A 72089-nucleotide genomic window follows, 5' to 3' on the forward strand; every position below is an offset into this window, starting at 1 on the left:
CTCAAACATCACATGTCACATTTTTTATATTCAAAATATTTAGCTAATGGTCACTGCTAGTATACTAGGTGGAGTCAGAAGATTAATTCTCGTTGGTTTTGCTGGATGTTTTGATGAAGTTCATGTAGTTAAGCAACTAGGCTTGAGAATGGGACTTTGAAATAAAAATTACCCAAGGGTTGTGAAGGCTCTGCTTATTGTTTTCATTTATGATTGAGATTTTTGAAGTGCTGTTTGACAGGTCTCCTAGTTTGGACATGGGGATATTGCTAAGATCTCTGCCTTCCACATCTTTGTGTGAAGAGAGGTTGTTGTTTTACTGTCAAAACCTGTCCACTGTGCTTTTTCAAGTTTCACAGATTGTGAATGTTGCATTGCTGGAAACAGCCACTTCCAAACTCCACTCCTTGGTTCCAGGAGAACACAGTTGAAGTCCAGATGCTGGAATGGTCTATATCAGATCCTACACCATTGTCAAGGTAGCAGAGCATGTTACCTGGGTCTATACTACACTGGAAAGTGTTCATGGGAACACCACCTGAGCAGCATCCTGGTTCTGAACCTCCTACCTAGAGGAGCTTCCTACGACCGCCCACCTGTACCAGCGTGGTAACAGGGCAGCTTGAAGCGCAGATGCCACTCAGGAGAGGCAGCAGGATTTTTTTGTTTTGTTTATGATTTGTTTTCTTTGAAAAAAACAGTTTGCTTTCAGTACCAGAAGAAAGGACATTCCACTTCAAGGTTACGATGCAGTTAAATGGAAGATGGTCTGTTCTGATGCTAATGATTGGTATTGCAAGTATTTTTATTACTCTTGTGTTCATTTGGGAAACGGTACAGCAAAGATAATTTGTGGCTAATCTGAGTAATTATGCCAATAAATCTCCTCAGCTGATTCGAAGAGAGATTCATCACTTTTCTGACTACCATGATCATGCTGATAATGTCTGGTGGCAACTGATGCATCAATTGTGAGGAAGATAAGAAATGACAGTTGCTATGTTTGTTGTTTGATTCCACATGTTATTAATGATCAACCATTTTTGGTACCTGTTCCTATCGAAACTGTTTCTATTCTAACTACTTTCTTTCCAGATAGGCAACATAACCAGCTGGTGGAGGTTTTTTTTTGTTGGGTGAGGAATTATATTGTAAGGCAAAACAGAAATGTTAGTAGATTTTCTAGTGAGCCTACTTTAATATGTGCTGATACAAGAATTCTTTATAGATTTTGGGGTAATAGGAATCAATAAGATACCCAGATATAGGTACAGATATTTGTATCGCACAGGAGGAAAACACACCTTATTTACTTGGAAAGACAGAAGGTTGCAAAACTATTATATCTGTTTCATGTGCTTTAATCAATAGACATAAATTTGAGTCATGTCCTATCAGAACTGCTGCTTCTACCATTTCAGGATATTTGGTCCCAGAGCCTTTTGTGTTAACTCTTAATCTGACAGCCGTACCGAATGGAAGTAAGTTGTATGGCCAGGCAGGTAAATTAACCAGGGTTCTTGTTACTTTTCCTAGTAGAGATGGGTACTCATGTCCTAAGAACATGGTTTGGATGTGTGGAAATAGATCATATCTGTATCTGCCTGCTAATTGGTCTGGAGTATGTTATCTAGCTCACTTACTACCTACAGCCACAACTTATAATTCAATCAGCCCATTATTAGAGAGGAAGACAATGCTCAAACGGCAAAAGAGAGCTAGGATTCCATATTGGAAAGGGACTTTGGGTACACTTGTTCCTAGTTATGGTGCTGCTAATGCCACCCATAGGATTAATGAGTTGTCAGTTGAGTTAGAAAATCTTACTGCTTTCACAGAGGAAGGTTTCACGTTCTGACCAAGGAGCAGCAAACTCTTAGAACGATGAGTTTGCAAAGTAGAATGGCTTTTGATTATCTGTTAGCTGAGAGGGGTGATGGTTTTGAAGAATGTTCCTTTTAGTTGTGATTATCTTGTAATCAGAAGAAAAGAGTGTTGTGGAAAATTATTTTTAATGCTCTGAACTTCCCTTACCTCTCTCCCCTCTGACCTCTGTGTTTTGTTACCCTAGAGGAGTTGGTCTGTAAAACCATTATCAGAAGTTTAATGGTTAAAACACATCCTGGAGGGTTGTGTCTCAGGAAGAGCAGATGGTCTGCTCGTAGATAACTTTGTTACCTCTGACTCGAGGAGGGACTAGGGCCATAAAGCACAGACTCTTTAAAGTTGAGGTAACACCCACATACTCTTTAAATACTGTGTGTAAATGTTGATCGGGGCTCTGCTTCACTGACTAACCTCAGTGACAAGGTCTTCAAACGCTGAATGCCTTTGAATAAAACTTATAAAGACAAAGTCCGGACTTTCATTTGTTGTAAGTTAATTTCTACCCCACTTTGATAAGAAAATTCCACTACAAAACGCTCCAGCTGTCTTCCAGGCTCTTGTAAATGACGTCCTGAGGGATTTCCTTTACGTCTTCGTTTTTGTTTATCTGGATGACATACTCATTTTTTCAAAGGACCCAAGGGATCAGCAAGGACTTTTAGAGAACATTCTGTTCATTAAAGCCGAGAAATGTGAATTTCATGTCCCCACTGTAACCTTTCTTGGATTTATTTTTGGGGGTGGACAGGTGAAGCCAGACCCAAGTAAAATTACTGCAGTTCAAGAATGTGGGGGGCCGACCCCCACAAGTCGTAAACGACTTCAACGTTTCCTAGGCTTCGCCAATTTTTACAGATGTTTTGTCCAGGATTTATGCCGAATTGCTTCTCCTCTTACTGCCCTGACATCCATTAAACAACCCTTTTTATGGTCTCCTCAGGCTGATAAGGCTTTTGCTACCCTCAAGCAGCGTTTTGCAACAGCTCCAGTTCTTACCCATCCCAACCTCAAGGAACAGTTTATTCTGGAGGTTGATGCATCTGACACTGGTATCCCCACCGAGATTCTCTCTGATCGAGGTCCTCAGTTTATCTCACAGGTCTGGAGGGACTTCTGTGCATCTTTTGGGGTTAGATCCCAAACCTCTTCTGGCTATTACCCCCAGACCAACAGGCAGTGCGAGAGGTTCAACCAAGAGCTTGAGAGCACCCTTCATTGCTTATGTAATAATAATCCCACCTCTTGGAGTCAACATCTACCTTGGGTTGAATTTGCACACTACAGTCACATATCTGCTGCATCTGGCTTCTTGCCTTTTGAGGCTTCTATTGGCTTCCAGCCTTCTCTCCTCCCTGCTTCTTTGCCTGACCCCATTCATCCGTAGTCACATGTTGTCCTGTAGAAGAATCTGGGACCAAACCAAGACCTGCCTCCAACGCACTGCTGCTCAAAACAAGAAGTATGCCGATAAGAAAAGACTTGCCCCTGCTTATTACCCGGGACAGGACTGGGAGGTGTACGGTCCTGAAGCTCGTCTTTGGGTCCCTCGCAGTTTCATTTTGGACCCCTCTCTCATCACGGATTTTGAGAGGTTGTCTGTTCCTTCCACCAGTAGGCTGCCAGGAGGCACCCGTTGAGGGGGAGGTATTGTCAGGGCTCTGTGCAGTGTATGTGTGTGTATGTTTCTTTCCACCTTCTGCTCTAGAGCGTTTCCTGGCAGGTGCTGCTGATCAGGGCCTAATCACTGGCCTTCTTAAGGAGCTGAGACCAGGAGGGAGACATCAGCCTGTTGCTACATTTTGTGGTACTGACCGTGATGTGCAGTGCTTGTGCATACATTTTGCTGAACCTAATCGGAATTTTCTCTTGTCTTTTTCCCCAGACCTTGCCTGATGGGTTTTTGAGGCCCCTAGTCCTGTGATCTGTTTTCTGAGCGAGCTTCAAGGTTTCGTTCCTCATCTCCCACCGTGACTCTCCGTGTCTTCTCAGCTTCTGGCCCTGGCTTGGGGGAAGTTTTTTTGGAGAACCTTATTTCTGTTGTCACCTGCCTGTCTACCCTCCTACGTGGGAACACTTAAACTGAGTGATCACTTGAGAGCTAAAGGAAAGAAAGGAAACTGCCGCCTACCACACTCATCCTGCCAACCTCCATCTCAGAGGAAAGACTTACCACCCCAGCTAAACCACAGCCGCTCTGGCTGTAAGTTCCTGAACAAACCCTTCTAAAAGAAAACACCTTGAAATTCTCCTGGGATATCCATAACCTTATCACCTTCCCTTCCAAAGAAGAACCAGTCTCCTGCTGTCATTTCCTGGGTCCCTGTCTCACCTTGTTCCTTTTTCTTCACAAAATAAATCTGTTAAAACGCTGTCCTGAATATGTGGTTGTGTTCTCCTCAGAGTTTAAAGAAACGCTACATTATGACAGTTTTAGTTAAGTCATTTGTTTCCTTTTTGTGTACTGGATTCCTGTTACTCCTGTTTTTAGTATTTTTCTCACATTTAGTATTTTTTTTTATTTCTTGTCATTCTTGTGTTTGTTAATGTTCTTCTTAGTGGTTGTTTGATTTTCTGGTTTCTGTGCATTTGTGTTGTAGTTTTCCCTTCAACTCTATGCTCTACCTCAAGTGTTCTCCAGTAAGTTATATTTCCCCTTTTAAACCTTCTCAACATTTAAGCCTTTCACTTCAGTCACTCAATAGTCAAATCTTCCTGTTAAATCTCAGTACAGAGCTGCTCTGTGAAGGTCTTAGGGGTTTGTTGGACAACATTAATTAACCAAACAGCATGGTGATGACTAAGGAACACAGCAGACAGGTCAGAAGGTGGGGAAACAGTTGTGGAGAGATTGAAACAGGGTGGTTAAAAATCAATACCCAAAGCTTTAAAAATCTCACAAATCACTGTTCAATCTATCAACAGCAAAGGGAACGTGTATAGCACAGCTACAAATCAACCAAGACATGCTCAATCATCAAAACTGAGGAGCTGCAGAGATCCACAGCTTCGGTGAGATAATCTGTTGACAGGACAAGAATAAGTTGGGTACCCCACACGAAGAAAGCCACTTTTGAAAGAAAGTCTTTTAAAGTCCCATTTGCAGTTTGCCACAAGACACAAAGGAGACATAGCCAACAGACAGAAGAAGGTGCTCTGACTGGATGAGAAAAGTTGAACTTTTTCTCCTACATGCAAACAGCTATGTGGCCAAGAATTATCACTGCGTATCATTCTGAACACTCCATCCCCACCTTTAAACCTGGAAGCAGCAGCCTCATGTTGTGCAGATGCAGGAAAGCTGGTCAGAGTTGATGGGAATATGGATAGAAATAAATGTAGTTAGAGGCTGCAAAAGATTTGAGACTGGGAGGTTCAACTTCCAGCAGGATAACACTAAATATACAGCAAAAAAAAAAAAATCAAAACATATCCTTGTGATAGAATGGCCTTGTTAAAGTCCAGTCCTGAATGTAGGGAGATGTGGAAATTGATGTTCACAAATGGACTGAGCTCCTCAGACCCCTTGTGAGACCATATGCTGGTGAGGCTGGCCCTGGGTTCCTCCTATTGCAGGACAATGCTAGACCTCATGTGGCTGGAGTGTGTCAGCAGTTCATGCAAGATGAGGACATTGAAGCTATGGACTGGCCCGCCAGTTCCCCAGACCTGAATCCGATTGAGCACATCTGGGACATCATGTCTCGCTCCATCCACCAACATCACGTTGCACCACAGACAGGAGTTGGCGGATGCTGTAGTCCAGGTCTGGGAGGAGATCCCTCAGGAGACCATCCACCGTCTCATCAGGAGCATGCCCAGGCGTTGTAGGAGGTCATACAGGCACGTGGAGGCCACACACAATACTGAGCCTCATTTTGACTTGTTTTAAAGACATTACATCAAAGTTGGATCAGCCTCTAGTGTGTTTTTCCACTTTAATTTTGTGTGTGACAAATCCTTGCCTCCATTGGTTAATAAATTTGATTTCCATTGATGATCTTTGTGTGATTTTGTTGTCAGCACATTTAACTTTGTACAGAACAAAATATTCAATGACAATATTTCATTCATTCAGATCTAGGATGTGTTATTTGAGTGTTTCCTTTATTTATTTTTCTGAGCAGTGTATTTCACAAATGTTCAAGAGCATTTTTTTCTGAAAAGGCTAAATATTAGCCTTAGAGGTTTAAATTAAAATGTGTAGAAGATACAGATTAAAACATGCTTTGGGTGAAATTGGCAACATGGCTGTACAAGCGTTAAAGAATAGGTTGAAGAGTTCACACTTGACATCCATAATCTCCTGCAGTAAAAAATACACCTGCCCTTTCCCTCCATTTAAATGCTAGGTGGGAATAACTTTTAGAGAGTCTTCAAGATTAAAATACAGAGTAAATGTTGTTGTGAATAACCACCAATTTTCATCTATAATATACAGCACTTTCAATTGTCCAGAAAAAGTACGGTTTAACCAAATACCACCTTATTATGCTGTTCAAATAGCAATTCAGCTGATTTTCAGTGTGATCGGCTTCTGAGCATGGCATTTAGAAATAGTCCTGCAGCTTAAAATACACCCACCAAACTCAGCATTCAATGCCCCTGCATCAAGGTCACCATTTCGATCACAGTTGTAGCTGCAGGGTTATAGCGGAGAGAAAATCCAGTTATTATTTGCTTAGTCTGTTCATGTATATCTGATGAGATTCATTGTTGCCAGCCTTGGACAACAGGACTTTTATTCTGACAGTTTATCCTCTTCCCTCCAGGAAATACTGGGAAAGAAGAGCAAGCTTTAATCAAAACTGTTGGGCAGCTCTTTAAAAGATCTGAATATTTCTCTGAGGAACACAAGCCTGAGATAGTGGAGCGGTGACCTCGGAAAAAACTAACTCCACCTCTGAACACTTAGACACCAAGGTCAGTAAAGATACAGCCACACCTAAACTGGATTATTCAGGAAAAAAAAAAACAGAACTTAACTTCAAGGACAATGCAGATAGTGATTTCAACAGGAACATCGTTGTAGGATTTAAGCGGCATGTGTTAAATTGTAACAGCTCTGTTGTGTACTTTATCATTAGCAGTCATGTACTGAATACTAAAACAGACTGACAGGGCTAGTGGCAAATGTAACAGCTTGAACAGTTACACCAACAGGACATTCTAAACACTGTGTGGTATAAGCATGAAGAGAGTCATGCAGCTGTTTTTCAAGCAGGTAATTAATTTATAATTATATCAGTGGGGCATGGGTGTTGGCTTTTGGCAGACTTTTTTACTTTTTTACAAGTTTCATACCCAAGGCAGATTAATGGGTACAAAGCATTCCTTCTTTAAATATATACTCCTTTCTTTTCAAAAATATTTGATTCATTATTGGTTTTTACATATGCAGGTATTGTGTTTTAAACAACCGGATTATTTATACGAATTTAGATAAGTTTGAAAATGTATCAGTTTGACTTTTGCAGACTAGAGTTTAAAGTCTGGTAAGAAGAAAATGTCTCTTTATCCATTTTTAGTTTATTCTAAAAATCAAATTCATGCTGCTTCGTATTTTCTAAAGGAGCACAAATTTATAAAAAGTTCTGTAGTTTGAATTTGAAGAATTTAGTCTATTAGCATTCATGTCATCCACATAATTTTGAAATAATTGTCTAGAGTTTGCTATGGTCTAAATAAGGGCCATTCCAGAAGTTAACCAGCTTTATCCATTCCAGAAACAATTCCAAGTAGTTTTTGGGATTATTATCCACTTGTAACTCCATTTTGTATCAACGGGCTGACTTCTCTTGAGGATAAGCTGCACAACTTTAGAGATAATCCTTATTTCCATTATTCTTTCCAGTTTATGCAATGTACCAGAACCAGTGGCAGACAAATTTACCTCTGGCATGATGCTACCACCACTTAGGTTTGAAAGCCTCATCCTAACTTCTCCAAATGTCCTACTTATCTTTCTGCCCCAATAGCTTAATTTTTGTGTCATCTCACCATAAACATTTTTTCCAGGAGATATTTTGCTTGTCTATGTGGGTAGCAAGAAATTTCAGTCGAGGGTTAAAGTATTATTAATTTTCTTCTCAGTCAGCACCCTCTAAAGGTGCATTCACACCGAACGCGGATTCTGCGGATTCTGTTATCCCTATGTAGAGGTCGTTCAGGAGTGGAGCGGCGCGGTGCGAAGGAGATGGAGGACGTGGCGCGGAAGGCGCGCCAAGCGAAGCGGGAGCGGAGCGAGAGCGATGGACGGGTTGAAAAATCTGAACTTTTTCCTAAGTTCGCGTCACGTCAACCAGTCAGGGACTGGATGTGGCTGTGACGTAGGGTGAAAGGACCACAGCGGAGAAGAAGCAGTTGTCAATGAAGATGGAGGACCAGATCATAGTGGCGGTGTGCGGCAAACCAGAGTTGTATGACTCAACTAATTACTTTTACAGAGACAAGTACAGAAAGAACCTGGCCTGGTTATGTTTAGGCACAAATATCTTATATTTAGGAGATGTGGACATTCAAAATCGGCTGTTTTTTTTTACTGAGCTGAGATTTATTTACTCACCGAAGACAGATGGACAGGTATTCAGCAGCGGGGATACAGCGCCGGTAGTTGGTGTCCCGGAGACCGATCGTCTCCCAACGCGGGACAGCAGATCTTCGAACTGGGTCCTGGATAGACGGAAGTACCGCTGAAATTGACCGTCATCCAGACGCAGCTCCTGAAGTAGGTGGTGGTAATCTCCGAACTGTTCCTGTCCCTGAAGAATCAGGTTAACCCAGGGACGTCGACGTCGGCGGCATTTTTCAGCTCTCCACAGGTAAAACACCGTAATTATCCGTGAAATCCATGTCTGCCATGTTCCGTTGAAACCAGCAAGCAACAGATGGAAGCTCCTCCTATTTGATAACGCGGCGAAGCGTTGCTGCTTGTTGCCAAATGGTAACACGGAGTTCACGCGGAATGTCAAGCGGGCAAAAGCACACAAATGAGGCAAAATATTCGCAGAATCCGCGTTCGGTGTGAACACATGGACAGTTACATTGGTGTTCCAGGTGTTTTCCAATATATGACAGTCTTGAGTCTTGGTGGCTTTGGAGTTGCTGCTTAACACCCTAACCTATTTGATTTCAATTAAGGATGACAGTTTGGGCAAGATTGCTGCAACTTGGACACAGTTGGGTGTTGCAGCAGGACCTCAACCGTCTGAACATTCACAAGTTATGCTTAATGTTGTATTTGCACTTTATCCAGTAAAATGATCCAAATAAATCATTAAAAGTGCAAAGTGTGCAATGTAAACTTCTTATCTGAACTGTGGACGATTGTGTTGGGGCTCATTAGTGAATTAATCTAATACATCAACTGATTTATTTCCTGTACCCCTTCAAATTCATTCAAAACGTGAGAGACCTGGTGTGACTGTAGTTGCTAAGCTGTATCATTGAAAACATTGTTCAGTGCGAAACCTTTGTTCTGCATTTAGCCAGATGAGCATTCTCTGAATTCAGACATCCTCATTAATTTTCCTTTTGGATTCCTAAAGCCCACGTGCACAGATTATTTTGCATAAAAACCGTGACGGCTGGTTAACGATACTCTACAATTACATGCACAGAGGATATGCAGTACCTCATTTAACTCCTCATTTGGTTTGCAGTGAACATCCGAGCCTCCCTCTCCAAGAATACCAGCTGCTTTTGCTTTGGGGTGGCTACAGCAGATAACAAAATACCTCAGTGCACTGCACACCAGTGGGTTTGCCATCCACAAATAGAGTGGTCTGGCAGTAAACTAGCAAGAAACCAAAAGGGGTCAAACTTAATTACAGGCGAACTCATTTCTCTTGATCTGAAGATCTATTACGAATCAGAAAAAGGCAGACCCAAGATTCAGCTAGACACAGTACTGAAAATTTAAAAGGTTTATTCAGCCACAGGAAAATGTCGCTCAGGCAAAACTCCACACAGCTTCCGAGAATCACTGGGGCAGAAAGAGGGATTAGTGACTTGTAGTTTCTCCAGATATTGCAGGGATCAGAAAAGCCACTAACCTGCTTTTGTCTTGAGTAGAACTTGAAAACCAGAGGGGAAACCTCGGTGGGCAGCAGGCGGTGATCTCCACAGCACAGGTAGCAGAAAGTGACTCCAGGCTGAATAATCCGAGGGCTAGGCTAGCTCAATAATCCAAGGACAGAAACAGGGTCAATGATCGGAACAAGATGCGTCATGCAAGGGGCAGGCAGAGGCATAAACCAGATGCAAGAAACAGGGTCAAAACCAAAATCCAAACAGTCCGACAGGGAGCAGGCAGAGAGGCAAAAATCCAAAAGGCAAGGCAAGGTCAAGAACAATGATCAGACAGGAAGGAACGCTGGATATCTACTCAAACAATGGCTTTCAAAACTCTGGCACCGTCTGCTTGTCAGAATCAGTATATATCAGGGAAGACACAGGTGCTTGGCATTCCACAGATTGCACTGCACTGCAGCAGCCACCAGGTGAATCTCATCTGCTGATTGCAGCCGGGGAGACAGGGTAGAGCAGACGTGCCATCATAACAAGATCAGGTTACTTTCTATGCAGGGGCTGGACTTACTTTCCAGCTGTATGTGTTTATTATTTGATATTTGGTATTCATCCAGTGAAATATAGGCAATACTTTAAAAGCTATTAAAATTAACAAAAATCTAAATTTTTACTATTAACGGTGGATCTCTGTGTCATGGACTGCTGACTGCCCTCCCCTGACTTCCATTAGTTGGCAAGGCGGGTGAAGTGTCATGCCCAGGCAACCCACCAGTTACAAGAAACCCTGCCACCATCGCCATGGTCGCCCCATCGTCATCATAATTTTTTTCTATCCTCCATTTAGTTTTTATATAATCCTGCATTATGTCTGGTTCACACAGCAGGCTTTTTATGCCAATTTTTGACCCAATCTTCTCCTTCCGACATGCCCCAATTATTGTGATGGCTTTTAAAATAATATGAGATATTACTGCTGGGTGTGGTGTGTTAAAAGTGATCTAGTCTGCTCGGAAGGACGTCTGGACCGCTCCAATCTCAAGTCAGGAATATTCAGCATGTTGGATTGCCTTGGCCCAGTATCCTAACATATGGGGTGTTCCCTGAGGACAAACGAGCATGCAGCCTGCTAAATGTGACAAATAGCCAATCAGAAAACGAGGTGACAGAAATACTGTGGGGAATTACTCTGAATTCAGGTTTGATCTTGAGAGGATTTGTGAGACTTCCCATTTCAAATCTGATTGTTTGTGAATGAAATGTGTTCGTATGTGGTGTGTTGTACTTGCTGTGTGGCTGGACATCCCACGCTGTAGGACCAAACCTGCTTTATGTATGATTTTTTATCATCACGTGTAGGGTCTCTCGGGGTTTTGAAAATCAGCCAACAATTTTAAAATCTTGCCATGTGAACCAGGTATTGGTTGATTAGGTTTATTTGTACCTGCAAAAGTATAGATTTGATCCTGCCTCAGCCTTCCTATGATAACTAATAACAGCCTAAATGATGACTGATTACAAAGCTTGCTAACGTTCCTCGGCAATGCAGCATCACAAGTAAGAGTGATGTCTTACTTACTGATGTGTTACAAAATATAGAAAAATCTAATTTATATGAGTGTGCAAGTCTTTCTTGGCAGGTGAGCAGGATCTTATCTTTATGGATTTCAGTAAATTGTAGCAGTCAAGTAAGTCTCCGTGGAAATCCTTTTACTACTGAATGGATTGTTCTCTTGAATTTCCCATGTGGATGAATGGATAAAAGAAATGGTGCTTTATGTCACATCATATTTATATGCCAGTGATAAAAAAGTCATGGATTATTAATATAAACTTCTTAAACAATCTGATCAACTTAAAAAATAAAACATGAACTAAAAATGGCTTTATTATATCATTATTGTTTCTGTTCTCCAGGTGGTGCTTTATTAGTTCTTTCCTTAGTCTTAGTTTCTTACTTATTCTTGCATTTAGTTTATGGTGTATTGGAGTTCTGTTTTATCTGTAAGACAGTTCCTTAGGTTAGATTGTGTCCTTGTATTTCTCTTTAGTTCCAGTCATGTTTTGTTTTCACTCTCTGCCATTCCAATCAGCTTCATTCAGCCCACCTGCTTCATGTAATCAGTCTCACTGCTTTCACCTATGCCATGCTCTACATATACCCTTCTGTTCTGTGTACTTGTTGCTCGAGTATCCTGTTTGCCATGCCACGCCTGTCCAAGACTGCTATACTCATGCCAAGTTGTTCATGTCCATGCCTGCTCCAACTATCTCATGCCAAGCTCTATGTTTTTGTTTTTGTTTTTCTAATTAAATCTGATTGCCTGTCTGCATTTGGTTCCTACTCCAAGAGCCTTTTCTGACATCACTAGACAAAAAGTAATAAATAAAAACAAGGAAATAAATTATGAAACTCCTGAGGACATTTCATTCCTCAGACCTAAATCCTATTAAAAATCAGTGAGGTGAACAGAAGAAAGTGTATGCGAGGGAACCCAGGACTCTGGATGATCTAGAGAGATTGTGTAAAGAGGAATGATCAAAGATCACTCTCTCTGTAGCCCAAAACACTGCGAAATGTTAGAGATGAGTAAATTATTTCCTTTTGGCAACTTGGGGCTGTCCAAAGTGTTACGAGTAAAGATGCCAGTAAGTGTGACACAAGGGATTAAGTAAAAAGATAAATCTAAAAACAGTATTTTTTTGTCCCTCTCAATAAAGGTACTTTAATTAATGAGATCATTCATCTGCAAAAAAAAGAAAGAACCGCACTCAACTTGGCACCATTTAAACATTTACATAATGACCAATGTAGTTTGCACAAAAGTGTAACTGTATTTTATTTGTGGACCTATGGAATTAGGCCGAGTAGTGATGTTCCCTTTTTATCAATATGATGTGCCCACCGTTTGAGAATGGTAACACCATATGAAATGCTGCCAAATAGCTGATGACAACAGGGCTGTCCCCTTAGCTTGACAGCACAGCTTTCTTGGACTCCATGGAATCTGGTGACATTTCAGTGGATTGTTTATCCCAGAAATGCCTTTCCCACTGCAGGGGAAAAAACAAGATAGGTCAACAAAATCCGGTGGGCAGGAGGAGAGATAAAGCTCTGTTTTTCACAGCAAGTGCTGTTGCTGTGAACAAAGAAGAAAAATTGAAAGAATATTTCCAGCTCTGCCTGCGAGCCATTGGGGGTTGTCTTAGAAACTTATTAACATATGAATCGGTAGGATATTACCAAGTCACCACAGAGTGAAATATGTGATGAATCAATGAATCATAGGAGGCTGCTAATGACATAGAAAAAAAAGTTGAGAAACTTGAGAAAAGTAGATTTGAAAAAAGGATACGTCAGTTATATAAAGGGCACATATGGGCAACTACTCCAACAATTGGTATATAGTCGTTTATTCTGTACAAATTACCTCTATAAACTAAATAAAAAGCTGCTGATGAGTCTATGGTAGCCTAGAGGTTTCAGACAGATTAATTACATGCTTTTATAAAATTTAGACAGGCTTCTTTTCTTGTTTTTTGAAAACCTCTTATCCAAAATGCTTCTTCAGTTCCGAGCCTAGTTGGAAATTCAAAGCTCAGAAGTCATTGTTCGGAAAATCCCATATAAGTCAGTGACCCACTGAATTAACCTGCGAGTTGTTGGATTGATGTTAGATGTATCTCAAAGAAGCCAATATGTGAGGTGTCTCGAGCCCCTATCATACAGTTCATCAATGTTTTATATAGTGGATGATGTCAACAAAACTACGATAGAAAGGTGAGGTGGGTGTTTTGGATCCTTGGGGGCAGTCTGTCTGTGATTTTTGCTAGGCTGAAATTCAACTTAATGTTGTGCTTAGAAAATCTCTTGAGTTTCTCAGATACATATTTAATGAAAGCATCCAGTGTTTAAACCTCTATATTGGTGAAATGAAAAAGTAGCTACAGAAATGAATTACACAACCTAGAAGAGCCAGCTCCTCAGGTTTACATTCAGTTGTTTCTTTGCAGCTCAAGGGCAAGAAACACTCATCTGAAAGCAGTGATGTAAATATCTGACACAAAGAAAATAGGTGGTAGCTTGTTTTAATGAAAATTGCACACACAAATCTGTAAATGATCCGGATTGACAAAAACAGTCTGTAATAGAAGAAAAGACTGTATTACTCACAGGCTATTTTGCAAAACCTTCCCCAGTTTATCTGGTGCCAGCTAACTGTACTCACAGCTGTTTGAGGATAATCCTGTCATCAGTGTGATCATCAGTAGGTGAGCAGAATACAGTGTGTGTTTAATAAAGCTGCATACACTGCTCAAAACATTATAGGAATACTGAAATCACTTCAGATCTCAACTGAAAAGAAATCATGCTAAATATCTATGCTGATATAGAATGGTTAATGTGTTAGGAACAAAAGGATGCCTCATCATTTATTGAAATTGAAAATTACCAAAATCAACCCACAGAGTGCTTATTGCAAAGTATCCCAAAAATGTAAACTAAAAAACCGATGTGGCAGGTTAGTCCAATTTGCTGAAATGACATTTCAACTTAAAATGGTACTCAGTAATTTGTATATGCTTGTATGCATGCCTGACAACGTTGGGGTATGGTCCTTGGGAGATGATGGAAGGTGTCCTGGGGTATCAGGTTCTTACTGATCTCCTGGACAGTCTGAGGTGCAACCTGATGGTGTCAGATGAACTTAAACATGATATGCCAGAGATGCCCTATTAGAATTAGGTCAGAGTAAGCCAGTCAGTGGTACCAACTTATCATCTTTCAGGAACTGCCTGCCTTACGTTTGCCACATGAAGCTGGGTATTATCTTGCACCAGCGAAGGTTCTAACAATGGGTCCAAGGATTTCATCCCAATACCTAATGGCAGTCAGGGTTCCATTGTTCATCCTACCAGGTCTGTGCATCCCTCCAGGAATATGCCTACTCAGACCAACATTGACCCACCCCCACACCAATCATGCTGAACAATGTTGGAGGCAGCATGAAGTTCAATGCAGCTTCTGAAGGCCCTTTTACGTCTGCCACATGAGCTCAGAGTGAACCTTCTCTCATCTGTGAAAGAACGGTGCCTGTGCCAAACCTGCCAATTCCAGTATTCTCTGGCAAATGCCAGTCGAGCTCCACGGTGCTGGGCAATTAGCATAGGGCCTACTAGAGGACGTCAGGCCCTCAGACCACCCTCATGAAGTCTGTTTCTAATAAATTCGAATTGAGAGATTCACATTAAAGCCCCACATTATATATTTGAATTATTTTATCCAGAATGGCATCCAGAAATAACTTAAATAGAAGGTGTCTGACCACACGAAGTAGGCTGTATGATCTCAAAAAGTAACACCACATTTTGAAAAACCTGAAGCCAAAATTAGGATTATTTTTAGAAATACTTCCTGTAACATCTTGTCTGCAACCTTTCTACCACTGCTAGACTATTGTTGGTGTTGTGTACATGAACACCCCAGCCAGCTCTCTGCATGTATTGGATGTTGCTTATCATGGAGTCTACCACAATTACTCCCAAGAATGCATAAAAAACTCTTCCAGGAGGTCAAGAAAGAACCAGGAAAAACATCTATAATATTTAGGAAAGAGGAAATGTTACAACTGGACGTGTTGCACAGGAAGAATCCTAACACAGTACCATGCTGGAATTCACTGAGCTCATGAGAGCAATCCATTCTTTCACAAATGTTTGTAGAAACAATCTGCATGCCTGGTGCTTGATTTTATGCACGTGTGGCCATGGAACTGATTGGAACACCTGACATAGACATGGACTGTCTACAGCAATAGCCCACCCTATGCCTCCCACCTCCAGCAGCCAACCCCCCCTGAGGCCCAGCTGAGGCAGCTGAAGCAGAGTGAAGCTGCATTAGTCCAGACCAGACAGCATCAGTCCCAGGTTGCTGAAAACCTGTGCAGACCAGCTCTGTGAGGTCCTCAGCCACATGTACAACATGAGCCTCAGTCTGGAGATGGTCCCTTTCCTGTGGAAGACTTCCTATATGGTTCCAGTTCCTAAAACAATGCATGCCAAGAAATCGGGCCTGTACTGACCAGTCGCCTTGACCTCTCACCTGACGAAGACCATGGAGAGGCTCATCTTCACCCACCTCTGTACTGTGGTGTGCCCCAACTTGGACCCACTTGCCTACAGGCCCCACATCGGAGTAGAGGGGCTGTCATCTACCTGCTGCAGCATCCTTCAGTGGCCGACTGAGAAACCCTCAGTGCAGCAAGGAGCACTACCGAAGGTCTTTCATCCGGATCACTGTCAGACTGTTCAATTCGACTGTATAATAACTTGTGTAATAACCTCTGCACTTGTAAATACCTGCAATCATTTTTGCTTTAGCACAATCACCTCCACTACTTATTATACATAAGTTATTTAATTTAATTTTATTCTATTATTAGTACTAGTTTGTTAACTATTGTTCTCCTTTGATTGCACATTTTTTCATAACTATCTGCATCCTACTTGGGTGTTACTAAGAGCTGCTGTAACAAGCTAATTTCTCCATTGTGAGATCAATAGCGTTATTGTAATCTTAAATGTCATGTTTTGATTAACTGTAGGAGGAAACTCATCACGTTGAACAGAAATAAAGGTTTGAAAGAATTAGTCTGTTTGTAATTTATATCATGTGTTTCAGTTAGTGAACTGAAATACTCAAATAAATAAACTTTCCAGTAATATCCTAATTTATTGAATGTCCCTGTAAACGGGTATTGATTTGTGTTTATCCATATGACCCACACTGTACTCACATGACAGATTGAGCATTTGCAAGTTCTCTCAAGTGCTCCTTTGCCAGCAACAGCCAAACGTGCAAGACACTTGACTTTGAAAGTAGGTGTTAAATGTGTAATAGCTGTGCAAATACCCCAGAGGGCAAAGAACTGACAGTTTCATATGAAGGAAGCACAACAAAGTTTTCAAGAGGTTAGTTCCTTTTTCTTGCATCTTAATTGGGGTTATGTTTAAGAGCATCTTCAGTTGCTGGAGAAAATTAGCATAAGAAAGTTTGCATTCATTACAAAACTATTATAGGCTCTAAAAGCAGTCTGTTAGGATGTAAGGATGCATTCTGGCCTGACACCACAAATATGAACAAGGTAGAAACACATTTAACAAGTACACCTTACATAAGGCCTGTTATATTCAAATCATACTAATATGCTAATGAGCTCAAGACAGCATGAGCGTCTTAAACATATTGACATAACCATACTAATGTTGTTTACAAAGGTATTTAGTTTAAATGATCAATGCCAAACAACGAACATGATTATATTTGGTATACAAGTTATGTTGAGATGAACAGAGGTAATAGTGTGTTTAGATTTTAACCTGTTGGAGGCACTTTGTAAGCTGCTGCTATGGTCTCAAAAAATACAATGTTCCCATGTTTTTTATATCAAACTACGACCTCAGTAAAAACTAAGGCTTCCTGGCATTTACCATTCTAACAATTTTAAAGCAATAATTCATCAGAGCTCCACAACAGAAGATATTCATGCTCTTCTGCGACAGCACAGGCTGTCTTCTGTCAAACTCGTCTGCAACTTTGTCAGTTGTTTGCGAGTGTTAAGTGTTTTGAGCTCCTTTACATTTAATGTTACTTCAGCTTTTAGCTGTTACCGTTTAGCTTTAAGGATCAACTGTTAAAAATTATTGCTAAATGAAGATGCCAACAGAGCTGTCTGCTGCAAGTAAGACGTTGAATGCTGAAAACCTTTCATTAGAAGCTTGCATTAAAAATTGAAAACTACCCTTTCGATATCTGCCATTAAAGCGAAAGTAATAATGAATCCAACTCACAACAAATAGTATTGTTTCAATATATTGTACATCTAATAATAAAAAATAAGATTTAGGATATGTGTTGCATCACTGATGCATAATTTATTACTTTCTGTCTACAATCTGCTCACATAGAGTTAAGTCTAAACACACTGTAAGTGTAAGCAACCTCATAAGAGAACCTAAAAGAGGCAGGTGAATGCCTTACATTTTCAGCCTGACACCCTTTCTCATTGAGCCGACAAGCAGCAAGGTGACCTTGGTCACAAAGGCAAGGTGTCAGGTTAGGAGAAGAATGGATGGGGCTGAGGAGCCGATGCAAGCCCACCACTGTGGCATGTCAGGCCATTGTCAATGCTGCTGAGCTGCATTTGTAGGCTCAATGGGGAGGGCACAGGGATAAGAAAGACAGTGACAGACTAACCGCAGGGAACTAGAATGAAGGCAAAGAGAAGATGAGGAGAGCTGTGGATGGATGGCGATAGAAAAGGTTGCTCATCCAGTGGATTGCAAACATGCAGTGTTGAAAGATACAGTTTGTTCCCCTTGCTGCCTAGATGTCAGCCACAAAGTAATGAAGTTAAATTAGGGCACAGTAATCTTTGAAAAATAGGGCTCATTGGTGGCCAGAAGAAAAGAGACCAACAAAGAAAAGGACCTACAGGTAGGTGATTGACGTAGAGCAGTGCTGGCTCAGTCAATCAATAACCCTTGTCCTCTTGGGTCAAACCCCCCCTCACCAACCCCATCAGCCACTTCCATCTCCACCCTGACAGTGGTCTCTTTCAATGTGTCATCACTGTGAAAGGGAAAGTCACCTTCTTCTGTCGTTTAGTGGGTTTCCTTAATAATGGGTGAATCTGGGAGCACCTAAAGAGATTCACTTTTCATTCTGTAATGGAACCACTCAGACATTGTGGAGATGCAGGTAGACATAGAGATCAGGGCTTTTACTATTCACATTGTTCATTTTTGTCTTTGGGGCGAGATGACAGCACAGAAAGCAAGCTTTTTTGCAAGAGAACATATCTAAAAGGATTGGACTGTTGTTGAGGTTTAATCAGGAAACGTGGCTTACTCAACCATTTTTAAATCCTATGTTTTTAAGATTCGATAGCAATATCAATGTTTTTACTAAAAAATGTATAGGTATCCAGATTCAGTCCTTTTTGAGCAGGTAAATGAAGTCGTGAGGTTGTTATCAATAATAGTAGTTTATTTCTGGTAGAACCATGAGCTTGTTGAAAATGTAAATACATTTTTGGTGTGGTAGAAGCTAACATGTAATCAGATGGACACCATCTGCTTTAGGTGACTTTAACAGTCTAAAACAACATAAACCCAAATTGTTCATTTCGGTTGTGCTCAGATTCTTACCCTTCAATTAGTAAGGTTATATGTATCAAGAATTACATATTTATTATACAGCACATCTGAAAAACAACCACAGTTGACCGAAGTGCTGAACATAATAAAGCAGCTAAAAAACAAAACACATTTAAAATATCACAAGAAACACAAGAAACACATAGGTGAGATAAGGTACCAGGGAAATTCAAGAATGGGAAAAATATCAACACATTCTTCTGATTGTTTGTAAAAATTAGAAATTTTGTGAAGCTACTGTTAAAAATAAACACTTCTCAGATAATTTTTGGTTAATTCTCTAACTTTAAACTGATTTAATACAAGGCAAGTCAAGTTTTACATGATGTTACATGATGAAAACATAAGAAAGAAAAATACATAAAAAGTAAATTCCAGTTACATAATAGGAAGAAGTAAAGGAAAGTTAGATAACAGACTGAAAGTAATGATGTTTCAGTTAATAGATTAGTTAATAGAATTGTAGCCCAGCCTATAATATTCTGTTCAGACTAAAAAGGTTAAAATTTTAATGCTATCATTGGAGTTTGTAATTCTACATATGTTGCAAATATATTAAAGCTGAATAAAAAGGCAGTACTATAGTTAAAAGCACAATAAAATCTAGTTAATTTATTTGTTGGAAGTGTTCATAAATAGGTAAAAACAGCAACAAAAGGTTTTGCTGTTACATTTTAAGTGCGTGCTCTGTACCCAACCTAACATGTTTTGCTGTCAGTCTTGTATTTTATTTTATTTTATTGGTTGATGTAAATCTAATGGCCAATCACATGTGTGAGGGTGGGACTTAATTGAGGCAAGAAAAAAAAAATCATCCAGGAGTACGGCATTTGGCTGCTACATTTTGCCAGAAGGAAGCTGAGAAATGAAGCTAAGTTGAAAATGGTCATGATGTACTCGTGGATGCAGAGTCCACGTTCCTGTTATGGACTTCTTTAACCTTGTACTGAGTGAGTACTCGATGTATATGATTTTTGTGCTTACAGCTATATGTTGAAGTGCATAGAAGTGTGATGCTAATCGCGAGTTAGTAGTTGTAGGACCACTTGTTTGCTGAATATTGGACCATTTGCACGTTGCTGGACTCTACCAGGTCTTCCGGCGTTTTCGACCATTTTGTATCCCAGGACAGTCCGTTACAACAAATCAAAGCGGCCACTGCGGCTGATATGTCAGGGCCGTCCCAAGTCTGACATCACAGGAGGTAATATAAGAAGGTGAACGCTTTAATCCATTGCCTTCAGCTTGGGACCGCGACACGGTTACCACGCAACTGAAGCATCTCTCTGGAGAAGAAGAGGTCCCACGTGGATTCTTCATTTATTCTCCTTTATTGGCCAACGAAAAATTCATGAAAGAGGTTTCTGGAATAAGAAGGCCAGAAATTTCACTTTGCCGATCGAAGACATGAGTTTGACACGTAACCAAAAAACCACGGAGTTTCAAGGAGACGCAACTTTCCCTCCTTGTTTTGTACCAGTCGACTAGTGACGGCCCATCATAATTTTTCTACCTTTCTGCCATGGAGGCCACCAAGGAAGAAAACGGACTTCTTCGCTGAGTATCCCCCCCTCTCTCTCTCTCTCCCTCTGCTCAGAGGAGACAATGACAAGTAAAATTCACCTTTTATTTTTATTTCTTTATTAGGAATAGCTTGGGGTCTAATGTGTTCTGAATTGTATGTACATGCCATTGTTCTTTTGAAATGTGATTACTGTTGTTTTCTGAGGCCGCTGAGTCTCGCAAGATTGTGCTTTTACTGTGCGAACACTTGAGAGCAGGTGCGCTGTGAAACTGGACTGCTATAATAACCTTATGGAGAAAATCAACCATTTCTTTGTCTTCAACTTTCCTGCTTACTGGTTTGCCACCAAAAGTTTTATTATCCTTTGTCCTCGGGGTTTACAACCTTGCTGGGGGGAAGGTTTATGACTGCCTGCATCTCACTGAGCTACACTTCCTGGCGGGCTGCGCTCACAAAGCTTCGTTCAACACCATATTCCCTTGTCATATTATCACTTTTGCCATAACTGCTGGTTGATTCCATACACACCCACTGCTGTTTTGCTTTATTTTGTTTAGTTAGACATTTTACCCTTCTGTGTAGAACTTTGCATGTTCGATTAGGTGAAGATTATTGAATCGGCATAGCGGTGGATCAGGCGGTTGATCCAATAAAGATTCACGTAGATAAAGAGAAGTCGTTTGTGCGTATTTTGTGCAAGAGTGATTTGTCAGTCAAAATAAGGTTAAAGTTCCACACGTTTCGGCAGAAACAGTTGATTAAGCAGTGGCATCTCTGGTAATAGTTATCAACTATTACTGAGTATTTAACGGTTGTAATTATCAAAGGCGTTGAGCCACAATTACAACACCAGAAGACATCTCTGGTTTCAATTCATAAATTATGATTTTTGGTTAAGAAATTTATTTTCTCAAATTATGATTTTTAATTATAATTATTGATAATAATTATTGGGTTTTTGAAGCATAGAATCATTTTGAACCATTGTGTTATAAAGTGGTTCACTACCCGAAGGTTCATTCAATTCCCTGGGGTGACATCTACTGGCAGTAGTGATTGTTGCACCAAATGAAGCCTTGCGAATGTGATGCACCTCTTGTGTAAATAATTGCACTTATGTAGGTATATATGCGTGTTGTACATATGTGTTTTTAGTTAAAAACAATGTGAACTGTAGGGGATTACAGATGAAAAATAGCCATTAGGCTAATTCTGGCCTCTTTAACTTGAATTGTCATTTGTTTTATGAAATTCCACTGTCCCATTTTAAATAAATAACAAACAAAAAAATAAATGAAGTGAAAATTTTTGATTAGATTTTTTCATATCCATCCAGGACTTATACAGGTCTAGGGTCAGGAAAAGAGCTGCAAAAATCTCTGCAGACTCCGCACACCCTGCACATAAACTGTTCAGAGTTTTACCTTCAGGCTGTCACTACAGAGCACTGTTCACTAAAACCAGCCGCCACAGAGACAGTTTCTTCCCCCTGTCTGTTTCTCTGATGAACATTTAATAGAGTACCAAAGTCGCAATTCCAGATATATGCAGAATATATCTTCTAACGCAAAAACACAAAAATAAAAAAAAAATAAAACCAGAGAGCAAAGTGTACCAGAGTCAAATTCCTTGTTTGTTGTATGTACGAGCCTGGCAATAAAGCTGATTCTGATATTTTCTTTGGGAGTGTGCTTGGTGTACTGAGTGTTTTTGGACATTGTGCTTGGTGTAATAAAGAGGGTGCTTGTGTTACTTCAGGTGTTTTTATTCAAGAAAAGTAATTTCTGCACAGTAGAAGGGCTCAAACGGTTTCTTTTTTTTTGAGACAATTTCTCCAGCTTTGGAAAATACTCTTTCCAGGGGACAGAGGAGGCTGGTGTGACTAGAAACTGTTTGGCTGGGTGGTTTAGGTTTGGATACAGAGAGAGGCTGGGAGTCCTTCTCTATGAAGTCCACAAGAGCTTCATCAAGCTCTTGCTTCCTGGATCCTAAACAAAATTAAGAAAATAATAAAGACAAGTAACTTCAATTTAACTTACAAACATTTAACTGTCATTCTTTCTAATTCTGCATGTATATCTATATTATGCTGACCTTGACTGGTGGCATGAGGCTGAGTGTTCTCGTGTTTGGCTCTATAATTCCTCAGCATTGATGACATATTATTATTATACGTCAGCAGCTGCGGGCAAAGCAAACACTGCACCTGTAAAACCAAGATAACAACCCGTTACTGCACCTCTTGCATGATACCATAACTATAATACTACTGCATAGTATAGGCTATAGACTTTCTAATAAACACTTTTAATGTACATTAGCTTATTAGGTGGCAACACATTGAAATATTCCCACACTTGGGAACGCTTCCTAGATGGTTGCTCCATGACAGAATAATCCACCAAAACTCAGAATATCCAAAAACAAGAACTGTTCGTAACGTATAATACGTGTAGAACAGGGATGTGAACCGGGGCTTGAGAGCATCTTAAATACACTGAATCGCGTCAGATGTTTAAAACTCCACCAGTCAACTCAAAGCAGTCAGCTGACTCGGTCTGAATGAAGCAGTGAAGTGGTTCACACGTCATCAGGAACATCACATGAAGCAAGCTCTGGCCCACTGCTTCACCATAACTACCCTGTCGAGTTAGAAGCCTGCTTTGAAGCCTCAGTGTTAGAGGTAACATCACTACGAGTTAGCATGTTAGCATTTGAGCGTGAGCTAATGGTAACTTTATATGTAGAGTATATGAGCCTTAGCCGAATATATGAACTAAATAGATATTTCTAATACACAGTGAACCGAGAGGGATTCTCTGGACTCTTCTGTTGGGGCTAGAATCTTCAGTGTACTTTATATAACCTGTGGTGAGAAGCAAATTCCAGCTCTGCTTTTGAGAAGGAACTACCTGGTGACAGATAAGACCTCATCCATTTCTCGTACTGAACTAAAGGGATCCATGAGTATTTGAGAGCACGTGTATTTTATTTTGTGCATGTTTACAAGTGAAGCGACCATTTTGTTTGTGGTCACTACGAACCCGAGCCACGCTTCAGGCCTGCAAGTTTTGTTTATCAAATTTATGAGACCCTACTGTTGTAAAAGAAAAAATCTGATTCTGAACTGAACTTAAAGAGCAGGGTATTATTACATTTTATATTTGATACTGTCGAGTAGTGGAGGTTGAATAGTATTCTGTGTATAGGAATACATCTCATTTGTATTTTGTTTTATATGTCTAAATAATATTTTTCTTGAACTAAAATCTTCTTTTACATTAGAATTTGAGTTGTGTCATAATTAATTTACTGCAGATCTAAACAGATTTTGAACATGAAGAACATTGTTTTGTGAGGTTAAAACATAGTAGCTCAGATATTTTTGTGTTAATTGGAGGCACCGCCATATTTGGAAAGCATAAATACGTTTAGAGGGTAACACCTGATTATTGTTTCTCCTGTTTACCTTTTTTTTTTTTTTTTGTTTATTAGTAGATGACTTAACGTTCCCAGGGCCCCGCCTATAGTACTATCACAACATTAACAAAAGTTTAATACTTGGCTACTTGGGTTTGGTGCTACAGAATATTCAAAGGCATATCTCAACAAATTAATTTTTAACCTTCATTGGGTTTTAGCATTTCAATAAGTTTGTTGTAGATCAGTGAAGCATAAGAACTGATCTCCATGTTTCATACGAGAAGTTTTGTGTTGCCAAACAGTTACTGACTTGGCTAAAATTTGCACATGTGATAAAACCATTACAGGGCATCTGTTAATATGTTTATGTCACAATTTAGTGTTTTTTAGTTAATGTTCCTTTTTGACTTACTAAATTGCAGCAAAAGCACCAAAAAAGAAAACTGAAAGCAACATTAGTTGTAATTAATGTCAAACATTCCAGCTCCAGGAGCCCTATCAAAACATCAAACTCTCTCTTTTGCTCCCTTAACTACATTTAAACTGAAAACAAGGTGTAATTTGTTTTAACAATGAGGTCAAATGGTTCTCTTTATGCCCTCGAGTGGCAATTTTTCCTCAGAAACTTTAAATAAAATCAAACAGGCACTATTTTGCAAGTATTTGTTCTTTGTTTGTACCCCTTATTGTAGTTAATTTGTCATTCATCCATTGGTGATGGTTAGTGTCACCTCACTTGTTCCATTAATGTTATTGCTAATAATATATTTCACTATTGGCTGTTATTGGAAATCATATTGCATATCTGCTTATGATACCACATGTTCAAAATAGTTAATAGAGTAAATGAATGGTGAAGCCCTGATAAAACACTCATTTGCATACTGTAATTGAATGTCACTCTTGGTAATTCTGCTCCTTCAGCTGATGGATGGGTCGCATCTACACCATAGGCTTCAACAGAAAAGAAGAACTGTCCTCAGCACAGACACTCACACACAGCAGACAGTCACACATGATGATCCCTGTGCATTAATCCATACAGCATAGATACCAGTACTTACAAGTGTAATGTAAGGACTCTGCATGCAAACAGAATGCCGTGATGTGTTGCACACACTCAGAGAACAACATGCTGCCTTGCTATTAATCAATGAAACATTAAAAAATATTTTTATTTCACAAAGCTCAGGACTGCAAACAGAGCAAACCAGAATCAATGAAAATACAACAGAACATTTGTGCTGACAGTCAATGTGAATCAGTATATGCAAAGCCAAGCACACTGAAGAACTAAGACTGTCAGGTGTTGAGAATTGTTTTTATATTTAATTATGTAGAAACAATGCTAAAATGTTGCTGTTACTGATATGAACCAATCTTAGATTAATTCTTTGTTATTCTGATTTCAATGTTTTTAATCGCATTCTGGACTCTGCTGTTGCGGTGAGCGGAAATCTGTGTCCCCTAATGGCAGCACCACTGTGGCCAGAGGAGGACCCACTGAGCTTCAGTGGACATAATGTACATAAACAGCGTGAGTTACTGACCCCACAATCACAACAGACATAAAATACTAGGTAAATTAAAGGATCTGGGAAGTTCCCTGAGGAAAAACATGTTTATGGTGCTATTGTAGAAATATACACTTAGCAGCAGAAAGGAAAGTTTTTTCATGTTTCTATGTTGTGATTACACATTTGCAGAGTTGTTGCCCTGCAGCAAGAAGGTCCTGACTTTAAAATCCAGGCTGGGATTTTAAAGTCTGGATTGAGTTTGCTTGTTTTCCCAATACATGTGTGGGTTCCCTCCAGCTTCCTCCCAAAGTCCAAAGACTTTGGTCTCACTAAATTGGACTTATACGTGAGTACGCATGTACATTGCTGTGTGTCATGTGTTGCATGGTAATAGACTGGCAACCTGTCTATGGTGTACCTTACCACTAGCCTAATGAATGTTGACATGCACCAGCTACCTCCATGAAGCCTCTAAGATAAGTGGAAATAGACAATGAATGGATGGGTAACAAGATCAGATTTTATGTAAAAACAGAAATGCGCCTGTTACTAGGTCTACCAAAAATATTACAACTTAACACTTTGTTGTTGATCAGTACTATCCCTAAAACATTTAGCATATAAAATATTTATAAATATTTTGACAATGGACAATGATCTCAAGTGTATCAACAAATCTAAGACAGAATGGATAAAAATAAAAAAAGAAATTAAGGGATTGCAATGCTTCAATCAAACTTCAGACTTCAGTCGGATTGAAACCCTGAGTGAATTTGAATGTTTTTTGTTTTTTTTTATAGAAGCTTTGTCCAATAAAAAAGATAAAGTACTCATAAACAATTATCCTTCCAAATTTCCTCTAAATATATGTATATAAAAACTAATCTAATATATCTAATCCAATAAAAAAAAAAAGTAAGTAAATTTGAGTAGATAGAAATTGATGGTTTGGTAGGTTACAGAGGGGCTACAGATCAAAATAACTCAATAATCACCCTGAGTCCTTCCTTCACCGTCATCCCAAATATTTTTTCCAGTAATCACAGGGTGGAGTTAGAACCGGTACAACTCTTGTCCCTTCCAATTAGATGCCAGTTAGCCAAATAAGGAGCTCTGCTAAGCAAGTGTCAGGACATTTTTAACAACGGGTCAAACTGCATTATAGTCAGACATCCCAATCGTTACATTATAACAGGTTGGACTGTCCACAGCACACAGAAAACACACGTCAGTGGAAAGGAAATAAGACCTCAGCCAACCATGCAATCCTTTCTAAGAATTATATAGGTTTAATGCCCTGGTTCAAGAACAGTTGTGAGCATTTGCACAAACACGTTGCCTGATGAAACTGCTGAGCATGTTTACAGCTGAACCCTGAGGACAGAAGGAGTTCTTCACCAACTTAGAGTTCCTAAAACTCTGGAGAAGTCCATCACGCTGACTCGGTAAGACAAAAGATATTCCAAATTTATGCGCAAGATACCTACTACAAAGCTTTTAGAACAGCAATAAATTAACAGAAGAAAAAAATCACTTTTTCTTTACTGATTAATTTCTAAAGCAAATCGTATATGTTACACATCAGTTCTTTGTAATTAAGTGATCACTGATGTTTCTGCGTTCACTTTGTTTAAAGAGTTTAGGCAAAAATATTCCTTTAAATTTACAGGTTTAAATTAAGATAGCCATGAAGAATTTAGTTTTACTGATAACAGAAATAAATAAAGTGTCAGTTGTTTTGGTTCTTTTTGCAATTTATGTGGTCCACAAAAAAGGGAAATACAGTGAATAAAAAATCCATGACAACATGAAATATTATCTCATTGATGCTTCAAGTTACTAGTATAAGTAAGATTTAATGCCTAAGACGCAGAAATGTTGAAGTGCAACTCTCAATCTAAAGCACAAACACATTTTTACACACAAATATTACATATATTATACTGCTTGTTCTCTTTTCTCTCTGTCTTGATTGGTGTAAAAGGCTTTTTATTGGCCTCTGTAAACCTCATCCAGACAGTACATAAGTCATCTGCCAGACGTCCAACAAGTGGTAGAAAAGACAATCACATTACATTAGTTTCCAAAATGTATAGTTTTATCAAAGCTGACACACTTTTCTTTGCTTAAAATATAGTAGAGAGAGAAAAATGCTTTAGAGCTTTTAGTTGTGAAGCCTCCAAAACTGAGGAATAAGGTGTCATAAAAATCCATGTGATTTCCTCTCTAAAAAGAGGACCATTCACTGCTGATGAATGTAATTTTTGTTTAGAATTATTTTAAATGTACTTCTACGATTTTAACATGTTTTCTTTTCTTTCTTACCTTTAATTAATTTAGGATTTATGCTGGGTATACTGAGCATTAATTGTTGTCATTGTTGCCTACCTTGATTTACAATTCACTTGGCCTAACTATGTTTGAAAAGGGAACTGTAACATAAGCTTGCAACAAGGGGTATATTTTTGAGGGGTTATGGGTTAGTTAAACTGCTCAACTGCAGGTAGGAGGCAGGCAGCATCAAATGGAGAGGAAAATTTAATTGTACAAATTATAATGAACGAACCAAAGGATTGGACAATGAAACAGGTTTAGCAACAGTCGTGCCTCTGGGACAAACTGAAAGTTAATAGAAGAATCTGAAATTGAACTGAAGAATTGGAAGGTATATATGCTAGGAGAGGGGTTTCTGTACAAAACACGTGTGTAATTAACTAATTTACGTTTTTTGAATAGCACAGGGAGCTAGGGAACAAGGCAGTGAGGGAGATTTTTGATCACAAAATAAACATCACAAGAACACACAGGGGATGGGAAAAACACTAAATCACCGAACAAACAAAAGTGAGGTGATCGCTGCCGTATATTCCTCGACTCCCAGATTTCTGACGTTCTCTGGTCCCTGCAGGCCTCACCACAATTCTTAGAAGACAGATTATAAACACTGCAACCTGTGTCAATCACCCTCACCTGCTACTGTACCCTGAGCCACTGCATTATCTCTATTCTGCAGCTGAGCTAAAACAACACTTCAACTACATATACACTAAGTTGCAGTAACTTAAAGATTCAAGATGCAAAAGAAAACTCAGAGGAAAAAACAAACACAAAAGTCATTGTATTACATCAGGCCTATAACAGACTGACCTTTAATAATGATAAAGCCAATGTGGCTGATAGGAATTATTTTAAAAATTACAATCAAAACTAGACCAAGCCTATTATATATAAGTTCATTTAAGAAAATGAGTTAATTAGGCAGTTTGTTTATATTACTGTGAAAGCAAGTCACATATAAACTGTATGTGGAACAAAAACATAGGTAACACCTATCAAAACTGATCAATAGCACATATAATACAAAAAAAATATTTACTTTAATTACTTATTAACTTCAGTATTAAAATCATGTTGATGAACGCTCCTTGCTGATTCTACAAATAACAAAAGGGTGAACGTCTGGTCAAACATCAGATTTCAGAAATACACCCAGAAACAGAAACGGGGTTAATTGCTCAGTCAGTCTAAAAAACAGCATTTAGAATTTTCATGCAGTCACTGACTCAACTTTTAAGGTTTTCAATCAGTTTTCATATCCCCCAGTAGTCATCCCAACTGTCTGATGACTTTCCCCTGACTTTAGCTAAATTAAAAACTATTACATCAGACTCTCTGCGTTGGAACTGAGCACACACCTGTAATGACATGCAATATTCCTAAAGCAGTTATCAGACACACTTTTCATTTGTAACCAGAGTTTGATACTAAGTAATTTAATAAGCTGCCTTTAGGCATTTTCAATTAACCTTCAGCTCTTTTTTCAAGCAAGCATTAATGGTAAATTTCCCTCAATGCAACTTTCTTTACCATATCTATTAGTGCTTAGTCTTGTACATTTCTGCAGGCCTACCCTGCAGGTTTATGGTTTTCATAGGTACCATTTCTTATTACAGAAGCACTATTCGATGCAGGTTGACCTGTTGACTGAAAGCCTATAAATTGCTGTAGGGCAATAAAACTCTATTAAATCTCTTATCAGTATAAGGTTGCAGTTACATGAAATCTTTGTAGCCTCTAGGATATGTGATTCATTGGATTTTTAAGAAACAACCTGATCCCTTTTTTCCAATACCAGCTTATTTTGAAGCACTGATGGTTCTTCAAGAAATTGCTAATTCATCATATTTGAGAGTAAATAGAAAATAGTTGTGAGGCAGGTAGGAACAGTTTAGAGCTACTGTTACTCTCCCCTAAGCCTGCACAAGAGAAGAAATTGAGCAGAGTGAAGGGAAAAGCAGCAGCATGTTTTGAAATGGATTAATGCCCCCACTGTTTGAGGGTAACAGCTTGTCACTGACTTTCCTTATCAGATGGTGAAGATCAATGGCACAAACACATCTGCTCCTAGAATAATCTGCCGGGGTATTGCCGGACACTGCCCGGAGAATGAAATAAAATCATTATCCAGTGTCGCCCTGAAGCAATTTTATACCTATTTGTCTTCTGAATCTTGTACAGCGTAAAGAGCAACTTAAATTGACCCATTTAAGGAGACTGATATGCTTTCTACAAGACTGCTCCAAGACATGAAAATAAAGTAACAAAATCCGTGACACTGTGTGAATGAAAATATGTGATATGGGAGGCCCAGTGCACATCAAAGAAATATTGCATATGCAAGTTATGTAAAAAGTATATCCAAATACCATCCTAAAACCCTGTGTCTTTGTTAAATGGTAACTGCAGTTACACTGTTACTACTTTTTCCATGTATGTTATGGTATCTCAGAATGTGTTTTATGTGAGTTTAAACCTAAAACTATAAAGCCCACTTTTGAAATATTAAGCTGTGTGATATCTACTAAATATGTGTATTGTTTATGATGGACCCCCAAGTTGTACAGTTAAGGTGTAAAATGTGAAGTCAGTAAGTTACTTTAGTCATTGCATCACATTGAGCTGCCATATCATGGCATTCCCTTGGCCCAATACTTGTGCTAGATGGGCGCGTCACTGCCAAGGACTACCGAACCATTCTTGAGGACCATGCGCATCCAATGGTTCAATCGTTGTATCCTGAAGGCGGTGCCATGTATCAGGATGACAATGCACCAATACACACAGCAAGACTGGTAAAAGATTGGTTTGATGAACATGAAAGTGAAGTTGAACATCTCCCATGGCCTGCACAGTCACCAGATCTAAATATTATTGAGCCACTTTGGGGTGTTTTGGAGGAGCGAGTCAGGAAACGTTTTCCTCCACCAGTATCACGTAGTGACCTGGCCACTATCCTGCAAGAAGAATGGCTTAAAATCCCTCTGACCACTGTGCAGGACTTGTATATGTCATTCCCAAGACGAATTGACGCTGTATTGGCTGCAAAAGGAGGACCTACACCATACTAATAAATTATTGTGGTCTAAAACCAGGTGTTTCAGTTTCATTGTCCAACCCCTGTAGTTTCTTAGTTCATTCTTGTGTTCTTTATACATTTAGAATCATATGTGTTCAGCCCCTCTTCATTAATTAGTCTCCCTACATCAGTTCCTCTGCCTTCCTTCTGCCTCGGCTGTTTCATATTGCCCCCTAATTGTTCACACCTGCATTCCATGTCTTCTGCACACTTTCCTAAGTTGTAATCACTCATTTCTGGGTTCTTCCATTGCCATGCCTATGCTTCCCAGTCGTTTACCTCCGTGTCTCCGTCTTTAATCCATTTCCTGCGTCTCTCATGTGGCTCTATGCTAAGATTGGCTTTTTAGTTATTTTTTAATCCTCCTTTCAACACGCTGCTTCTTCTCTGCACATTGGACCTGCAAACAACTCACAAAACCTGATAGCCATGGCTTTTTTATTTTAATTATGTGCCAGATTTTTAACAAATTAAACAAAATACCTGTTGCCTGAAACCATATAAATTGCTATAGGGCAATAAAGCTCTCTATTAAATCTCTTATCAGTAAAAGGTTGCAGTTACATGAAATCTATATAAAATAAAATAACTTTTGTGTATAAAATAATAACAGCCTTTCCTGACTGACGCTGCATCTTGAAACAATTTATGTCTGAGTTTTGTCCAACCAGAATCAGGACAAGTGAGGAAACTGAAGAAAATGGTCTAGCTAAAATGAAAAAGGTCATCTGCAGCGGTGGGATACAATAAAGGTTACCTCTATCAAATATTAATGGCATCAGAGCTCCTGACAGGACCCCCTGGTAGACCAACAAGTCCATTTAGCAAGAGGGGGTGTTTAAAAAGCTGTGAGTGTTGTGATGTAACTCTTGGTCGCTGCTCTGATTTGGAATGCTCCTGTAAGATTCTTTCTCACTTCCTGCTTTAATGCAAAGATTCTGCAAAGCCAAGACATTTCTGGCAGCATACGGCTTTTTTGTTTGTTTTTTAGATACAGCTTCCTTGGATTTCTTTTAAAAGGTCACAGCAGGTCGACTGTGATTTCTTGCCCTTATATTTCCAATATTCTGTATTAACTTATTGATTCAATTTCATCATCAAAGGGGGTATAAAGGTTACAGCCAAGCAAACAATTCTTACCCTCACTCTCCACTCTGCCAGTTGTTCTGGAGACATCCTGACTGGTTGCAAAAGCTGCCAAATACAGGTCCTTCTCAAAATATTAGCATATTGTGATAAAGTTCATTATTTTCCATAATGTCATGATGAAAATTTAACATTTATATATTTTAGATTCATTGCACACTAACTGAAACATTTCAGGTATTTTATTGTCTTAATATGGATGATTTTGGCATACAGCTCATGAAAACCCAAAATTCCTATCTCACAAAAGTAGCATATCATTAAAAGGGTCTCTAAACGAGCTATGAACCTAATCATCTGAATCAACGAGTTAACTCTAAACACCTGCAAAAGATTCCTGAGGCCTTTAAAACTCCCAGCCTGGTTCATCACTCAAAACCCCAATCATGGGTAAGACTGCCGACCTGACTGCTGTCCAGACGGCCACTATTGACACCCTCAAGCAAGAGGGTAAGACACAGAAAGAAATTTCTGAACGAATAGGCTGTTCCCAGAGTGCTGTATCAAGGCACCTCAGGGGGAAGTCTGTGGGAAGGAAAAAGTGTGGCAGAAAACGCTGCACAACGAGAAGAGGTAACCGGACCCTGAGGAAGATTGTGGAGAAGGGCCGATTCCAGACCTTGGGGGACCTGCGGAAGCAGTGGACTGAGTCTGGAGTAGAAACATCCATAGCCACCGTGCACAGGCGTGTGCAGGAAATGGGCTACAGGTGCCGCATTCCCCAGGTCAAGCCACGTTTGAACCAGAAACAGCGGCAGAAGCGCCTGACCTGGGCTACAGAGAAGCAGCACTGGACTGTTGCTCAGTGGTCCAAAGTACTTTTTTTGGATGAAAGCAAATTCTGCATGTCATTCGGAAATCAAGGTGCCAGAGTCTGGAGGAAGACTGGGGAGAAGGAAATGCCAAAATGCCAGAAGTCCAGTGTCAAGCACCCACAGTCAGTGATGGTCTGGGGTGCCGTGTCAGCTGCTGGTGTTGGTCCACTGTGTTTTATCAAGGGCAGGGTCAATGCAGCTAGCTATCAGGAGATTTTGGAGCACTTCATGCTTCCATCTGCTGAAAAGTTTTATGGAGATGAAGATTTCATTTTTCAGCACGACCTGGCACCTGCTCACAGTGCCAAAACCACTGGTAAATGGTTTACTGACCATGGTATCACTGTGCTCAATTGGCCTGCCAACTCTCCTGACCTGAACCCCATAGAGAATCTGTGGGATATTGTGAAGAGAACGTTGAGAGACTCAAGACCCAACACTCTGGATGAGCTAAAGGCCGCTATCGAAGCATCCTGGGCCTCCATAAGACCTCAGCAGTGCCACAGGCTGATTGCCTCCATGCCACGCCGCATTGAAGCAGTCATTTCTGCAAAAGGATTCCCGACCAAGTATTGAGTGCATAACTGTATATGATTATTTGAAGGTTGATGTTTTTTGCTTTAAAAACACTTTTCTTTTATTGGTCGGATGAAATATGCTAATTTTGTGAGATAGGAATTTTGGGTTTCCATGAGCTGTATGCCACAATCATCCGTATTAAGACAATAAAAGACCTGAAATATTTCAGTTAGTGTGCAATGAATCTAAAATATATGAATGTTAAATTTTCATCATTACATTATGGAAAATAATGAACTTTATCACAATATGCTAATATTTTGAGAAGGACCTGTACAATTTTCACCCAAATAAATATAGCTTTTTAAAAAGTCACTTTCCTTCCTCTCCTTGATTACATGTATTGGCAGAGCTACAACCAAAACTAATCTGGGGTTTTACAAACCTCCCAGATTAATTCCAAAAATAGATATTTTTACCTCAGAAAGGGCAAGAACAGCAAACACCACAATAAAATATCACAGCGTAGATTCAAATTTTTCTGACAAGCCACAAAGCAACAACATGCTTTTTACCTCTTTTCGAAGCTATTTTTGTTATTATTGTAAGCTTAGATACAAGTCTGCATGTAATTATAATAAATACACGAGAAAGAGATGACACGAGCTGCACAGAGGTTTCTGCAAAAATCTGTCCTATTTGTAGAGAAAGTAAATGGCATAAGAATAGAGTGTGATGGCATTACATCTTCAGTGCCAAACTTGGACATGAATACAACAACTCAAACTCATATTTGAGCTCATAAAGTGGAGCTTTATATTCTCATTTATCCAATGAGTAGGAGGAAATCAGGAGAATCATTGTCTGATTGTAGTATCTTGGAGACTTAACAAACGAGCACCAAATGTAGGGATTTACAAGTGCTCTATGTTGAGCTCAGTCTCGCTGTAATTCACAGCAGTTGGAGAGTGACCAGTTGTAGCAAAAACTATAATTTGAAACATTTAGGTTCTGTCAGCACTCAGATGGACAGTGATGTTTCTGCTGCAGTTCTGACCAGCATTGTTACTCTCATCTCCCAAGTGTCAGTCCAACAAGGTATGCGGAATATTTTATATATACACTGTTCAAAAAAATAAAGGGAACACTTAAACAACAAAATATAACTCCAAGTAAATCAAACTTCTATGAAATCAAACTGTCCAGTTAGGAAGCAACACTGATTGACAATCAATTTTACATGCTGTTGTGCAAATGGAATAGACAACAGGGAAATATTTGGCGAGACATCGTGGAGAGCGATCTGCTGCCTGCAACATTCTTCAGCATGACCGGTTTGGCAGTGGGTCAGTAATGGCATGAGGTGGCATTTCTTTGGAGGGTCACATGGCCCCCCATGTGCTCGCCAGAGGTAGACTGACTGCCATTAGGTACCGAGATGAGATCCTCAGACTCCTTGTTGGACCATATGCTGGTGCGGTTGGCCTGCGTTCCTCCTAATGCAGGACAATGCTAGACCTCATGTGGTTGGAGTGTGTCAGCAGTTCCTGCAAGATGAAGACATTGAAGCTATGGACTGGCCCGCCCGTTCCCCAGACCTGAATCCAATTGAGCACATCTGGGATATCATGTCTCGCTCCATCCACCAACGTCATGTTGCACCACAGACTGTCCAGGAGCCGTCTCATCAGGAGCATGGCCAGGTGTTGTAGGGAGGTCATACAGGCACGTGGGGGCCACACACAATACTGAGCCTCATTTTGACTTGTTTTAAGGACATTACATCAAAGTTGGATCAGCCTGTAGTGTGTTGTTCCACTTTAATTTTGTGTGTGACTCCAAATTCTGGCTTCCATTTGTTAATAAATTTGATTTCCATTGATGATTTTTGTGTGATTTTGTTGTCAGCACATTTAACTTTGTACAGAACAAAGTATTCAATGAGAATATTTCATTCATTCAGATCTAGGATGTGTTATTTGAGTGTTCCCTTTATTTTTTTGAGCAGTGTATATTAAGGAGCCTTACAGTCTCTGTGCAAATCCCCCTTTTCTCCACATATTCAGTCCAGTTTTACTTGTGAGTTCTAACTGCATCACTGTGGTGTAGTTTTTAAAACCTTATTCCAAGGACACTGTCACACCGCTCATCCGCTTTAAGTCTGTCTGCTGTTATTTGGGCCCAACTACCTCAATTCAAAGAAGTGCTACACCAGTTTTCAGGTGCTAAATTCACACAAACCTGATTTTGTATGTGCTTCTAATTCTGAAGCAATGTGCAAGGGTAGATCTGACTCTAAAAACTTTATCGAGCAAACAGCATTTGTCTGCACTGACTGCATTTAAAAAAGCATTATGCATGCATCTAGGGGAAAGCTTGGACAGACTACTGTCAATTTTAAGATGAGCTGGGCCCATCATTTATCTCCCTTAAACTAAAATTGATTCTTCTATCCATTGAGGAATACCTAATATATTGGAAAATATCTTCTCTTTTCAAATAGATTGTGGGGCTGGATGGTGGAACATTTCTCAGCACTTTTACCTTGCAGCAAGAAGTTCCTGCCAAGGGCTTTTCTTCATGGCATTTGCAGACTCTCCCCATGCATGTGAGGGTTCTCTCTGGGTACCTCTTCCTCCCATGATTGATTTGTTAGGTTAAATTGCTCTGAGTGGATTGGAATGCTTTTTTGACCGTTGTGTCTCAGAGTTTGGCAGGGTGTTCCCCAGCTCTCGCCCATTGACTGTTGGATATTGGCAGCAAATCCCTCTCAAGGATTAAGTAGTTATAGAAAATGAAGAAATACATTTAATTTCCAAATAAATTGACTGTGTAAGGCAGATCCAGGGGCTGCACAGTGGCACAGTTAGTAGCACTGTTGCCTTGTAGCAAGAAGGTCCTGGGCTCGGCTCCCGGCCGGGGTGTTTCTGCATGGAGTTTGCATGTTCTCCCCGTGAATGAGTGGGTTCTCTCCGGGTTCTCTGGTTTCCTCCCAAAGTCCAAGTGTAAATGTTTATTTCTTATTCTGACATAATTTCTAGCTGTTATGGTTGTAGTATATTTATATAGACCACATATGATAATTCCATTCATTCTTAACTTCGGTCAATGCTTTTTATTTCTTAGTAAATCAGTTAAACTTTTGCATCTTTCCACTCACCTTTACACTCTGTAGTATCACATACTGGATTTAGGAATGGCATTTGATGTATTTTTTCCTGTCAGATGTTGCTCTACAAGTTTTAAGGAGTGATTTACCAAGTCAGAACCTGATGTTCTTTGTTCATGTCAACAAAAAAAGGAAATATTTATCTTTCTCTTTGATCACTTCTGCATCTTCTGAGTCTGTAACAGAAGAGAGACCAACTGTGATCGTAACCAGAACTATGTGCAAATTCCTCGTATCTGCTGGGGATGTTTCTGGATATATTTAGTGAAATCTGCTTTGTGAATCCAGAGCAAAAAAATAAACCAACAAGAGGAGCAAAATATATGCAGAAAATGGGAAAAATTTTTATTTGCCTCTCAGGTGGCTTACAACAATCATTCTCTTCTTTATTTGTGCTGCTGCAGCCACTAGATTATTTTTCTGCGTTACCAACAAGCAGCCTCAATTCAATTCTACTACTATTAAAACTTGTTTGTTAAGAAAACAATTCATTATGTTACTACTTCTTCCAGATGTTGCCATAAAAGATGCAATGTCATCATCCTTAAATGGTTGTCCATTCCTGATTCAGAGGGTTTGACTCCAAACACTTTTTCAGAAAAATTAATTTTAAAATTTCTTATCCGTTTAGAAAGCCAATGTAAAGGCAAATTATTATTTATCAGTTTTGCTCAATAATCTGCTGCCTTGGTTGTGGCTTTTCTTAGAAAGGACATGTTTACAAAGAAAAAGATTTTAATTGTCCATTTTTTGAAAACAATCTAAATATCAGAGCCTTCAAGGCCTTCAGATACACGCCTGCTTGCAGTGTACCTCTCTTCACTAAGCTCACAAATAAAATAACCTGCCCATGGCTTCTCACTTTGTTTTTCTGTTTACAAGACTTTCTACTGTGACCGTGTTGGAAGTTCACTCATCTGCACTGCGAGACTCGAAGAGGAAAAGCTCTGCAGTTCATCTCCATGTGAGGAAAATGAACTGAGAAAAATAACCACAAGGAACATCTGTATGTAATCTCTTATGTCTCTGTGTGCCTCCTGAATTTATGAAGCTGTAAACAGTACGCACATATTTTATCACTGTAAGGCAAGAGTGTGTATGGGAGGGGGCGTTTGTTTGCATGTGGCGGAGACGAGAGGCGAGGGAGGATTTGTAATATCACCACAATATTAGAATGTGAATAATGCATATAATCTACCTTTCAGTGTGAAATAAGACCGGCCCATTAAATGAAGGCCCAAACTGAAATTGATGATAAGCATCAGAATAGCAGAGCAATCCACCATAACAGAGAAACGACGGGGTGAGTGGTCTCTGAGCAGTTAGATGGAGCTGTTTGTGTGCAGAAGAACATGCACTGAATGACTTCCAGTGTATTATTGTGTCAGGGACTGCATTAACTAGGTGCAGCCTAAGAAAATGAGAAATAAAAAAGAAGAGCGAGCCTGTTCATTTTAAATGTCAGGAAGAAAGTAAAGGAAAAAGAAAAAGTGTGCAGGCACTATTTGCAAATAGGGATTTTTAACTCTAAAATTATGGTAGTTCAAGTATTAACAGTGATGGTTTTTGATATGGGCCACATGGGCAGTCGCTAAGTTAGGGCGTTAGGTGGGTGCTGGAAGGCAGAAGGAGGGGCTTGACCAGGGTGCCATTTTTGCAAGCCACTAAATATTAATTGTAAAGAAGAGGTCTGTTTCCATTAATGATTTTCTATCTACAACAGGACAGAAATGGGGTCTCAAGACAAATGTGTCTGGACTTGGGCTGTACTTTAAGGGGAACCCAGATCCAGAGCACCGCTGTGTCTCTCATTAATTGGAATGCATTATCACACAGTGGAAAAGTCTTGCTGAAGTCTGACCACTGGGCGCCATGCCTTAGAGCATTGCCAATGACCAATCACTGCTGATGTCGATTGTTTAATAAAAACTAACAGGGACATGTTTTTGATGTGGGTTTTATGCTGCCGATGTTTTTTGCTCTTTAAAGGGATAGCTCCAGTTGTTTTAGGTGAACTTCTGTGAGGCTTTTCCCAAGCATAGGGATAGTTAACTTACGTTTAGTAGAAAAGTATCATGTTGCAGTTAATTTGTAAAAAAGAAAAGGCAAGAAATACTAACAGCAACCCCCTTAGACTTTTAGCTATTTTTATTTTTTTTCATTTTACAGCCAAATACATAGGTTACAATATTACTTTGGCAGATAATAAACATTTACAAGAACAAAATGAATGGGCTTCACACAGAAGATACTCTTGTGCCCGCGTTCATGTGGAATTTGAGTTTTTTTAAATTGACAAAGAATGTATATGTTTTTGGAAACAAGTGGGGTATTATTGATGTCTTGTTTTCAGTTGATGAAGTTTCTTTAGTTTTCACTTTTTCTATTTTTTTTTATTTAACCTTTTTGATTACTTTTCTGAGTGTTGAAATGTGTAGTAAAAGGCATAAAAAAAAAAAAAAAGAAACAAAGTTTCATCCTGGGAGCAATTAGGGCAGGCAAGGAAGGAAGGATTATTTTCTATTCTATTTTCTTGTTTTTTGTTGATCTAACTTGTAATCCTCCATAAAAATGTATGTCTGTTAAATAATGTTTTTTGTTGCACATTAAATGCCTTCTTCAGATTTATAAAGTGAAGCCATCCTTGTTAGACTTCGGTTTGTTAATAGTTACATTAAAGTTGTATTCTCTGTAGTCAATCTTTTTATTCCATTTTTTGAGAGTGCAGTACACATTTTGGAAGGTATCAATGTATGAGTTAAGGTGAGTGGTACCATGGAAAAAATGAGAGCCCTGTTTACATGTGAATCCAAAGTTACAAGTCTAAATTGTGAGAAGCTTCCAGGTGACCTGGGGGAAGAGGAAACCTGGAGAGATTTCATGAGTAAATGGTGCTACGTTGTCATGAACAGAATCTGCTTTAAAAAGGGAGAACATTGTGGTCGCTGACATCCGGAGCAAAGTGATGAGATATAACATAACATAAACATGAAACAACTGAGCTGGCTGACAAAACACAGGTATATTATTGCAATATTTAACGGTGCATGAACAGGCTTTATTCAGACGAAAGCCATCAATGTTTTATCAGTACGTTTCTGAGGCAACATCATTGTCTTTTTATCAGGTGCCAAAGACGTCAACAACAACCTCTGCGGGTCTGAAAAACTGAAAAACTCTGACTTTCAGCAGGCTTTTATCCAAAGTGAAATCTGAAAGGCTCACATTTTTAGCGTGTCAAAGGGAAGATATGCTGAACAGAAATCCTCTTTTTTATTTTAGGTTTTCAGTCACTCCATTATCCTCAAACAGCAGCTTGTACAACTGTAAGTTTCTTTTATTGACTAACAAGGAACAGAAAAGCTGGGACTTAACTGTCTTATTTTATGGTTTGCTTTCATCCAACCTTCCTCATCAAAGGTGCATCCTTTAAACAAGTTTATGAAAGTAAATGCTAATGTAAGACTTTACATTTAGCACAACTGAAAGTCATCAATTACTGCATGATCAAAACATTAAACCTACTGGAGGCAAAAAAGATCTATGTACGAAATCTGGAGCAAATTTTAGATTTGCACACATTTTCCCTTCAGATCAACTCTAAAATATGTCAGTTTTGTAGTGCATTCATTAACTATAAATCTACTGTACAATGACTTTGCTGCATGGTGTCAGAAGATTGTGGTCATTTTAAAACATATTTCTGTTGATCACCTTTATAAGATGGTTTGTGCTGATGATAGCACTCACAACATAACACAATAGCACACTTAGTCTGCTATTGTGTATAAATAAATAAAGATTTGAGTATTTAAGGTAAAGGTGAGTAAATACAGTTTCCAAGAAGGCTTGAGGTGAATTAAATCATGAAATAACAGTGATTAACCACATTGATTAAGCACATTTTGTAGAATACTGAGTTGAGTTTTACTGATTACTGCCAAACCTCTAGAATGAAAAAGATCACTAGAACCTGTCAGACCAAATAAAGTAGGCTAAAAGATCTCAAAAGCAAAACATCTAGAGTCACTGACATATTTCAGTCAGGAAATGGTTAAGAGCCATTTCTGAAGGTTTTGGACTTCAGTAAACCACAGTGGGAACAAATATCCTCAAATGGAGAAACCATGAAAAAGTGGTGAACCTTTGCATGAAAAAGCCAGACTAATAAAATTATTCCAAGAACGCATCAACAACCTATCCAGGAAGTTATAAATAAACAAACAAACAACTTTCTCTGATGCTCACTTCCCTCAGTTAATGTCAGTGTTTCAACATAAGAAGGAAACTGGGCAAAAATGGCATCCATGTGAGAGTTCCAAGGCCTAAAACAATGCTATCCAAAGGTCACATTTGCAAAAACATACTGATGATCCACAACTTTTAGGAAAATAGACAGAAGTGGACAAAAGTGGAACTTCTGTGCTTACCATTAAGTTTGGCATAAAAGTAAATCAGCATTTCAGAAGAAGTACATCATACTGACAGTCAAACATGGTGGTGATGATATGATGGTCTGGGCCTACATTGCTTCTTTAGGACATGGATGACTTTCTGCAATTGATGGAAGCATGAATTCAGATTTTTACCAGAAAACCCATGATAGAGAATATCCAACAATCAGCTCAAGACCTCAAGCTCAAGTGCACTTGGTTTGTGCAGCATAATAATTATCCAAATATCAACAAGTCCACTCTGAACGGCTAAAAAACAAAATAAAACAAAGAAAACAGAAAACCAAATAAATAAAATACAAAAGTTTTGATGTGAACCAGTCAATGTCTGAACCTATATTCAGGTGAGATGCTGTGACATGATGTCATTCATGTTTGTAAAACACTCATGTACCTTTTTAAAAACTATTTTGCAATGAAGACCGGGCCACGGCAATGCAAATATGACACAAAAACAAAGGAAATCTGCAAGGGGGCAAATACTTTACCAAATCAATGCAGTTTGCAATGGTTTTCTGTGTATTTTAGCTTGAGCATCGTCTTCACAGTATTTTTTTTATGATCCCTACATCAGCCAGGATTAGTGTGTGTCTTTTAAAGTACAAAGCTGGGCTTGTGCCAAAGTATTAATTACTCATAAATGTCATTGTCATTCAGAGGTAGTTTTGATACCTCGATTCTGAGCAGCAAGCTTTATATTTGAATGTAAAATTAAATAAGGAGAATGTTAAATCCCATTTTATGGTACTCAAATAGCAGCGGTTAAAATATTAAAACACATGACCTCCAGGCCATGATGGCTATTGGATTGGCAATAAAAGCTTTTCTAGCTATTTTAATAGGTTATAATTTGTATGAGAGAGATGAGTTATGGCAGGAAAGAAAATGCAATGAGAATTTTCACAGATTATATGTGATCACAGATCAGTTTGCATTATGTTTGGTTTATTACCTCCGATTTAATTTTACACTAGAATAAAATGACATCTTCCTTTAGCTTCATATGCCTCACCATCTGTTGTTTTTATGTTGAATTGTTCTCTTATTTTGCACTCCACTCCCACGCTGGCCAAAACTGTTTAACTGCACGTATGTTTCTCCAAAGATGAAAAGATGAAAAGGATAAGACTTTTACACAGCCTGTACTTATGTTTTGCATTCACCAAAGCATGATTACAAAAAGCCTTATAATTGCCAGTACTTTTCCATCAACCATCGGTCCATCCAATTTTTTTTTTTGTTAAGGCAGAACATGCATGGATAGAAAACCCACACTGATTGTCCATAACACTAATGTGCATTTGCCTTTCATTTCAATAATGTAGGAACCCACAACACCACAGTAAAATAACTTTCCAGCATTGCCTTACCGTATGTTTTACAGTGTACCACACACACCTTCGTGACCAAATGAGCCAGTCTGCCACAGATTTTATGGGACATGCTAAATGTTTCCTCTGGACCTTTCATAAGCCATGAATACTACACAGTGCAGTACTGGTAAAAAATGAATTGCAACTGCAACTGAAATATAACAGCAATAACCCAAAAATACTATTATTTAATTTCATGCTTTTTGCTGTGCTGTCTGCACTAATGAAAATTCACCCATCGAGCATGCTGCATGCTTGAAACTGACAATGAAACTGATGGCTTGACCTAGTTTCCTGTCAATTTGGCTAATAATTGACACTCATAGAGCATTAAAATTCCATTAACCAGACAGTTTATTATTAACTATAAAAAAGAACAAAGAGACAGTGACACCATTTTGTTTTTTTTGCCATTAGTGCATCAGACATCATGACATCAACAAGAAATATCAATCAGATGTGAATAATCTTAAGTGCTATAACAACTTACATCAGAAAGGCTTCTACAGCTTCTCAGATGTGAAAGACAAAAAATGTGTCTGAGAACCAAGATAGAAAGTCCAGAAATTTAGAAGCATTTAGGATCATCAAAGTACTCTTAAGATTTTCAGACACTTTAGTAAATGTTAAAATAATACAGAAAATACAAATTGTTTAGTTAGTTTGCACACATCCTCGGTGGACTTCTATGACTAATACCTTGACTGATTCCTTTGGAAGCAGAAACAGGAAGGAATGAGGTGAATGTAAATTGCCTGGGGGAAGAAGGTGCTAATTAAACGTGCAGATGGCTGTATTAATCTGGCAAGGGGCAGTGGGAAGGAGGGGTGCATGGCACGTGGTCTACTTTGGCACACTGAAAGCATCTAGCACCAGTAGCATGGGAAGACTGTGTATTCGTCCAACACCACAGCCACCCTGGTTGCTGATGAGAACTCCGCCTTCACCTACTATTTAACTCTGCATTCGATTTATCTCGACACACAGCATCCAGGTAGACAATGGGGCAATGACAATCCAGTTTGTGTCCCTTTGGTGCTGGAGCCTATTGTGTGTCCTGTGCACAAGCTTTATGTTAATGTCATCCCAGTGCTCATGGGGTCTCAGAGGACCGGGAGCTCACAGGTAAGTCAAGCACAAAGGAGCTGCTGTTAATGGGAGGTTTTGTTTAGAAAAATGGAAATGTTGATTCTACTGCAGCCTTCCTTTAAATGAATTGATCAAGACGTATGCATGTCTAGTAGCAGGCTCTTTATCATCACAAAACTAGAAGAATTGCAAACCTTGCTGAGACCAAATAGGCGCATTCATGAGTAGGGTTAACTTTTGGAAAACTTGGAACTTAAAATATGTTTTTACATGACAAATTTGAATTAAGTGCAACTCTACCTAGAGATATTAACAAGTAAATGAAAACTGCAAAACAAGAAACCTTATGGACAAACCTTTGTTGATTTTGGCTTAAAACAAGATGTAACATTAATCCTCAAAAGTAAGACATTATTAACAAGTCTGAGCTAATGGAAGCTCAACCCCATTTGGATGTACTTTTTTGCTGAAAAAAGAAAACGTGAAGAAAAATGCTTTGCGTTTATCCAATGACACTCACAAAGGTGCACACATTAATTCACCAATACGCAGATTGGTAGCTAACTCGGGTTAAGTGCCCTGCCAAGTGGCACATCATGTGACAGGGGGAAGCTGGAGTCGAACCAAAGATGATTACTCTTCCCACTGAGCCACAGCACTATGACAGTTCCAAATACATTGACAAATAATGAAAAGTGACTAAATGTAATCAGTCCTATTACTTTGCTGAAGTAATTTAAATAGTTTTGCTATTACATTTTAAATGAATTAATTGTAACCCGCTACATTTAGTAAACTACCCATCATGGTTAACTGGTACTTCAAAGCCCTGGAAATGGCTTTGTAACTTCTTCAGGACGTCAGTGACATCAGTGACGTTTTTTTTTTTTTTTCTCATGTGTTCTTAAATATCTTTAGATTAAGGCATGTTGGGATCTTTTAGCTTACTTCTTGTTGTCAGACATGTGCAGGCCTGAGGTGTGGCAAGCCAAATTAAACTCAGCTTTCCAAACAGTGCCAGGTTGATAATGGATTATTTTCCCCTATTAAAATAAAACTTTTTAAAAGAGCATTTTGTATTTACTCATTTAATCTTTGCCAAATAATAGAACTTCAGAATTGACAATAACAATAAACTATAACAATAGAATCATTCAGTTGTGGCCTACATAAAGTGGAACTGCAATGCTTTAGTCTGAATTCCTTGTTATTGTTGCTCCACAGGCTCCTCTTTTACCTCTGCTCTGTAGCCCTTAATGATCTAGCTCCATCATACATTAGGGATCTGATGGTTCCATATGTTCCTAACAGAGCACTTCGTTCTCAGACTGCAGGTTTACTGGTGGTTCCTAGAGTCTCTAGAAATAGAATGGGAGGCAGATCCTTTAGTTATCAGGCTCCTCTTCTGTGGAACCAACTCCCAGTTTTAGTCCGTGAGGCAGACACCCTGTCTACTTTAAGGCTAGACTTAAAACTTTCATTTTTGATAAAGCTTATAGTTAGATGGGCTTAGGTTATCCTGAGCTATCTCTGTAGTTATGCTGCTATAGGCTTAGGCTGCTGGAGGACATAATGACCACTTTCACATTCTCTGCTACATTCTCATACTCTCCAGTTTTGTGTTATTTGCTGTAATTTCACCTTTTAACTCTATGTTCTCTCACTTTTCTCTTTCTAGAGGCTACATCTGACCTGGTTCAGTGTGTAGCTGTTGCACCTTCCTGGAGAGGGGCATTGTCCAAGCTTCTGCTGCCAATAACTCAATGCTCAGCTTATACAGATGATACACTTGACCCTGTCTTTCAGTGTTTAACCCTGTCTCATTTAGACATAGCTACTCGCTGAGCTTCTACTGTGACTAACTGTATGTGCTCTCTTTCATACCCTAGACTATCCTAGAAAACTGGCTCAAAGCCTGGCTGCTGTCTTCCTCGCCCAGATGAAGCCTCTAAAGCTATAACCATTAATGTTTCACTTTGCTTTCCTGTACGTAACACTGGATCAGTGCTTCTGTGTTCTGCTTCTCTCAAACCCCCAGTCGGTCATGGCAGATGGCCGCTCACACTGAGCCTGGTTCTGCTGGAGGTTTCTTTCTGTTAAAAGGGAGCTTTCCTCTCCACTGTCGCTACATGCTCATCCAGGAGGACTAAATGCTGCAAGTCACTGACTCGAAGCATTCTGCTAGGTTTCCTTAGATAGAAAACCTTTTAACCAATTTGAATAATAAACTGAATCTGACTGCACTGTTTGATAGTTAGGTTTAATTGGAACGTATGTACCCGACTTGAAATCTGTATGATTCGATTGAAATGACTTTGTAAAGTGCCTTGAGACGACATGTGTTGTGAATTGGCGCTATATAAATAAAATTGAATTAAACTGAATTGATGCATGTGAAAGCATCTAATTCTGATGCAGTCTCTTTAACTGCTGTTGAGGCGCTTTGCACCCTGCCCCTTACAAGTCAAGCTGCGCTACACTTTAACCCATTTGGCCATATTTGTAGTTTGATAACAATTATCTAGTAGAAACAAGACAAAAATGCCAAAAACAAAGCAAAACTGCAATAATACTATTAAAAACATGCAGTACGGTTCTGTCCTCAAAGAACTAACAGCAGCAACCAGCACAAGCAGAAGGCCCAATGCTACTGATGTCAAACAATGGCCAGGATGTCATATCAACCCACAATAAATGCATGTCTAAAATAAAGTTTGTTGTCATTTTCAGCGTTATTTGCAGCTTACCGCTTTGCCGTCTTTTCCATAGACAGAAGGGACTGACCCCTTAAACAGATAAAGTCTTTCAGCAAATCCTTTTTGATACTGGTGGAGGTTGCTGAAGGACTCGGCCTTGAAGTTGGGAAATAGGAATTACCCTGTTGATGTGGGAACATTTCTTTGAAAAATAAAATATAACCAGGCACTTCGAAGAGGTTCTAAAGCTGGGGGACGGTCTAATGGGGGACGAACTGTGTGGTCGATACACCCAACAACCGAACCAAACTTATCCTCTTTCAGCGTAAGCATACTTGAGCTTGGACTACAAAACCACAGCGAGAAATAAAAATTATGAATACGCGAAACTGATCAGCCGGAAGTCTTTGACAGTATTTAGCTGTTCCACAGCAAATACCGTGACGTAACAGTTGGAATAACGTAACAGATGATAGAGAAAACAGAACGGACTGAAAAATGTGACCCAAACAGAATATAAAGATAACTCTGCAGCACCTGGAGAAACTACATTTTATTTTTTTTTCACTCCTACAGACTCCAAGTACACAACAAAATGTATTTAAAGGCTAAAAAAGTGGATTTTGCATGTCTCCTTTAACTTAAGCAGGTTGTAATAAAGCTAAATAGCTTTAGATAATGTTTTAATCAGCAAAAGTATTGTATCCACTCTATTGTTTTACCTGCAGAATATAACCTATTTTTCTAATCTCTTTGCAACAAAACTCTTTACTGTGGACGCTCAATAAGGGGAAGTACCTACTACTTACCTGCTACATACCTGACTACTATAGCATGTTATTATTCTTGGTTAGACTGATAACCTAACTTATGTTTAAAAAAGCATTATGACTTTCATTATTGTAGATTAGAAAAGGACTCTGTTTAGGTAAGCTAGGCAAACATCTCAGTTGAAGTTTCCAAAAGGGGCTTTCTGAAACTCTAACAGTTTCCTGCACTGACAAAAACATACATTTTACAGATTTCAGAGTCACAAAAGGTGGTAGATGGGGTTCATCCAGAGGCATGGAGATGGACTAAGGCAACACTGTGAGTTAGATCTTAATGAAGCTTTTTCAGGGCAAAGAAAATCAAGAACAGGCACTGAAAGACCAGGAACAATAAAAACGAACAGTATAGGTATCGCTCTTTTTAAATATTTATTGCTTCAAGAGAGACTTTTTCTTTTTAATTTTGCGGCACTACTGACATTTTTAGACGTTTTCAAACGAGCACATGACTTAGACAGATGAAGCTTCTAATCTTTGCCAACATGTTTAAATTAATTGCAAGATAGAAATCCTATTAAAGATTTCTTGTGGTTATAATCTCTTTCCATGGTACCAAGAAGTGAAGAGACAAGACAGGTATCTGCACTTCTAAAAGAAAAGAAAAATCAACAGGGCATATGGAGCAGAAAATTAGATCAACCTGAATCATATTAGTTACAGAAAAATCAATTTAACTTGAACAGTTTTATAACAACAAATCAAGCAACATACAGTTTCCCTTTTTACGTGTTCTGCTTTCACAAGTTATAACAGAAAAACTGAATTAAAAAAAAGGGAAAAGTCATTAAAGTCCAAAACTCCTATATCATGAAACAGGCACAATTCAAAAATGTATCTGTGTTTTTTGTTTTTTTCACCTTTGCATTTCATTTTATGTTAGTATGTGTTTCAACAGTCTAATGTGTTGCCATTTAAATACTACAGGAGAAACAATACTGCCAAAACATGTTTTTTTCATTGTCACCACAATAATTTAGAGTGAAGATAACTATTATTATAACTAAACAAATCTGTCAACAGTCATAAAAGACTACATTTAACACAACCTGATATTGGGTGTTTATATTTTATGATTAATGCAACACATTTTTGCTTTTATTTTAAAACTTCTAGAGATAATCACTGTTATAAAAGTGGATTTTTCCACAAGTGCTTATGGGGAATGTGCTTTGACAATGGCCTGATATAATGCGGACAACATGAAGAACAAAGTGAAACATGGTTGTGAATTTGAAAAAGCTTCTAACTGATTTGTCCTCAGCAACTTTCCAAACACAATGTGCAGAACAGATGAGAATGGAACAAAAATTGCATTATGTTTGAAAGGGCCTGATCAAACAACAACAGGATGTTTTTCTTTAATCAGACAATACAGGCTGCAGATTGGGCCTTTGTAAAGCTTTGTTGGCACATGCACCGTTTACTCCAAGCTGAAAGTGCTTATGCTCTCTGTCTGACTGAATAAACCAAATAGATTAAATAAATTGTATCTGCGTTGCAGAAAGATCTTGAGTTTGCAGGGTAGTACAAGAGACTTTCTTTATAACTAACAGCTAACATTTGTTACAGAAATGGGCAGTCAGAATCATCAATACCTTTTATGGAAAATTTTGAAATGTCAGCAATATAATAAAGTGTTTGCAGTTTTCACCGTTTTCACCGTGGTTTTAATTACTCAGTTAATCAACTAAGTAATTAAAACCAAATGAGCCTCCATTACATGGAAAGGGTAAATAGGCATGGAAAGGTAAAGGCACATATCATCATTTTTAAAACTTGTCTAATTCAGTTGTGTTGGGGCTTGTAGCTCACAATAATGATATTCATTTTAATGTTCAAATACATGAAATATGTATCCACTCATTGTCTTTTGCTAATCTCAGATCAGCTTCTGGGGGTCCAAGAGGCAAATGCAGACATCCCTTTTTCTAACAACACTCTCCAGCTATGGGGGATCCTAAAGTGTTCCTATACAAGAAGGGATGTATAGTCCTTCCAGCTGGTTCAGGGTCTGGCTGGTCTTCTGATCCCAGTGGGTCGTAATCGAAAAACCTCCATTGGGAGGCATCCTGATCAAATGTCCAAACCTGATCAGTCTCTGCTCCCACTGTTAATGTAGAGTAGCAGCATCTGTGATTTAACCTCTTACCCTATTTCTAAAGTCTAGCCACCCTATGGAGAAGGTTCATTTCAGCCCCATGCATCTCATATTCTCAGTCTTGATCCATAGCCCATGACTATATGGAGATGCCAAATGTAGAAGGACTGATAAATCAACAGCTGGATTTTTTTCAGCTCTTTTTCTCTCCACAACAGACCATGACAGACCAGAGCAGCGCCGGCATTACTCCAAACAACTTCCAAAATGGTATACTGGGAAAGCGCTCTATCACATCACTCAAACTCAAAGAGTCAACCTATAGTTGTTTTTTTTTTCATAACATGTTGTTTGACCATAAAAAGTCCTTTCAAGCTAATCCTACACTTGTGGTGTATCAGGAATTCAAAACACTGATACAATGAGAGCAATATCTCTAATATCTACAAAGTGCCACTTGGCATCAGTGTTTCATGCAATGACTATTGCAACCTCAGACAAATAGTAAATGCACCAATCATCATTCTGGTCTGCTAACTTGTAAACATGTTTCTTCTTGAGGCAAATGAAGACACTCTAAGCTTGCTATTACAAGTTATGCCCTATAAGTAACATATTATTTTTGTTTCTATTTAATTCAATACAAATTTGTCCAACTGCAAAATAAACTACGGTAAAGTTTATATTTGGGTCTGCCCTCTAGAATTGTTTGCAGTGATGTAGAGCAAATGTCCCAATACAGACTACTGAGCTTCACCTAAAGCCTTATAGATGGGGAGTGTTTTCACACTGAAGCGCTGTGTTGGCTTATCCAGCAGGAAGGTCTTTCATCATCTCATCACACTTCAGAGCGCTTCTGGGATTAATCTGCTTCAGCAGACTACAAAGGACTTTTAAAGGAGAATGCCCTCTTTGGGTTCCCTACATTTCATCATAGTGTATTTCGGCAATTATTTGACTTTTCCAAAAACTGTTTATTTTCTGTTCTAAGAGTATGTCTATAAATTAAGATTTAACAGTATCAATAGCTGTGAAACAACACATTTTTTTATGTAGATGAGAAGTGAAAAAAAAAAATCCATTATTATCATTTCTATTGTGGTAAGTAAGACTTGAAATTTATATTTTTGCTATCAAAATCAGAATCAGAATCAGAATCAGAAAAGCTTTATTGCCAAGTACGTTTTTGGACATACAAGGAATTTGTTTTGGCGTAGTTGGTGCAATACAATACAAATTAAACAGTATAAACATATCTACAATATAATATAAATATATGTGCACAGTTTTAAGTGAATGAGAGTAAATATAGAGCAGTATTGGGTGCGAGAGCAGTACAACAGTGCAGATGATCAGTGTGCAAGTATGGCAGTGTAAGTAAAGCAGGAGTCCAAGCTGAGCGTTAATGTAACGCATAAAGTTGCAGGTTACAGGTGTCCTGTCAGCAAAAAAGGGGGGGTGTGGGGGAAAGGGAGAGTGTCACGGTGGTTTCCGGGCTTTGTTAACCAGGCTGGTGGCAGATGGGAAAAAACTGTTCTTGTGGCGTGAGGTTTTGGTCCGGATGGACCGCAGCCTCCTGCCAGAGGGGAGAGTCTCAAAGAGTCTGTGACCGGGGTGGGAGGGATCAGCCAGAATCTTCCCTGCCCGCTTCAGGGTCCTGGAGGTGTACAGTTCCTGGAGCGACAGTAGACTGCAGCCAATCACCTTCTCAGCAGACCGAATGACACGCTGCAGCCTGCCCTTATCCTTGGCTGTAGCAGCGGTGTACCAGATGGTGATGGAGGAGGTGAGGATGGACTCAATGATGGCTGTGTAGAAGTGCACCATCATAGTCTTTGGCAGGTTGAATTTCTTCAGCTGCCGCAGGAAGAACATCCTCTGCTGGGCTTTCTTGATGAGGGAGCTGATGTTTGGCTCCCACTTGAGATCCTGGGAGATGATGGTTCCCAGGAAGCAGAAAGATTCCACAGTGTCAATTGTGGAGTCACAGAGGGTGATGGGGGCAGGTGGGGCTGGGTTCTGCCTGAAGTCCACAACCATCTCCACTGTCTTTACAGGTCCTTCTCAAAATATTAGCATATTGTGATGAAGTTAATTATTTTCCATAATGTCATGATGAAAATTTAACATTCATATATTTTAGATTCATTGCACTCTAACTGAAATATTTCAGGTCTTTTATTGTCTTAATACGGATGATTTTGGCATACAGCTCATGAAAACCCAAAATTCCTATCTCACAAAATTAGCATATCATTAAAAGGGTCTCTAAACGAGCTATGAACCTAATCATCTGAATCAACGAGTTAACTCTAAACACCTGCAAAAGATTCCTGAGGCCTTTAAAACTCCCAGCCTGGTTCATCACTCAAAACCCCAATCATGGGTAAGACTGCCGACCTGACTGCTGTCCAGAAGGCCACTATTGACACCCTCAAGCAAGAGGGTAAGACACAGAAAGAAATTTCTGAACGAATAGGCTGTTCCCAGAGGGCTGTATCAAGGCACCTCAGTGGGAAGTCTGTGGGAAGGAAAAAGTGTGGCAGAAAACGCTGCACAACGAGAAGAGATGACCGGACCCTGAGGAAGATTGTGGAGAAGGGCCGATTCTAGACCTTGGGGGACCTGCGGAAGCAGTGGACTGAGTCTGGAGTAGAAACATCCAGAGCCACCGTGCACAGGCGTGTGCAGGAAATGGGCTACAGGTGCCACATTCCCCAGGTCAAGCCACTTTTGAACCAGAAACAGCGGCAGAAGCGCCCGACCTGGGCTACAGAGAAGCAGCACTGGACTATTGCTCAGTGGTCCAAAGTACTTTTTTCAGATGAAAGCAAATTCTGCATGTCATTCGGAAATCAAGGTGCCAGAGTCTGGAGGAAGACTGGGGAGAAGGAAATGCCAAAATGCCAGAAGTCCAGTGTCAAGTACCCACAGTCAGTGATGGTCTGAGGTGCCGTGTCAGCTGCTGGTGTTGGTCCACTGTGTTTTATCAAGGGCAGGGTCAATGCAGCTAGCTATCAGGAGATTTTGGAGCACTTCATGCTTCCATCTGCTGAAAAGCTTTATGGAGATGAAGATTTCATTTTTCAGCACGACCTGGCACCTGCTCACAGTGCCAAAACCACTGGTAAATGGTTTACTGACCATGGTATCACTGTGCTCAATTGGCCTGCCAACTCTCCTGACCTGAACCCCATAGAGAATATGTGGGATATTGTGAAGAGAACGTTGAGAGACTCAAGACCCAACACTCTGGATGAGCTAAAGGCCGCTATCGAAGCATCCTGGGCCTCCATAAGACCTCAGCAGTGCCACAGGCTAATTGCCTCCATGCCACGCCGCATTGAAGCAGTCATTTCTGCAAAAGGATTCCCGACCAAGTATTGAGTGCATAACTGTACATGATTATTTGAAGGTTGACATTTTTTGTATTAAAAACACTTTTCTTTTATTGGTCGGATGAAATATGCTAATTTTGTGAGATAGGAATTTTGGGTTTTCATGAGCTGTATGCCAAAATCATCCGTATTAAGACAATAAAAGACCTGAAATATTTCAGTTAGTGTGCAATGAATCTAAAATATATGAATGTTAAATTTTCATCATTACATTATGGAAAATAATTAACTTTATCACAATATGCTAATATTTTTAGAAGCACCTGTAGAGTGTTGAGGTCAAGGTTGTTCTGGCTGCAACAGTCCAACAGATGGTCCACCTCCCACCTGTACGCGGACTCGTCACCATCAGAGATGAGTCCGATCAGGGTGGTGTTGTCCGCAAACTTCAGAAGCTTGACAGACTGGTGACTGGAGGTGCAGCTGTTGGTGTACAGGGAGAAGAGCAGAGGAGAGAGAACACAGCCTTGGGGGGAACCGGTGCTGAAGGTCAGGGAGTCAGAGATGTGCTTCCCCAGCCTCACGCGCTGCTTCCTGTCAGACAGGAAGTCAGTGATCCACCTGCAGGTGGAGTCGGGCACACTCAGCTGGGAGAGCTTCTCCTGGAGCAGAGCTGGGATGATGGTGTTGAAGGCAGAGCTGAAATCCACAAACAGGATCCTGTCATAGGTTCCTGTGGAGTCCAGGTGCCTGAGGATGAATTTGTGGCCTGTCTATATCTTTGTATATGTATATATATATATTCTCAAAATCAATTGTGTCAGGTGGCACCATATGGAGCAACTTAAATATGATGGATTGGTTTAAAAAATTAGAATACTCGACAGTATAACGGCTTATGAACTGCTTTGAAAGGACTGGTCTGCCTGTGAGTGAGGAATCGGAAAGAGACCAATGGCACCCCACTGTCGACTTGTGTAGACATATCTGATGGATCTGATGTAAAAGCACTATACATGCTTTTACATCATAGTCACCAAAGTATCCAAAAGACTCCAGAAAGCTACTAGATTTGTTGCTAGTTGCTTTTGTAAAAACAAGAGTTGCTATAATGGTCGAAATTGCAAGATACACTGTGAGTTTAAAAACTCAAGGCAGCTCTAGCAATTTATTTTTCTATCCAAACAGATGATATCAACATATAGATGTTCTGATTTATTACTGATTTTATTTCTCAAAACCATTATGATCCAGGTAACTACTATAAATATATTAGTCTAGATTCTAGGGTTTCAGGCTGTGTTGGATGACAGTTTATGATGAATGTAGTTAAAACAGAGAGAAGATCATCTGTTATTTCTATGTAACCGTCATGATCTCTGACATATTCTTCAGAGACTGATTTACAAGCATTGACTAAACTACTCCACTACTAAAGACTTGTGTGGTTCTAATAATATGCCAAGAAATGACACACAAGGATGTCTACTACAGCCTGAATGCGACCCTGTTTTAAATTACCTTTTTGTGTTCCAGTTACCCCCTGCTGCAATCAGCGACAACTGGCTTTTTGTTTCACCACAATTTCTTCTTTTTTTGTCCTCTGAGGAGTATCTAAACAAAGAATACCTGACCTTCCCTCCCATTAGGATATTGCATTCCAGCTGTGCAAAAACCAGAGAGGGTTGTTTAATGGTGAGGCACAATTACTGAAGAATTTCCAGTGGAGACTCCTACAATAAAAATAGAAATCGTAGGCAATCAGTGATCTGCTGAAGCTTGAATTCACAAACTAGACATTTCCTACAATAAACCTTCCACCATTTATACCCCAGCAGTGTTGTGGGTCATAAGAAAACAACATGTTGTCACAGTAAACACTGCCTCTTTTTGCACTGCTTTAAAACATTTTTAATACAAAGAATTGCTCCCCTTCCTCTTTTTGACAGATTTGATCAAAGCTACCCTGCCATTTCAGAGATACTAATAAACAGAAATAAGTTTAAATTGAAACTAGATAGAAATAAAATAAATAACATTATAACTTATAAGTTGAAGTCATCAGTTAATTTATTTAAACCATAAACAAGACTTTATTAAATGGAGCCATAATATAAGACATGCATTAGAGATCATATCCTGCATTTAGTATAAAACTGAAACTGATTTGCCAGAATCACTACCAGTGTGTACAATTATTTGCCTTTAGCTTTATTCAGTCTGTGGGTTGGTGTAGGTTGGTGGGCCCATAAAAACCAAGGTGGGCAGATGACAAATCAGTAAGTTACATTAAAAAGCCAGTTAATGTCCAACCTTGTAGGGAATATGATTATTGATTAATTAATATTCATCAAGAATCATAATTTAAAATAATAATTTGAAAAATATTAATTTCTTAACCAAAAATCATCACTTACGAATAGAAATCAGAGATATCCTCTGGTGTTGTGATTATGGGCTCAAAGCTCATTAATAATTACAAATTATTAACCAAAACCATAAACTGTCACTGTTTATTCAACCGCTTCATCGAAGGTGGGGGAACTTCGACCTTGTTTTGACAGATAAATCTCTCTTGCACAAAATAAACATAGACGCTTCTCTTAATTATATATATGAAGATTTATTGAAGCCAAATAATCTTGACATACCATTATTCTGATCCAAAACCTTCACCTAACTAACAAGCACCGTTCTACACAAAGGGAATAACAATGACTACCTAACAATAATAATAAAAGAAATATATATATATATATGTATTTAGTGTCTATGAAGATCAAACCAGCAGTTTATGGACAAAATGTGTAATTTGGGTTAAATGGGAAGAAGCCCTCCTGTCGTGTTGATGTCTCGATCGCAGCGATCAGCTGATGAAACGGTGGGGCCACGCCCCTTTAGCCACTATCAGCTGAACGCCCCAAATCTTGACAAAGGGTCATAAACTCTTGAGGCAGGAACTCAGTGGAAAATTTCCAGCAATAAAACTGGAACAAAGAGTGATCGGCGAGGCCCAGACCGCAGCTGCCATGAATGAAAAACTTTTAAAAGTCCAACTTCTAACTCCTGGCTGATTTGGGATCAGCCGGAGAAAACATTAACCACGCACAATTCAGCAGCAAATTAAAACACAGCTCAGCATAACATAATTCAATCAGTATTGCATGCAACAAGTTAATACCTTAGATTAACTACTGATGATCCTACATCATCTTAACTGCCTCATCCTGCCCAGACCTCTAAATGCACCTATCCGGTTTACTATGAAAAGAACGAAATTACTTTGAAGTTGATTTCTTTTCTCCACAGGTTGAGGATGGGATCAGGTCTGAAGAAAAAGAAGGGGGGGGGATCACGCGTCCGTGATCGAATTAAAGAAAAACGGTAACTTCTCATCCGTCCAGGAGGGGAAAAGATGAAGAACCTTTAGTCGACTGCATACACAAGGAGGAAACTCATCGCCTTGGAAATAGAACCTCTGTAGGTTTTTTTTTTTACCTGCGCCGGGTGTGGCACGGTCTTCAATCGGCAAAGAAATCCTCTGATCTTCTCGTATCAGACAGATTTCCAGCTTGGGGGAATGGTCTTGTGGAGCAAAAGTTCGCCTGCAAGCTCTTGTCTCTCCAGAAATGCGCCTCCTATACGCTGTCCTGCGACAGGCGGAAATGGCCCCGAGACTCTGCATCTCAGCCGCTTTATACTTCCAGTGACGTCAGAGCTGCGACGTCTGTTGAGCTGTGCGTCAAAATGTGCGACCAAATGGATGGCCCCAACAACCTATAGCCAGATAAAAAAGATAAAAAGAGTATATGAAGAGACAGATATTGTTGATACTCCTATTATAACAATTAAATTATACTGTATATTATATTGTGACCACATTTTTCCACAGAATGAATTCAGCAAGGAGCTGAATCATCTGGAAAATGTAATCCCCTGTGTTGCTTTTCCACTGGCTCCACTCAGTCTCTCTTCACTCGGCACGGGACCTGTTGTGTTTCCACTGACCCACTGACGACTGGAGCTACGGCTTGAGGCCATCATCCATCCGTCAGTGTAGTGTGCTGTGCTGCTATTAACGTCACTGTGTGACTTTGTCACATTAAAGTAATCTGCGTGAAACAATAAACAATTGCAAATAATGTTGGTATTACTGTATATGCAAGAATGTCTTATATTTGTGATCCATGGATTAAATCCCGTTTGACCCGATACAAGCAGTCTGATAAACGGACGGCTGCTCTCTGCATGCTCCCTCCTGCAGATGCTGGTGGTATTGCTCTGTGTGTTTTGGGGGAAATGTTTACGCATCTGATCAGCTGATTTAAGTAGTTATCAAATACAGCACCCCACCTGCGTGCCATTCAGAAAGCTGATGTGTCCTTTTTATTTTCTGTTGTAAATAATAAAGTTATATCTCTTGTTCTTGAGTTTTATTAACTTTTTCCTGCACCACCTGAGTGAAAACCGTCTCATTTCTCCTGGTCCCATGACCAATCAGTGAACAGCAGTGGGTTCACGTCACATCTAGTCCCTACTCACTCCTGGTCATACCTACTCAGAAGCAAGTAGGTACCAGTAATGAAAAAACAGCAATGGAAACACTTGCAAAGTTGGCTGAGTGGAGTGGAGCCAGGCTAAATAGAGCCAGTTGAAAAGGGGCATTTGAGACACCTCAGCTTTTTACTAGTCAATCACTTGAATTGGACACTTGATATGTACTCATATAAATGAAGCTGGAGTCCTGGAACCAGTAAATAATGTCGGTACTGTTGGCTATAATGGAGCTCTGGTCGTATCAGGTTCAGTCACCTTCTCTGATGGCTCCAACATGTAACATTGCTGAGTTAACTTCAACCCCCCTATGCTGCACTTGATCTGTTGTTTGAGGCAAAACTCGAAAGTATCTTGTAAAGCGGTATTAAATTATCGCAAAAATAACATATTTTATGGAGTCATTTATGATCAGACACTTCCCTCAATGTTTTGCTCCAGAAGGCAGTTAGGTTGATGAAAAAGGTGTTAGTGTTTTTCCCAAGGTTTATAGCCTTGGCTGTGGGATGGGGATTCCTAGATGAACATATAAATGAACTTAAAGGTGTTGGGATTATGATTATTGATTAATTAATATTTATCAAGAATTATAATTAAAAATCATAATTTATTCCTTAACCAAAAATCCTCATTTATGAATCGAAATCAGAGATGTCCTCTGTTGTTGTAATTGTGGCTCAAAGCCCTTGATAATTACAATTATTAAATTCTCAGTAATAGTTGATAACTATTATTAGATGCCACTGTTTAATCAACCGTTTCTGCCAAAACCTGGGGAACTTTAACCTTATTTTGACTGACAAATCACTCTTGCACAAAATAAACATAAACGCCTTCGCTTTATCTACGTGAATATTTATTAAATCAACAGCCCTGATACAATTCGCTCTTCCGATTCAATAATCTTAACCTAATCAAGAATGCAAAGTTCTACACAAAAAGGGTAAAATATACATCCAGAGGACAAAGGATAATAAAACTTTTGGCGGCAAGCTAGTAAAGCACGAAGTTGAAGACAAAGAAAATGGTTGATTTTCACCATAAGGTTATTATAGCAGTCCAGTTTCACAGCGCACCTGCGTTCAGGTGTCCAGACAGTAAAAACACAACTTGTGAGACTCGGCGGCCGCCGAAATTCAACAACAATTAAAGTTTCAATAAAATGTTGCATGCACATACAATTCAGAACACATTAGACTATAAGTGGCGATTCTAAATCTCCTACGTCCTACTCTATCCTGCCGACGCTATTCCTAATAAAGAAATTAAATAAAAGGATGGATTTTACTTGATGTTGTCTCCTCTGAGCAGAGGGAGCAAGAGAGAAAGGGGTTGAAGAGTTCCATGCATCCGTGGATACTCAGCAAAGCAGTTTGTTTTTTGTCCTTTGTGACCTCCTTGGCAGAAAGGTGGAAAATATGACGGACCGTCACTAGTTGACTGGAACAAAAAACAAGGGGGAAAAGTTGCGTCTCCTTGAAAACTCCGTGGTTTTTTTGGTTACGTGTTAAACCCACGTCTTCGATCGGTAAAGTTGAAGACTTACAAGCCTTATTCCTGTAAGCTTAATTCGTTTAGTTTTCTCGTTGGCCAACGTGGAGAATGAATGAAAGTCCACGTGGGATTTCTTCTCCAGAGTGATGCTCCAGTTGCGTGGTAACCACGTCTCGGTCTCAAGCTGAAAGCACCTCCTTAAAGGGGCCACCTTCCTATATAGTCTCCTGCGACGTCAGACTTGGGATGCCCCGTCATATCAGCCGCAGTGCCCGCTGGGATTTGTAGTAGCGGACTATACTGGGATACAAAATGGCCGATGACGCCGGAAGGCCTGTTGGTGTCCAGCAATGTGCAAATGGTCCAATATTCAGCAAACAAGTGGTCCAACAATGGAATCATGGTGTTCATTATGTCATTAAGTATACTTTTGTCTCATAAATCCTTTGCTTTCTCCAAATTCCACAGAACATTCCTTTAAATGAAAGGAAAACTGAATCATGGTTTCATGGTATCACAGCATAACAAAATTATGTAATAATTCAATTCAATTCAGTTCAATTCAGTTTATTTAAATAGTGCCAATTCACAACACATGTTGTCTCAAGGCACTTCACAACAGTCAGGTACATACATTCCAATTAATAAGTAATGTAAAAACAAACTAATTAGCTAATTGATCGTTTTACACATTTTTTGTTATTTTAAACAGAAGGTAAGGTAAGTTAATTTACAGGGGTTGGACAATGAAACTGAAACACATGCTTTTAGACCACAATAATTTATTAGTATGGTGTAGGGCCTCCTTTTGCGGCCAATACAGCATCAATTCGTCTTGGGAATGACATATACAAGTCCTGCACAGTGGTCAGAGGGATTTTAAGCCATTCTTCTTGCAGGATAGTGGCACTGGTGGAGGAAAACGTTTCCTGACTCGCTCCTCCAAAACACCCCAAAGTGGCTCAATAATATTTAGATCTGGTGACTGTGCAGGCCATGGGAGATGTTCAACTTCACTTTCATGTTCATCAAACCAATCTTTCACCAGTCTTGCTGTGTGTATTGGTGCATTGTCATCCTGATACACGGCACCGCCTTCAGGATACAATGTTTGAACCATTGGAGGCACATGGTCCTCAAGAATGGTTCGGTATTCCTTGGCAGTGACGCGCCCATCTAGCACAAGTATTGGGCCAAGGGAATGCCATGATATGGCAGCCCAAACCATCACTGATCCACCCCCATGCTTCACTGGGTGGTACGCTTCTTTGGGGCTTCTCCATACCGTAACTCTCCCGGATGTGGGGAAAACAGTAAAGGTGGACTCATCAGAGAACAATACATGTTTCACAATGTCTACAGCCCAACATTTGCACTCTTTGCACCATTGAAACCGACGTTTGGCATTGGCACGAATGACCACAGTTTTGGCTATAGCAGCCCGGCCGTGTATATTGACCCTGTGGAGCTCCTGACGGACAGTTCTGGTGGAAACAGGAGAGTTGAGGTGCACATTTAATCCTGCCGTGATTTGGGCAGCCGTGGTTTTATGTTTTTTGGATACAATCCGGGTTAGCACCCGAACATCCCTTTCAGACAGCTTCCTCTTGCATCCACAGTTAATCCTGTTGGATGTGGTTCGTCCTTCTTGGTGGTATGCTGACATTACCCTGGATACCGTGGCTCTTGATGCATCACAAAGACTTGCTGTCTTGGTCACAGATGTGCCAGCAAGACGTGCACCAAAGATTTGTCCTCTTTTGAACTCTGGTATGTCACCCATAATGTTGTGTGCATTTCAATATTTTGAGCAAAACTGTGCTCTTACCCTGCTAATTGAAACTTCACACTCTGCTCTTACTGGTGCAATGTGCAATCAATGAAGACTGGCTACCAGGCTGGTCCAATTTAGCCATGAAACCTCCCACACTAAAATGACAGGTGTTTCAGTTTCATTGTCCAACCCCTGTATGTTTCTCATCTTCAACCACCACAAACCATCTCTGGTAAACATCGAGCTTCGGCATCAGTCATCAGGAATCAAAGAGCCCTGGGCGTACTTCTGATCTCACAATTCAGCAGCAAGATTCAATAATCAAAGAGGGAGAAATCCGTCACCGTAGCGCAGAACGACTCATTTCTCCACCAACAATAGCCCCTAGAGACTTATGCCATAATGTTACATGCTGGGGATACAGTCTCTCACACTATCAGGATTTATCTGAAGAATCTAAACAAAGAACTCTAACAATGATGGACAGTAATTTTCTCTTACAGAAATTAATCTGACAAATATCTGCACATAAACCTATTTCTTTCTGAATGCATTACTGTGATGTATTATTTCAAATCAAACTGTAATACAATAACATTAACATTTATTACAACCTTCTCTTTTTCTTTGTAATAATACTATATGCAACAACATTCTCTTAAAAATCCTCTTTTTTCAGTTTCATTGTCTAACCCCTGTATATAGCGCTTTTCAGTAACGAGACACTCAAAGCGCTGTACACAAAGAAAATAAACACAGATACAGACACAGAAAAACAAATTAAATGCTACTACAATCCTTCTAAGAAATCTATGAATCCTTCTGAGAAATCTAAAAATCTCTGGCCAACATTACAATAATACAGAAAACATTAATAATCCTTTGGGTTTTACTGGTGAGAGCTGGTTCTAAACCAATCTTTCTAAAGAGGTGTTAGGATTATGATTATTGATTAATTAACATTTATCAAGAATATAATTTAAAATCATAATTTGAGATATTTAATTTTATAACCAAAAATCCTTATTTATGAATCGAAGCCAGGGATGTCCTCTGGTGTTGTAATTTTAGCCTAAAGCCCTTGATAATTACAACCATTAAATACTCAGTAATAATTGATAACTATTACTAGATGTCACTGTTTAATCAACCGTTTCTGCCGAAACGTGGATAACTTTAACCTTATTTTGACTGACAAATCACTCTTGCACAAAATAAACACAAACGCCTTCTCTTTATCTACATGAATATTTATTAAATCAACAGCCCAATCCACCTTGCTATGCCGATTCAATAATCTTCACCTAATCAAACATGCAAAGTTCTACACAGAAACAAAAGGGTAAAATATCTAACTAAACAAAATAAAAACAGCAGTGAGTGTGTATGAGATCAAACCAGCAGTTATGGCAAAATAAAAAGGGAATGTGGTTGAACGAAGCTTTGGGAGCGCCCTGTCAGGTTTAAACAACCTACAATACTTATAACATCACAAAAAGAAGAGAAAGACAAAGAATTAGTTATTTACTCACTGCGAGGAGAATGGACAGAGATGTTTTCAGTTACAATCTCTCTACCGCTCTGAAAAACATCTGTCCGACCCTCTCTTTTTATTATCTTTTCGGGGGTCCCTAATTACAAAGAACATTACTCTCTCAGGATGGGAAAAACAGCTGCAGCGTATACAGGTCATAAACACCATTATCTTTTAACAACACACTTCCACAGTCTCCTCCAATCTTAGGATCAGTGTGTTGTCCGTTCAGCACAATCAGCCTTCATCTTTTATGACCTCCTCAACTGCGGACTGCTTCCTTCTCAGCTCCATTTATGACCTTTGCCTGCAGACAAACTCATCACATCCATTACTCACACAAACATCATGAAAGGTTATAAAAATCAAATAGTCAAGTTAAAGAATAGGAGAAAATATAAGATAAATCTATATTACATTATTCCAACACGCCCCTCCTAAAGTGTAGCTCAGCGGGACACGGGCGGTCATAAAAACCCCCAAGCAAAGTTGTAAACTTAGACCACACAAAGGATCATAAACCTTTTTGGCGGCAAACCAGTAAAACATGAAATTGAAGACAAAGAAAATGATTGATTTTCACCATAAGGTTATTATAGCAGTCCAGTTTCTCAGCACACCTGCGCTCAGGTGTTCCACGCGTCCGCGGATACTCAGCAAAGCAGTCCGTTTTGTTGCTTGGTGGCGTCCGTGGAAGAAAGGTAGAAAAATTATGATGGACCGTCACTAGTCGACTGGTACAAAAACAAGGAGGAAAATTGCGTCTCCTTAAAAACTCTGTGGTTTTTTTTTTGGTTACGTGTTAAACTCACGTCTTCGATGGGTAAAGTTGAAAACTTACAAGTCTTCTTATTCCAGTAAGCTTAATTTGCTTAGTTTTCTCATTGGCCAACGAAGGAGAATGAATGAAATCCACTTGGGACCTCTTCTCCAGTATGTTGCTTCAGTTGCGTGGTAACCGCGTCTCGGTCCCAAGCTGAAAGCACCTCCTTCAAGGGGCCACCTTCCTATATAGTGTCTTGTGATGTCAGACTTGTGACACCTCGTCATATCAGCCGCAGTGTCCGGTGGGATTCGTAGTAGCGGACTATCCTGGGATACAAATTGGCCGATGACGCCAAAAGGCCCGGTAGCGTCCAGCAACGTGCAAATGGTCCAATATTCAGCACAACATGTGGTCCAACAGACGTAATTATATCATTAAGTCCTCTATTAGAGAGTGACACGGGATTGGATTTTCTCTCCTGTCCCATCCCGCTCCCACAGAAAAATGTCTTGTCCCATCCCAATCCCAGGCCAGCATTAAAAAAAAAATCCTGTCCCATCCCACTCCTGGTAAATTGACTCCCACTCTCATCCCGTTCCCATTTAGAATGACTCCCACTCCTGTGCCACTCCCATTTTTGTTTTCTTCATTTAGTCTTTTGGGAATTTCTTTGTTTGAAGGACCAGTTAGGTCCCTGTTGTTAGCTGTAGTAGAAATAATAAAATATCAAACAAGGAAACAAACCATGCCTATCTTAGTTGAATAAACAAAATGTACATAGTTGTATTTTACTCATTTATTAAGTGATTGTTTCCTTTGAACAATGACATTACGTTTGTCTCAAGTTGCTGAAACGAAAGAAAAATGCACCTAGCAAGAGAACTGTACTTGGTGAGCAAAAGTGCAAAAAGGCATTACCTTCACAATTTAGAAACTATACCTCAATGGTTCACAGCCCTGGTCCTCAGGGACCCCTTCCCTGCAAGTTTTAGATGTGTGTCTGCTCCAGAACACCTGATACAAATTCTGACATAACCTCTTATACAGGCATCAAGAATGGAGGGTCAAACTGGACAAAATTAATACAATAAAATCATCATTAAATAAATAAATGTTGTGAATGTCCCATAAGTGAAGTAAATGTAACATGAAAGAAATGTAACATTAAATGTGCCATTAAAGGTACCATTTATTTATTTAACACATCATCAGAAACAAATGTACCATTGTATCATGAAATGGACTATTATGCAATTAAATGTGCCACTGAATAATTAAGTATAATTTTAAAGATGACATGACGTAATTAGTGGTACACTTAATATTTAATGATGTATTAAAATAAATTTCACATTTAACGGTACATTCAATTTTTTTCTATTTCACAACGTATTTATTTAATATCTTCCCTTGATGAAGCCTTACTATGGAGCCCGTGAGGGGACATGGGAGAATTGTTTTTCTTTTGCATCCCCACGCAATACTTTTTACGTTCCCACGCAATACTTGTTCGGTAATATTTGCGACTTTCCTGTCAGCTCTATGAGTTTATTGGATAAGTCCTTACTTCGGACTTTATGTTGCAAATCCAATTTTATCACATACTCCACCTGCGTTTGCTCCCTCCATTCTGAACGCAGGTGGAAAACGTTGATCAGAAGCACTGTTGGCTTGTGGGTCATGTAGTTCGTTTGACTCGCATTATAGTATATAATTCTTGGGAAAAAACTACACAAAGGCGGCATCGAGCCAGGTTTTCTTTTTCTTAAAGTTTATAAAAAAGTCTCAGTTTTACATTTCCAAGGACAATTGATCCTAGTTTATTTTCCCTCCTATTGGTTAGCTCCCGCTCCCGTCTGCTCCTGTTCATTTTTTATCCTGTACCGTCCCAATCACGTGATCTTTACCGATGCCGTCTCCCATCCCGTGACCCGAAAAAATGTCAGCCTCTATCCTCTATGTAAGGGAAAGCATCTTGTGCTAAGAGAAGGATCCTTGGGTTCGCTGGTATGATGCAGTTGTAGTCCAATAATAACAGTCATTGAACAGTCTATTGAAATTCATCTAAGCAATCACTGAGTTCTAACTAAGGAAGCTGAGTCACTGGTGTAAAAACAGCTTTTGTTTAAATTTTTAAGAAACTAGTATTATTTTCCTTTCACTGGTAAATCTAAAAATCTATGAAAAGGAGAAGAAATTAAGAAATGAAATCCACATTTTGATAAAAAATAAGGAGCATAGGAAAGCAAGACACATAAGCAAAGATTTTGCAGGGGCATGGTTGGCTCGTGAGGGTGCGTATATTTAAGTATGATCATGTGTGCAAAGAATTAGACTGTCAACACTGACGAAGGTGCCATTGTCCTTGAAAAAGAGATTGAAATTTTATCAAACGGCCATACAGTTCAGTTCACAGATGAGGGGGTTGCTGGGGCAGAGCGTCGTGTTTACAGAACATCCAGGAGAAATGTTTTGATGAGAAGCCTGTGAAGGCCGTATTGGGGCGCCTGAATTAGACAAACAATAAATGTTTTGGTTCAGGCCGGATGTGATTTTCCGCCTGCCTTCAAAGTCTTACTGGCATTCTCAATTTTAAATCCAAATAGCCAAATTTCTGGTACTTTCAGTAAATCCTGAGCAAACAACTTTCTCCAAGATTAAGTCATATCACCTTTGAGTCTGGGGAACGCAGCCAGCCTCCGATTCTGTTCAAGGATCGCATCCAGTGAGATTCTGCTCTCTTAACATATCAGTCTGAATGATGAGAGCTCTAAAGATCCCTTCAAACATCCCAGGCAGCTTTGGAGTGCTTTGAACAGCTGCCGATGTTTTACAAATCTTTCGATAAGCCAGGTAACCACCATCTCCAAAAAGCAGAAATCCTGTTATCAGAAATCCAATTATGTATAAATCTTCCACGTCCTCGACTGACATTGTTGTCAGGCACACAATCTTCCCCTGCTGCCAGGAAGCCATTGCGTATCCGGAGAAGAACGTCCCGTCTGGACAAGAGGGTTTCCCTGTATCCTGTCTTCCCATCAAGAAAATTTGATCAATTGCGTTGAGAGACCAGCTGACCAAATCCATAATGAACAAATTAGGAGGATATGCGAGGCTCTAAGAAAAACAGACAAAAAGCTGAAGCAGGGCAAAAAATGGGGGAGGATCAAGGAGAGAGTGGAAAAGCGTCTGACCCCACCAAGAGCAGAAGAGTAGAAAGACATTAACTATTACACTGATGCTGTTAAATTAATATAATATATTAATTATTACTTATAATACTGTTACTACTGTTACTAATACTAATAGTGTCTCAGACATTTATATATTGGTACTTTGATTGTGATGCATTGACACACCCAAGTAGAGTGACAGTGGTGCGTTTTGATAGTCACTCTGATTACGCTCAGTCTCCTGTTTCATGTCCTCGTGGAAATAATTACCATTTTTTTCGGCTAAAGATGTTTAGAAAAATTACTTTTGGTATAACTAATGAGATAAATTTAATGTCAGTCTCAGTAAAAACATTAGGAGATTTTAAAAGATTTGTTTTTATTTCTTTTTTACAAAGGGGTGATAGACTGAAGCAAAATGTTATTGCCATAAGAAGAAATAATAAAATAAATCCTATTCATCTTCCATTTGTGCCTTGTATGACTGATCTCTTCATCAAAACAACATGTATTAGAAGTGTCATAAAATATCTACGCAGACTAGAAGCATTTTGTGGTTTGTTTTATATTATCCCAAAAACTGTTCTTAAATTACACTCCCATTAGGGTTAATCAAGAGACATACAAAATAATTTGATATTAGGATCAGTAATGGTGTTGGTTACAATGGAAAGTATCAAATATTGGCATAAAATCTGAGATAATTTCAATCTCCAAATCCCATGCACTGCAAACGAATCAGTTTTGGCATCCTCTTCATATCTCTCTCATTACAAAGTTATGTGATTTCAAATCTTTTCTCTGAGTAAAAGCTGTTTACATTAATGACTGTCAATCTTAGGGGTGATTTGTGAAGCTATTTACAGTTGAAATCCAGTTAAAATACACATTAGTGTGAAATCTATCCAATGTTGTTATGTGTAAATATACAGGGGTTGGACAATGAAACTGAAACACCTGGTTTTAGACCACAATAATTTATTAATATGGTGTAGGGCCTCCTTTTGCGGCCAAGACAGCATCAATTCGTCTTGGGAATTGGGATGTTTGGCTATAGCAGCCCGGCCGTGTATATTGACCCTGTGGAGCTCCTGACGGACAGTTCTGGTGGAAACAGGAGAGTTGAGGTGCACATTTAATTCTGCCGTGATTTGGGCAGCCGTGGTTTTATGTTTTTTGGGATACAATCCGGGTTAGCACCCGAACATCCTTTTCAGACAGCTTCCTCTTGCATCCACAGTTAATCCTGTAGGATGTGGTTCGTCCTTCTTGGTGGTATGCTGACATTACCCTGGATACCGTGGCTCTTGATGCATCACAAAGACTTGCTGTCTTGGTCACAGATGCGCCAGCAAGACGTGCACCAACAATTTGTCCTCTTTTGAACTCTGGTATGTCACCCATAATGTTGTGTGCATTTCAATATTTTGAGCAAAACTGTGCTCTTAACCTGCTAATTGAACCTTCACACTCTGCTCTTACTGGTGCAATGTGCAATCAATGAAGACTGGCTACCAGGCTGGTCCAATTTAGCCATGAAACCTCCCACACTAAAATGACAGGTGTTTCAGTTTCATTGTCCAACCCCTGTATGTTTCTCATCTTCAACCACCACAAACCATCTCTGGCAAACATCGAGCTTTGGCATCAGTCATCAGGAATCAAAGAGCCCTGGGCGTACTTCTGATCTCACAATTCAGCAGCAAGATTCAATAATCAAAGAGGGAGAAATCCATCACTGTAGCGCAGAACGACTAATTTCTCCACCAACAATAGCCCCTAGAGACTGATGCCATATTGTTACATGCTGGGGATACAGTCTCTCACACTATCAGGATTTATCTGAAGAATCTAAACAAAGAACTCTAGCAATGATGGACAGTAATTTTCTCTTACAGAAATTAATCTGACAAATATCTGCACATAAACCTATTTCTTTCTGAATGGATTACTTTGTGATGTATTCTTTCAAATCAAGCTGTAATACAGTAACATTAACATTTATTACAACCTTCTCTTTTTCCTTGTAATAATACTATATGCAACAAAGTTCTCTTAAAAATCCTCTTTTTCTCCCAACATATTTATATATTTATATTAAAAAGCCATGTACTTTGGAACCAAAGTCATATTCATTGTTTGTGTCAAAAACTTGGCCAACAAATAGACAAAATATTATTACACCGTAAATGCAGGTGTATTAATACAGGTTGCAGCTGTAACCCTAACCCTGACTGTGACAGGTCAGCATTCTTCCTCATAATAGTGTAAGTTATGACCATGACATAATATGTCTCTATTAAAAATATTTTTTTAATTGTACTTATTTAATTTTAATTTTCTGAAAAACTAAATTTTGAGTTTTTAATCAGCCTTAAGCCTTAATAGTTTAAATGTAAAGAAATAAATGTCCTCAATATATCACACTTTGTGTAATGAAGATAAAATTTGTGAGTTAACATTTTTGTCCTGAATCACTGTAATTAGTTCACTTTTTGATTGTATTCTAATTTATGGAGATGCTCATAAGATTTAAAGGGAGATTGCACCCAAACTGGCATCTAGTCTGTGGATCTAACTGAATTCTTGATTCACCCTAAATGTTCTTGTTCATTTTGAAATAGTTTAAGCAACAAAAGGGCCTTTTAGGTGGCATAAATTGAGCAACAGACATGTCGGATGTAATGGGTCATGTAGAATGAATTTCTCATGTCTTTTTATCAAGTCCCATTTTATTGGACTCATAGAGTTTTTTATTTATTTTATACTGTATATATGTTGCTGTACGTTTCAGATAAATAGGTGTGGTTCATACTGTATAAAATTGTGTGCATTTCCTGTGTATGTCCAGTTTGCGAGCTTTCAAGTGTGCACAGACCACTTGTGTGTTTGTTCGGGTGCATATGGGGGGGTAGAATCGGTACACAAAACCACATTAGAGCTGTCACAAGCAGAGCTGAAATTGGATTAGTGTCACCCATGATAAGGCGAAGGAGCGAAGGAGGGAAGTGGAGAAAATTGGAAGAAAGGAAACGACCATTTCACCACCACTGCCTTCCTCTCTGCCTCCACCAGCACAATAATTTCATTTCGAATGCCAGGCAAAGAATGCGTAACTGCACTGCCGTGCCGTTATGGAACCTGCTGAAGTTAATAGAATATTTATATGCAGACTTTGGAGCTGTGAATTTCCTTTCTTTCTGCCACACTATCCGCCTTCTCTGCTCCCCCACACACCTTTCTTATCTCAGGTTTTAGAATTGCCTTTGTTAGACTTGGACACTATTTTTACACCTCTGAGAGCAGAGCATTTTCATCGGCTGCAGTTGGTGTGCCTGCAGAAAGACGGCAGGAATGTGAACACATCTTGGTTTGGTGCTATTAGCTTCTCGTAGAAATAACTATTACCAGACATCCACATTTCACAGACATTTAAACAGCAGCAAAGGGTTTTATTGAGAAGAGTGGATTAAGCTTAAGATTTGAGAAACTGCATTTATATTGCAGTGATACCGCCAAAAAGGTTGTGACAACAGTAAAGGTAACATTGGATCACTCACTCAGAGAAGCAATAAATACAGAGAAAAAAGGACTTTGGTTCCTGCTTGAGGCCACAAGATGCCCTGACATTGTTAGCATTCAGCTAGCACAGCACTATGTTGCAGAGCCCACTGTTTAACGTAAAACCAATAAGAGGGAGGTATCATGGGACTCCAAGAGAAATATGGCAGATTTTCACTTTTTTGCTGTTGTGGGTTGGAGAGACTGAATGACTGAAATCTCAAATCTAGACAACCTGCCATTAGGTGCGCAGCCATGGGATCAGAGCATTTATATCTCCTCCACAGAGGCAGATTGTTACATTTTACCACAACCCTGGATTCATTCATGAAGGTTTAGTGCAGCCCTGCTGCAGAAAAGGAAAACAGTCTAATCTTGAGAGGCTGCTGGCTGTAGCTGCGAAAACTAGTGTAGTTTATGTTGGTCACCTTGTAAGTTTCTGGCCTTACGCAGTTTAAAAGTAACAAAATTTAGTTTTTGCTCTGTGTTTTCCTACCCCTCAAGATTTTCCACATTATGTGGAAACTTCATTTTATTTTTTTGGAAATGTGATAGACCAACACAAAGCAATGCATAATTGTGAAATGAAATTAAAATGGGAACTGCCCAATCTAAATCCAGACCTGAATGCAATTGATAATCTGTGGCGGGACATGAAAACTGATGCTCAAAATTGCTCTCCGTTTATTCTGACTGAGTTTGAGATATTTCGCAAAAAGGAAGTGCCAAATTTTAAATTTCTATATGTCTAAAGCTAATGTGCTCCAAAAGACATGTAGCCATACTTTAGGTAAAAATGGGGTTTCACAAGTGTTGATTGTGGAGGACTGACCACATACAGGTCCTTCTCAAAATATTAGCATATTGTGATGAAGTTCATTATTTTCCATAATGTCATGATGAAAATTTAACATTCGTATATTTTAGATTCATTGCACACTAACTGAAATATTTCAGGTCTTTTATTGTCTTAATACGGATGATTTTGGCATACAGCTCATGAAAACCCCAAATTCCTATCTCACAAAATTAGCATATCATTAAAAGGGTCTCTAAACGAGCTATGAACCTAATCATCTGAATTAACGAGTTAACTCTAAACACCTGCAAAAGATTCCTGAGGCCTTTAAAACTCCCAGCCTGGTTTATCACTCAAAACCCCAATCATGGGTAAGACTGCCGACCTGACTGCTGTCCAGAAGGCCACTATTGACACCCTCAAGCAAGAGGGTAAGACACAGAAAGAAATTTCTGAACGAATAGGCTGTTCCCAGAGTGCTGTATCAAGGCACCTCAGTGGGAAGTCTGTGGGAAGGAAAACGTGTAGCAGAAAACGCTGCACAACGTGAAGAGGTGACCGGACCCTGAGGAAGATTGTGGAGAAGGGCCGATTCCAGACCTTGGGGGACCTGCGGAAGCAGTGGACTGAGTCTGGAGTAGAAACATCCAGAGCCACCGTGCACAGGCGTGTGCAGGAAATGGGCTACAGGTGCCGCATTCCCCAGGTCAAGCCACTTTTGAACCAGAAACAGCAGCAGAAGCGCCTGACCTGGGCTACAGAGAATCAGCACTGGACTGTTGCTCAGTGGTCCAAAGTACTTTTTTCGGATGAAAGCAAATTCTGCATGTCATTCGGAAATCAAGGTGCCAGAGTCTGGAGGAAGACTGGGGAGAAGGAAATGCCAAAATGCCAGAAGTCCAGTGTCAAGTACCCACAGTCAGTGATGGTCTGGGGTGCCGTGTCAGCTGCTGGTGTTGGTCCACTGTGTTTTATCAAGGGCAGGGTCAATGCAGCTAGCTATCAGGAGATTTTGGAGCACTTCATGCTTCCATCTGCTGAAAATCTTTTTGGAGATGAAGATTTCATTTTTCAGCACGACCTGGCACCTGCTCACAGTGCCAAAACCACTGATAAATGGTTTACTGACCATGGTATCACTGTGCTCAATTGAACTGCCAACTCTCCTGACCTGAACCCCATAGAGAATCTGTGGGATATTGTGAAGAGAACGTTGAGAGACTCAAGACCCAACACTCTGGATGAGCTAAAGGCCGCTATCGAAGCATCCTGGGCCTCCATAAGACCTCAGCAGTGCCACAGGCTGATTGCCTCCATGCCACGCCGCATTGAAGCAGTCATTTCTGCAAAAGGATTCCCGACCAAGTATTGAGTGCATAACTGTACATGATTATTTGAAGGTTGACGTTTTTTGTATTAAAAACACTTTTCTTTTATTGGTCGGATGAAATATGCTAATTTTGTGAGATAGGAATTTTGGGTTTTCATGAGCTGTATGCCAAAATCATCCGTATTAAGACAATAAAAGACCTGAAATATTTCAGTTAGTGTGCAATGAATCTAAAATATATGAATGTTAAATTTTCATCATGACATTATGGAAAATAATGAACTTTATCACAATATGCTAATATTTTGAGAAGGACCTGTATTCATTGCCACACTATTCACATTTATTTGTAAAACTTTTCAAAGCCATCATTTTCCCTGACCCCTAAATTTCCCATGACACTGGATCATGTCTTCATTATGTTGGCTGAGCCTAATACAGTAGCTTCCTGTATATATAAGTGAGAGTGAAATAAATAGCACCTCTATGAGAGGGTGGGGAAAAGAAAAACAAGGTTGTGTGTCCATTCGTGTAAGTGTGAAGCCGTTATGTTGGTCACATCAGG

The sequence above is a fragment of the Girardinichthys multiradiatus genome, chromosome 3, assembly GCF_021462225.1.
Source record: "Girardinichthys multiradiatus isolate DD_20200921_A chromosome 3, DD_fGirMul_XY1, whole genome shotgun sequence".
NCBI classification, from domain to species: Eukaryota; Metazoa; Chordata; class Actinopteri; order Cyprinodontiformes; family Goodeidae; genus Girardinichthys; species Girardinichthys multiradiatus.